The sequence below is a fragment of the Dermacentor andersoni genome, chromosome 2 (genome assembly GCF_023375885.2).
Source record: "Dermacentor andersoni chromosome 2, qqDerAnde1_hic_scaffold, whole genome shotgun sequence".
Classification (NCBI taxonomy): domain Eukaryota; kingdom Metazoa; phylum Arthropoda; class Arachnida; order Ixodida; family Ixodidae; genus Dermacentor; species Dermacentor andersoni.
Window position 1 is genome coordinate 48,749,090 of NC_092815.1, and position 72,089 is coordinate 48,821,178.

The 72,089-nt window shown below is 46.0% G+C and overlaps 2 protein-coding genes across 2 annotated transcripts; both read right to left on the bottom strand.

The window, feature by feature from the left end:
* Window positions 1-3,170: 3,170 nt before the first annotated feature.
* LOC126542346 (lysosomal acid glucosylceramidase-like) lies at window positions 3,171-20,500 on the bottom strand. The gene is made up of 8 exons (XM_050189385.3): window positions 20,311-20,500; window positions 17,435-17,568; window positions 15,242-15,414; window positions 13,883-14,126; window positions 11,940-12,164; window positions 9,384-9,547; window positions 8,458-8,595; window positions 3,171-3,333 (listed from the first exon to the last, which is right to left on the bottom strand). The coding sequence occupies exons 1-8, from the start codon at window positions 20,348-20,350 to the stop codon at window positions 3,228-3,230; spliced, it is 1,224 nt and encodes a 407-aa protein (XP_050045342.1). The 5' UTR covers window positions 20,351-20,500; the 3' UTR covers window positions 3,171-3,227.
* An 18,243-nt stretch (window positions 20,501-38,743) lies between these two features.
* LOC126542340 (lysosomal acid glucosylceramidase-like) lies at window positions 38,744-54,916 on the bottom strand. The gene is made up of 10 exons (XM_050189375.3): window positions 54,778-54,916; window positions 52,952-53,137; window positions 51,117-51,281; window positions 50,186-50,319; window positions 47,506-47,678; window positions 46,236-46,479; window positions 42,675-42,899; window positions 41,822-41,985; window positions 39,347-39,484; window positions 38,744-38,894 (listed from the first exon to the last, which is right to left on the bottom strand). The coding sequence occupies exons 1-10, from the start codon at window positions 54,893-54,895 to the stop codon at window positions 38,789-38,791; spliced, it is 1,653 nt and encodes a 550-aa protein (XP_050045332.3). The 5' UTR covers window positions 54,896-54,916; the 3' UTR covers window positions 38,744-38,788.
* Between the last annotated feature and the right edge of the window lie 17,173 nt (window positions 54,917-72,089).

The following is a 72,089-nucleotide window of genomic DNA, read 5'->3' on the forward strand; positions in this document are numbered from 1 at the left end:
AAACCTCATTGTCTAGGCATCTTCGCAAGCGCCCTCAAGTTTACAAATGAAGGGTCAAGTGACAGAGCTTGCAATTGTTAGCCGCGATAAATTCACTAAAATGTATCTTGCGTCGTTGGAAGAAAAAAAAAACACTTTTATAATGTCGAGCCGAGTCGTAGTGTGTTGCATGATGATGCAATGCCACATTATCAGGTGATGGCCATGGTGCTCACAATACGTGCAAGGAACATCTGTGCTCGTGCATGTCTTCTTTCGTCAGTTCTTTTCATTATCGCAGGTTCTCGACATATAAGACACGGAGACATGTCGTGATGTCGCCCTTCGACATCAAAAGGTCAATCCTCTTCTAAGTATCACCGATAAGTCACCTGAAAAAAGGACAACCCTAAAGAAAGCAAACACCTTTTATCACATACATGCGACCAAAACTTTCCACACAGCACTGCTAAACCACGGCTTTACATCTAACCGGCGCTGCTTCGAATGCTGCATTTACCTCGACGCACATATAGGTATTTGTTGAATAAGTCGAGTGAACGGAATAACGGACACATGTGTAGGAAGTCGTCAAACTCCAACTGAAAGCGATATCGCTTTCAGTTTTAACGCATTTCCTTTTCTTCACTAAATATGCAAACAATCCATGGCCGCGTTTTTTGAAACACACAGGTCCGGTACGCCCGGTAATTCATGCATCTTTCCAATCCTTGAATGCTGTCGGAATAACGAAAAACTAATTCATTTGTCTCGCACAGATTTGTACACTGAGAACTAAAAGGAACCTTACTATAGCGAGTGAATGAAAATGCTCAATTGAATAATTAACGTAATTAGGCTAATTAACGTTTTAATTAATCACTTTACGGCATATATTTTGATGTAATAACGTTCTTTTACTCGAAACAGCACGGTTTCCGAAAGTGACTTTTTTGAGAAACCCAACTGCTAGAATTCACGTCAGACTTAACTTTTACATGAACAGTAATAAACAAATTGACTGCATCTTTTTCGACTTTTCAAAAGCATTCGATTGTTTAGCCCGTAGTCGCCTGATATCAAATCTCCCTGCACTTAAACTTGACTCACCAACCTTATCATGGATTCGTAATTTTCTTTCTAATCGCGTACAGTTCACTGTTGCTGGTAACGTTTCCGCTCTCCTGTCTGACGTTACCTCCGGTGCACCTCAAGGCAGTGTACTCGGACCCCTTCCTCATTTAATTTACATTAACGACTTACTGAATAATATATCCTCTTGCGTACGATCATTTGCTGACGACTGCGTTGTATACCGTTTGATTAACTGTTCCGTACCCGCCGTGGTTGCTCAGTGGCTATGGTGTTAGGCTGCTGAGCACGAGGTCGCGGGATCGAATCCCGGCCACGGCGGCCGCATTTCGATGGGGGCGAAATGCGAAACCACCCGTGTACTTAGATTTAGGTGCACGTTAAAGAACCCCAGGTGGTCGAAATTTCCGGAGTCCTCCACTACGGCGTGCCTCATAATCAGAAAGTGGTTTTGGCACGTAAAACCCCATAATTTAATTTTTTTTAACTGTTCCGCTGACCACGTGGCACTCCAAAATTAGCTTGAACATATCAGCGATTTCTGTGCTACGTGGCTCATGTGCTTAAACGTGTCGAATGCAAAGTAGGTTGCTTTTTGCGAAAAACGGGTAGATGTCACTTGTCTTATGTTGATCTTAACATAGTCGACCACGCTACAGAATATAGGTGCTTAGGACTTCTCCTTACACAAAATCTTTCGTGAACTAATCGCATCATCTCCATTTCAACTAACGCCTTTATAGATCATTAGGATTCCTGCGCCACAATTTAAGAACTGCGCCTTCCCCGCTACGAAAACTAACTTACTTAACTATAGTACGGCCGCAAATTGAGTACTTCTCTTCTATATGGTCTCCTCATCAAAAATACCTCATCGAACTCCTGGAGAGCATCCAGAATAGAGCGAGCCATTTCATTTCAAGAAATTGTAGTAATCAGTCAAATGTAACCCAAATAAAACTCGACCTTTCGCTGCAACCACTAACTTCTCTCCGTGATATTTCCCTTCTATTATTATTTCATAAATTACTTCGCACTGTTGGTCTATCCTAAACAAACCTGAACAAAGGATTCTCGACGTCATGAACGCTGCACCATCAGTTCATCTACACCGAAATTCATGGCACCCACCGTGGTTGCTTAATGGCTGTGGTGTTGGGTTGCTAAGCACGAGGTCGCGGGATCGAATCCCCGCCACGGCGGCCGCATTAGATGGGGGTGAAATGCGAAAGCACCCGTGTACTTAGATTTAGGTGCACGGTAAAGAACCCCAGGTGGTCCAGAGTCCCCAACTATGGCGTGCCTCATAATCAGAAAGTGGTTTGGGCACGTAAAACAAAACAAAAAAAATTATGGCAATAACCACGCTTTTAGTTTTTTCGAATTTGCTCCGTGCAATTCGTTTATAGAACGCTCTCGCAGACAAGATCGCTTGCCAACAGAAACAGTTCATTTCGCAATTTTCTAATCGATCAATATGCCGTTTCAACCGTCTAATACGTCTTTTCTTCTCTTTTCTTTCCTGCATTTTTTACAAGCTAATAAAAGAATGTCAGTGATCATCCTTTCTTCTAATGCTGCTGTAGTTACCGGTTTTAATGTTATGGCTCTTGATATTGTATTTGCTAATATCATATCTTGTTCCACACTCCTGCGTTGCATGAATATTCATTTTATTATACTGTTGCTTTTTTTTGCTTAATAATATTTTACGAATGTGTTATTGTATATACTTTCCTCCTTACACGATGCCTTCTTGAAGGTCTGGGAGGTATTTGTGAATAAATAAATAAATAAAAGTAGATGGCAACATGTGCCGATTGCGTTTGAGCCACGATGTGGTCTGCAACCAAGCATCTTTTAAGTGTGTTGCACGATGATGCAATGCCACATTATCAGATGATGGCGATGGTGCTCACGAGACGTGCAAGGAACTTCTGTGGCTCGAGCCTCGGCCCCAGTCCATCCAAAATGAATTTTTCAGCATTATTCAACTTATTCCTAGACCATCCGACACCATGTATGCTGGTACACTTCTTCCTCGGTTAAAATTAATAAAAAAAGAGAGAGGCAAACAAACGCTTTGCGTCCTGCCTTAATTGAACGGAATGCCATGCCAGTGATGCTGCACGATTGTCTAATACCAGGAGAAAGCTCTAAGGTTTCCAGATGAGCGTTGTTATGGAGCGTTTCTTGATGACCTTCTGAAAGCTGACACCGTTAACCACGTCTTTGATGTGCAACGTGGTTTCGCTGTTGCCTCTGAAAGATAGAAAAGAAAAGTTATTGCCTCATAAAGTACGCAAACTATTATTGCCAAACAACCCCAATCAGACAGCAATGCATTGTACCGGGTGCTTTTCTTTTTAGCTTCCGCAATATTTTAATTACCTGCGGCAGTTAGCACACTTGTAACCTTTGATATAAGTTACTCGATAAGATGGCCATTACTTCTATGAGAAAGCACGATGTTCAATTGAATAATCGACACAATTTCGCCAATTAACGCTCTCATTAATTACGTTACGGCACATATATGATTTGTAGCCGGTGAGTTCTCAAGGCATATAGACTAGACTTGGAACGAATTCTCAGTACTCCACTAGCTTCGATATAATAATTTTCAAAGTGTCCCACGCAATGCATTGGTGTTCCAACGTTTTCTTTATAACGTTAGTGGAATAGCAGCGCATCATTACCGCAACATTTAAGGAGCATATTTCGAAACTAGTGCCATCCTTAGAATTCGTTCCAAGTCGTTGTGCGTTGGAAACTCACAAGCTACAATTCGTAGATCGAAATCTGTGCCGTAACGTAATCAATTAAAAATTAATTAACGTAACTAGCTTATTCATTCCATTAAGCATTTTCACTTATCGTCGATGTAATGGCCGCCTCATCGAGTAATTTAGATCAAGGTCTAGAATTGCGCTATTTTCCAAAGGGAATTTCTTGAAAATTTTGTAGCAGCTAAAGAAAAACACCCTAAATATGCATATGCATTGATTGATTGATGGCCGTCGCTGTAGCCCTAGCACATCGCACGCCTAATGCGAAGGTTGTGGGCAAGGTCCCTACCGGCAACAAGTTACCTTTTCGTCCACTTTAATTTCCCTTTTTATTCATTATTTTCCATCTTTCAATTGGAACCATAGCTAATTAGCTCTATGCGTTCCTTGGCTGTGTGTGTGCGTGTGCGGGCGTGTGCGTTGTCTTAGCTCTGTTACGCCTTTTTCCGACTGATATTATATTACCCGGAGATAAATGCGAGATAAACGCTCTGCGGTTAAGAAAACGTATTCGGAAAGGAGCCTCTGTCTGTCTAGTGTACTGCATGCTGCAAAGTGTGCAATCGAGCAGATAGACATTAGAACTGTCGCAGTCAAAATACCCTCGTATGTTGAAACAGAAAGAAGACGCGCTGCTTTTAAAGCGAAAGCTTTAGTGGCCGCGAACTTGCGATTTCGCCGTAGCGGTGCTCCAAGGAGGCACATGACGTCACAACGCGCGCCTCGACGCGGATATTTCTCTCTCTCTCGCTCCCTAGTCACTACTGCGCATGCGCCACTAGTAGCACCGAGCCACAGGTGTTCCGCCACTGCGCAGCGCCGCGCCTTTCCACATCCGCCGTTTGGTATGACGTCACACCGCGTTCCTCGTCGTTGCGCTCGCCTCCGCTCGCTTCGCCAGCTGCGTCGCATGCCTGATAACATGTCGGAGGATTGAAAAGGAGAGCTGGCGTGCGCCGCAACCACAATTGAGGCAGCAGTATGGACGGCTGATAAGCATGAGGAAGCCTGGAATCGACATCGGAACGAGATGAAGAGGAAACAAATCGCCCAGGAAAAAGACGAACAGCGCGCCGAACGACTGGCTAAACGCCGCAACATAGCTAGACAACCAGATTAACCTGGACTTGCAATCAAGATTAACCAAGGCTAACCATGCTAACCATGTGGTATGGAACAGAAACCTGGAGGCTTACGAAAAGGGTTCTGCTTAAATTGAGGACGACGCAACGAGCTATGGAAAGAAGAATGATAGGCGTAACGTTAAGGGATAAGAAAAGAGCAGATTGGTGAGGGAACAAACGCGATTTAATGGCATATTAGTTGAAATCAAGAAAAAGAAATGTGCATGGGCAGGACATGTAATCAGGAGGGAAGATAACCGATGGTCATTAGGGTTACGGACTGGATTCCAAGAGAAGGGAAGCGTAGCAGTGGGCGGCAGAAAGTTAGGTGGGCGGATGAGATTAAGAAGTTTGCAGGGACAACATGGCCACAATTAGTACATGACCGGGGTAGTTGAAGAAGTATGGGAGAGGCCTTTGCCCTGCAGTGGGCGTAACCAGGCTGATGATGATGATGATGATGATGATGATGATGATGATGATGATCCAGGCCTTAGCTTTCGCTACATATATCCTGACATAGCTGAGCTAAGCCAATGCCAATTTTTTAGATTGCAGCTTTTAGGCGCCCGTTCCTGGGTTGAGCGCCGGCGTCGGCTGTAACCACACGAGCAGGTGTGTACCACTGCTCGCGCGCCGATTTCGGTCCCAATTTTCTTGCCTCAATATATCGCGAAATGAAAACACGTATAAAGCTGCGCTCGAATTTCGCATTAGGGACTATCGTAATCGTCGAACATTTTTTTCCGTTGAGGTGGCGTTCATTTACGGACAAATTTTGCACCGTGGTTTAATGCTGGGTGCGCAGCCTGTGCAGGTTTCACGCTTCATTTTAGAAGTTACTACGCCTTTATAATGCTTGCTGCCCGTCTTTTTCCACACCGAGAAAGTTCCGGAATAACTTGCCACATTTTGTCACTTTTTAGTAATATATTATGGTGTTTTTGGTGAACTGGGGTTTATGTTAGCTGTCGGCTGTTTCAGTACAATATGAGTTTGTGCGTCTCATTGAGTAGGTTTGGTGCTATTCACAAAAATGCTACGTTCTTGTTTCTTGGCTTTCTCCATTGCAACGCTAATGAACGACGGTGAGTAATTCTGACTGGTTATGGCAGTGCGCAAACGCTCTCAGCATGACGTAGTCTTCGGCCTTTGTGCATATTCGCTTGAATCAAATAGCTCTACCTTAAGAAATCGATGTCTTGCAGTGTCTTAAGTGGTTACTGTATTGGTTTAAGTACAGGCGCGATATCTGTTGATTTCCTTTACACTGACGTATCAAGATATTCGCCGTCTATATTAAAGTGAGATCTAAAAAGTTTGCTGTTGAGGCTGCCTATGTGTGTGTGAAGGAAATGTTCCGTTAGGGACTTATTTTACGAGTTTCCAAAATGACTCTCACGGGTTACATTAAAGGTAAAATCCGAATATGTAAGATTTCTTCCCTTATGGTTGGAATTAAGCCTTAAAAGCATAGAGTTTCTCACTGCCTTACCTAGAGGGAAATCTGGCGCTGCTGCGCTGTGGTATGCATGGGAATACCGGTATATTGTGACTTCGGATTGTCATCGTTCTCGGAGAGACAGGACACCTTACACCTTGAAAACGCGCTTGGCAAGCACCGTTCCGTCTGCCACAATGATTCATTTTCTGCTAAAACAGCACGTAAAACACTGCTTTGCTTTTATTATTACGCAAAAAACATGTTTTGTTTAACTATAAAAACTTCTTATGCGTGTACGATTATATGTTACATAAAAAGTATCAGTGGGCCGCTAAAGTTGGAGAACAGACGACAAAGTTCGCGCTCGCTTTGAAACAGTTTGTGGTCTATTCTTGCTTTTCTTCGCTTGGGCATGCATTGTAGGTGAGTAAAGATGTAATATGCGTGAATGGAAACATTTTATGAAGATTTTACTTTGAGAACGCGTTATTTGTGTAGCCATATCCGCGTTTTAGACGAAGCCTCGTACAACACCAGCCAACACGAGCCTCGTAGACACATATATACCGTCATTCCCATGACGGCACGGTGCCCCCTTAAGAAACTCCCACAGACGGTGGCGCCAGATTTCCCTCTAGGTGGTATAGTGAGAAACTCTATGCTTAAAAGTACCCAAAAGTCGACCGAGAAAGCAACACTTCTTTTCGTCATCTACCATATCGCAAAGGAAAAAAGAAATTGTTTGCTAACCTTGCTGCACTCTACAAAACACTTTTATCGTGTCACACTAGAATGTACCACAATAATATGAAATTTCTTATTTACTTATTTGCGTTATATATTGGAAGTGGACAAGGGCGGATTTACCCACGCGCAGCATGCCCCTGGTCTCCTCCTGTCCCTGCAGTCATTCGCGTACTAAGATCGCGTGACTGCCAAGTGAGCGAGGCAGATTAAGAAAGGCACACACTGCAAATAAAATTGGATCTTTCTCAAAATTCTTCATGAGGAAATGTGCTACGCTATCAAGCGTAGTGTGTAGAAGCATAATAGCCAATTTCGCGGGTTCCGAGGTTGCCCTATATATACTCGCGTCCAAGCGCCTGCCTATCTGAAGCGTACACACGCACACACACCTTATGCCTCCGTTCAAACCGAAGACCCCGCACGAACATCCGTGGCCGTCAGAATCCCTCCTGTATGTTTCGTTGTCAAATTGTACACCTTGAAAAGAGTTGTTTCTGATTCGAGCTTCTGACGGGCCAGAATACTTATTATTTTCCCACATCGCCGATAACCCGAACCGCCACTTAGGATAAATTTGCCCGCTTCCAGGAACAAAAAGTGACAGTAATTACTGAACAATACACATTAGCGCTCAAGTAAAAACCAATTTTGAGCATTTCATATGTAAACATCCGTTAAGTTTTATGAATGGGGTTGCTAGTTCATGTGAAAGGGCTCGTCGCCGTGCTGCTGCTTAGTGCAGTCGTTGGATCGGTGCTGCTAAGTCTGCTGTCTCTTTTTTTTTTCTTTTGCCGCACTATCCTCTTGAATTATCCGCAATTTCTATTCTTTTTGACCTTTCAGCACTCTCCATCGACGTGATGGTGCATTGAAAAGGGGCTCAAGTCACGGCGTGCAAATCGCCAGAAAGATGGCAGTTCGCTTTCGTTCTATTCTTGTATATTTCGGGGCTGTTTATTTCTCTTTGCCGTGAACTAATGATCATCAGCGAAAGCAACTCGCTCAATAAGGCAGTCTAGCAGTTGACGGTTGCACTTAAGCGCACTGTGATGCCGCACTTATTATGCACTCGACTGCCCTGCTTTCGCTCTCCGCCATACGTACGTACTAATGTACGTGGCACATCCAACATGCGACAATGCGATACTGGTAACTAATAACACTCTCCCGGTCATCAACGCGTGCCTACATGCAACACAAATCACCGACTATGCAAATAACGGAGCAAGGATAATATTCTGAAAGTATCTCCGGTTCTTGTATGGACAACGGATTTACTCACTTGTTTAGGACAATCACAGCGACTGCTGAATCCGGTCTCAAGAAGGCTGTGTGCTCCAGCTCCTTCCCAAAGAAGCCTAGGATGTCATTTTGCTCCAGACTTGAATCAACCCTGATGCTGCCTCTCGGAATGAATTTGCTGCGAGGAATAGGAAATACTAATGCGGCACAAAGCGACTGCCAAACTATAATATCATTTATACGTGTCTGTTATATTATTCCCGGATCAGCTCCGATTTTCTGGCGCCATCACCGCAGCTCGCGAAACATTGAGAATGCCTTTTCAGCGTTCGCACTGCACACCGGAAAAGCGCTGTGCGATATAACAGACCGCTCTCCGGCATACATCTTTCAGAAAAGTAGGGGCTCAAAATTACAACAGCATACGCCCGATGACCACAGCGTCACCGGGCGTATGCATATTGACACATTGGCTGATTGACAGCTGGACGGAAACTAAAACAGGGCTGCGAGTGCTCGAAAAGAGGAAGTTGTTAACCAAGATCCGACCCAAACGCCATATGTAAATCACAAGCTTCATTCAGTGTGATTCAAGGCTACAACCGCTTCAAGAAAAAGTGTTTAACGTTCAATATAACAGCGGCGCAGCGATAGCGGACTTTTTTAGAGGGTATTGAATGATTTGTTGGCTTGCTATTGAACTACAAATAACATTTTGCGTGAGAGTAGCTTTCTGCCTAATCAGTAGGTGCTGTCTCATGCGTAATTGTATGTAAAGCTAGCCGGATCCTGCATTTCTTTCCTTTGGTTCCCTGAGAAGCTTATCAGCAAGGTTCGGTTTTATAGTTATTATTTTTAAAGGAAGACGGAATAAAGCAACGTATTGAAAGAAGGACTGAATGGAAGGATGAAAGTGCATGCTGGGTTATTCGCTTATAGCTGCTACCAAAAAGGGAAAAGAAATACCTGAAGTGACCCATAGCATAATACATTGGCTGCTTGTAGAACTCTTCAGCAGTGGCGTTCACAATAATGGGCGCGTCGACATAGTTTCCGACCCAAGTGGGTCCGCCTTCCGTGTTTAAAATGAGGTTCCAGTCTGTCCAACCACCCACGCCGTGATTGAGGTCCTGCGTGTGCAAGAAAGTCAATGTAACTGAAACACACGCATCAGCACAAGATGGCATTCCACAAGTTCGGACAGTCAATGATTCTTAAACCTCGGAAAGGTATCGCTGAGCCAGCTCACTATACGTTAGCCTTAATTATATCTCGCTTTGCGAAAGCTTTAGAGGCTTGAACTGACTTGGACAGAAAACATCCCTTATGCATGACTTGGCTTTTGACAGGGAGTCGGCGCTCAAGATTGATAATGTGCTCTATCTGGCAAGCCACATTGAGCATCACAAATTAGCATGCTTTCGTACACTTACAGTTTTCATTGTCATCGTCATCATCAGCCTATTCTGTCTTTACTGCAGGACTATACCACTGATATTTATTCTTTCGTAAATACTCTCCTGATCAAGGTCCCGTTTAACTAATTTGCATAGATAAACGTGTTGTTGAATAGATTCTAGTGATACTACCGTTGCACATATTCTACATGTCGGTATACATTCCTAAAGTATATTACTGCGTGCTGTAGATCGGTAACATCAGTTAACTGGAAGGCTTGGAATCACTGGTACGCCTTGCGGCTTATGCACGAGTTCCTTTGCTACCCCGTTATTCGCGGCGGCTTGGAATCGTTCGGATCGGCTTGAAAGACAGACGTTACCTCGCGGTGGTGCCAAACGCCAGTGTTGTGTCTCCCCTGCAATTCTGTACTGGTTTCGCTGGCGTGCGGAAGGCACTTGAATTTATGCTGACATCTCTATTTGAGTTGTCGAACTATCAGCACAGATGGTTAGCGCGCCCAACTCAAGGGGCAGTTTCGGCCATCCAGGCCCATTCTTCAATTCCTGGCCTCTCAAATTGAGCAGAAAAAAAAGTGTTATTTTCGTTTTCATTGCGATACGATGAACTTGCAACTGAGCCCTAAAGACGTGCCATCAGTGCGTGTTCGTGTGTAACATTCAGTGTTTCTCGAAAGGCTCTGCATTGTGCGAAAGCATGTGCCCCGTCTACTCGCATTTTTACGGCACTGTAATCTCACAGACGAGTAGTCGAGGGCGCTTTCTGCTCGGGAGAGCGGCGCTAAGGCGGAGCAACGGACGATATTCGATATCCTGTAAGCAGGCCTTCTCATGCATCTATCTTACTCAAACCAAGACGAGTGCGTCCCCGGTATAGTAGCGTTGGTAAAACTGAGGCACGCGTTTCGAAAGCATGGACGCTGCGAGGAAAGCAGGGTGGCAGGAATGGTGTCACCAACCTTCGTATTACGCATAAAGCGAAGCTTATGGGTTCGGTCCCCTATGGCGACAAGTTAGCTTTTCGTCCCCTTTCAGTTCTCTTTCCCTTCACTATTTTCTAGATTTCACTTTCAGCCACAGCTAATCATACCCCTATGCTTTTCTTGGCTTCCTAGCCTGTTGGCTTTATAAGGTCGTCATCAACAAAAATCGAGCCCCTCTGTTTCTCTTGTTATCGTTGCTATACTCGTTGCTATATATATATATATATATATATATATATATATATTAAAATTGTCAATGATCTGCTCCTGGGACATGAAGGAAGTGCGACGGTAATGTAATGCATTTCTGTCGCGTTTGCCGCTAACTGGCCTCTGAATTATTTTCTTTACTCCCTTCGTCTTTTGACCATCAACTAAAAAGGAACGTTTACGCATGCAGTACTAGTGCTGATTAAAAAAAGAGAAAAATAAGCCACGCTTGCATTTCGACACTGTTTTTTTTTTTAAATTAACTAGGACCGCAGTCGTGGCCTAGTGTACAGGGCGTCCGCCACGCCTGCGGCAGGTGGACAGTTCGAAACCCACCGCCGGCACCCACCGATAAAAAAAAAAAAAAAAAAAAAGATGGGTACAGGCGCTCCCGAACCCGGCGCCCGGTAGTGTTTGGGGTGTACCGCCTGGGGAGGGCACCCGGTTGCACGTTTCCCTAGTTTCGACATGCAACCCTGAAGGGTGGATACGTTCCCTGGCCGTAATGCGGACACGGCTGCATTAATCAAATTAACTAGGCTAACTTAGTTTTCCTTCCTCTCTCCCCGTTTTTCTTTTTACTTATGTGCCTCTTTTCCCTTTTAAGAGAGAAAGAAGGCACAGAATCTGCTTGGTAATTACCAAGCATATTTAGTTACATGGGAACATATCTGTTTAATTTCACGGATTTCGTACTCTTCTGTCTCCATCTTGTGCTTGATCCGGAAAACTTAGTCAATTGGAATTTTCTTGTCGTTTTTTTTTTTTACTTCGTTCAGTTCACGCAATATTTCTTGCAGCTGTGGAGAGCATGTGTATCGCATTTCGCACATTATTTGGCAAGTCGCTTGCACAAGTTGTGATTGTTAATGCACTGCTCAGTTTCTAGCTGTCGCTCAAGAAGGCCTCACCTCGAGTATGTCGCTGGCGTACTGCTCGGCGCGATCCCAGCTGCCAAGCTTGACTTTATTCACGGTCGTAATCTTGTATCCGGTGCAGGCTTCAGTGGCCAGGATGAACTTATCCGGGTAAGTCTCTTGCACTTCGTCCAGTACCGACGGGCCGATCAATTTGTCCATGTACCAGTGGACAGCAACTCCGTGCACGTACCTTGCTGCCTCATCATCGCTTAGGACCTACGCAATGACCCGTCTATGAGCTCGGAACCGGAAACAAGTTTCGCTGTTCTATACTACTCGTATGCACTTGTGCATAATGCAATATTTCAGCGGAGTCACGCAACACTAACCGTTTACCAAACTTGCCTTGTAAATTATCCCATTTTCCGTGTATGCTTCGTATAAGAACCAAAAGCACAGAAGCCAGTAAAGAAACAACATTAGGGATGTGAAGCCCTTGAGCTGTTGCCACGTTACACGGCATGTTTAAATAACACCTTTCGTCGTAAAAACTCCACTGGCACTGCCATTAAAATTAACCACTGTAAGGCGTTTCGTCTGACAGTGGTTAATCTTCGAAAAATAAATTGTGGGCAAGGAGATGTTAGAACCTCTGTGGCTTCGCAGCCACTTCCATAAAAAGACGAAGAAAGACCCCACACGAGCACTGCGATAAAAACACATCGCACAACTGTTGTTGTACTCCTCTTAGATCACATTTCCGGAGTTTAAAAGGGGTTGCTCAGACTAGTTGATCACACGTATTCACATTAAGAAACTCTGCCACAGGGATGAATAATGTGCACAACGAGTTGCCACTTTCAACCGAACCCTGGTTGTCGCATACCAGAAACAGTGCACGACGTCCTTTGCAAACGTTTGTCCTCAGTAGGCGCGCGAACTACGTGCATTGGACGGTTCTTTATCTAAAATCAGCACTTGACCGCTTGTTGACGCCGTCTTACTGGGACTTTCGCATGGTTTCTAAAACCAGTCTCAGTGCAGTTCGTTCATTACTTGCATTTCTGCACAGCATAGGGCTTGACTCGCGGCTGATAAATATATCCATCTGATAGACTATCCATTCGCTCAGTCTGTTCAAGTCGTCTTCCGTAATAACATGTTTATCTCCCCTTTCCCTTACCCCTGCGAAGAGTAGGAAGCTGTAGAGGAGCTAACCTTAGGTTCACCTCTCGGCCATTTCTTAAATAAATTTGCTCTCTCTCGCTCTCGACCCCGTCTTTCCCAGCCGTGGTTTCTTAAGGCCTTCAAGGTCTATGCTGACTCGTCTTCCTTACCGCTACGAAGCAAATTGATTCTTATGAAATGACAATGTTTATATTGACACTTGTACCTGAAAAAAAAATATAGGTAAATTACGCATGCACCAGAAAGAAAGGAGAGGTTCTGGCCAATTCTCGCTTTCACTTACAAACGAGAACTATCCAATGATGAATTTTTGGCATGTCGTGTCAGTAATCGTTTATCGAACGTGTCTGGTAAATTATCCAATTTTCCATGTATCCTTCGTATAACTCAGGTTAGAGAAAAAAAAAACATATAGTACTTGTCGTCTTAAGAGAAAGCTATACATCAGGAGCTCAGACTGGAAATAAGAGAGTGTTTACGTGCCTACGTAGTACCGTCTCCATTCATAAGTCCCATGTCTCGGAAATAAAAATAACTCAGAATTTTGGTCACATTAGCCCACAGATGTATGTTGCACTTACCACGATGCTACAATCGCAACCCATTCGGCTTTGTCCGCTATATCACGCAAGCACCCTTTCTTATAAGCAGAAGCGGGCATGCAATATGCTTACGCAGAAGGGTGAATTTTTGCGTTAACCGCTTGCAGAACTTGTTAGCGAAACCTCGACAACCTTCAATCTGTTCTTTCTATAGTCTCCTCACAGTTAGAGCGTGAAGCTTTCGTGACACAACATATTACTCACCACGTTTGCCCAGAACGGAAGAAAGAGGCGATTGTCGTCGAAGATTATGACCTTGACTTTACCCGCTCCGTAGCCGGCCTCTTCCAGAGCCGGCCCAAGATCGCTATTGACAAAATCTCTCTGATTCCACGGCGTGAAGCCGAGTGTCTGCCAGGGATAGAACGGGAGAAATCCCGACGTTGGCTCGTTCTGTGTCGTCAGACCCCAGATGGGAACTCCCTGGTTCTCATACTCCTGCACGAACCTGGAAACATGTTCCAAGATAAGCAGCCTAGACGAGACGATACATGCTTTAACACCAAACAATGCATTACAATTATTGCGAGAAAAATGTGCGGCGACCTGGGCTGTCAGTCACATCTAGCCGCCAGCTTAGTTTTGCCATGACAAACCAGTGCAGACGCCATAATATCGTTATTGAACTAACTTTCAATCAATTGAGTGTATGTGAATACTTGGTTAGATGCAGCGGTGCATTTGCTCAAGATAAATCATCCTGTGGTTAAGTAAACTTTCTAGCGTCGCTTTTTAAACTTCTCTCGCTTTTCATAAAATTTTGGAAGCCAGGATGCTGGCTTAGCTGCTAATGTTGCTCTCGTCGTTACAGTTGCTACTGGCACTGTTTTTGTTGCTAACGGTCAACTCCTTTGCATTCGCTGTTTTCCATTTGACCAGTCAGAGGTGGGAGGAGAGCGTCCAGACACATTCGCCATGTTTATCAATATCACAACTTGAGCTGCTATAGAAAATTCAAACATGGTTTAAGCTGCCTTGTTGCAAAAGCTCGCCGGAATTTCGCTCTGTACACGGGTTACTGCCACATAAAACGTACAAAATAACTTTCTGTGGCAGCTAAGTCAGTTTACTATTATATAATCTATTATTTTGTAAACTTACGCTCAACCTGTTACCTAAGCACAAATTGCTTCCACGTGTTCAAGAACACAACAGAGTTGTCAGACCGCGTAGACTGTATCCGACAACAAAGGCATTGTCGGAAACCATGCGGTTGACGCCAGCGGGTGCTTTGGAAGCGTATATTTATACGAAGTGCTCGGAATGTGTGTGAGACAATAAAGGTGAAATATAGGTTGTTTACCATACTTTTGCCTCAGCACTTTTGAGATCTACTAACTATGATTATTTTGATTCTTTATCTTAAGATTTTGTTCTGGCTGTGAATTCGTTCAATTCTGACTCGCTAGGCGTTGCTGGCTGCGTGTTGGTCTTGCAAAGACGGCAACAAAAAGGTGTTGAGCGTGTAAACGAGGCTCAACGTATTTAGCTACAAGTATGGGAAGTCATGCACAACCATACATCGGAAATGGAAAAGAAAGGACGTTCACGCCCGCGCCATACCTGACGTGATAATTTGCCCATGTCTTGTAGTAAGGCCCACCCGGTTCGCCCCTGAGAAAACCTAGACCCTCCAGTTTCTCATTGGTTTTCATCCAGGCCGGACTACTCCAGGAACTTCCGAAGAACCAAACGAAGTCACTTGAGACAGCCATGGCCTTTTTAATGTAGGGGATCTGTGAGACAATGGTAGAAAATGCAAGCTTTGCCCTTTTGAATGAGTGTAGTTCTTACCAAAATGAAAAAGAACCTTAACTAGTCTGTTCTATCATCTCATTTAAGCTCATATTTCTTATCCCCATCCTGTTTAGAGCTCTCTGAGCAAACGATCTTTACCTTATAATTAAAAGCGCCTCTTCACCCAATGCCCTATCCAGAAGTATTTAGCTTTGGGCAGATCTGGCCAGTCACCTTATGAAATCAGCACATTTGTGAAATAGTGAATTTTGCACTGCGTGCCCAACTGGATTTGTTTTTTGCGTGCTTGCGTACTCTCCATCGCGCCGCCATGGTCATGCCACCATTCCCACGGAATCTGCGCGACTTTTATGCAGACCACTGGCAAATAAGACGCACGCAATACAACGGTCTGCATAAAAGTTGCACTGTTCATTTCTATCATGTATCTGTACCAATTCGCCCAAATATCTGCCCTTATGAGGACGATGGCGTTTAGACGACACAAAACTTCGTGTCGCGAAGGCGGCTCTTGTTTATATTGAAGATCAGTAAACGAAATGTCGTCGTCGTCAGGCTATCGTCAACTTCAGTACGTCGCTGCTTAGTGCCGCTGTCGTCACTGTCGTGTAGCGTTGGATGCAATCGGCGGACTTTTCACAGGATCGCAGAAGCGTTACACAAGGTTGAAGCCATCGGCGAGGAGTCGGGGGAGTAACTGCTGTCACAGTAAATGAGTTCAGAGCTGCGGGGATTACCAAAGTCTGTAAGTTTTACTACATAATGTGCGCGACAGTTAACGTTGGTATAATGCTTGATGGCGGCTACTCATTTTAGATTCGCCACACAAATTGATAACAAGCATAGGCTGCCTCGAAGAGAAATGATAATGGTAAAACAATATAAGGTCGGGAACCGCTTTGGACTTAGTTCCAGGAAAGTTCACCCAAGCTCACTGTATCTCACACCACATCACAGTTTGTCAATAACTGTAGCCCGTTCGTTCATTGTAAATCATAACACATACAATCTACGAAACAATTCCTGACAGCTTGTTAAAAAGAAACGTTAATTGAAATGTGATCATGACTTATCAGTCGTCGAACACAGGAAACGTATTAGTAGGCAAGAAATATTGTGCTAGTGTGTACGGCCACTGTAGCGAAAAAAAAATTACGGGGTTTTACGTGCCAAAACCACTTTCTGATTATGAGGCACGCCGTAGTGGAAGACTCCGGAAATTTCGACCACCTGGGGTTCTTTAACGTGCACCTAAATCTAAGTACACGGGTGTTTTCGCAACTGAAGAGGAAGCGCCTTACAAGAACCCCCGAGCATTTGCGTGGGAGGGATCATGAACCGATTTGCGGAAGCAAAGCCACCTTGGGATATCATCATCCTTTTTGTATACTTACGAATACGTTAGGGTGCACCTGCTAACGTGAATTCTGATCCAGCGTCTGCTGATGATGCCTATATTGTCACGTGGTGGTGACGTTGAGAACACAGTAGCAATACTGTGAAGGACAAAACTAACTTTTATTGGGCGAACATGTGCCCACAAAACAAGGCTATACTTATAGCACAACGATAGCGGCGAACACGGTCGGCGATCGTCGAAAATCTGATCTGCGGGTCCAGCGCGTCGGCTTTTATACAGTAGTCATCGGATGTTCCAGACTAATCGTTGGGACCCGCGTGCCTTCCACAAAGTTCTACGCCATTCGCGTCACGCGATGAAATCAGATAACACAAGGTTCGGCGACAACAGACAGCGGATAGAAGCATCGATAACTTTTCAGAAAGTTCGGATAGATGCAGGCGCGTCCCGCGCTGTGCGATAAGATTTGTCAGGCGGCGAAACGTGGTCGCCCGATAAATATAAGTACACGTGTCAATATTGTAACGTGGTATCACAAGCCATTGAAGTAAGCAGTCATTCATGACTTTATTACTTACAGACACTAGAAATAAATAGGGTGATTTATTCAGTAGGTTAGACTGATTTCTTGGCGTTACCTTGAGGTTGAAGTCTTCCGGGGCAAGGGTAAAGTTGTTCAACTCGAAGTCGTATGGAGAGTCGTCGTACGTGTACTTGCGTACAGAGAAGTCAGTGCTAGCCAGCGGGATTCTGCCGATGTTGTATTCAATTCCTATCGCCGCGCGGAAATGTCAGACACAGAACATTAGGTCGCAGAGATATAATCTATCTTCATCATAAACGTCATAAAATTGTGCAGCTGTTGCAGTTTTCGTAAGTGACAAGTGAACACCAGTAATGGTAATGAAACAATCAGTCATATAAGCAAGAGTGGGCACACTCGATAACTTGCACATAGTTGAGTGATGTGTGGATTTCTATGGCGCAATGGCCAGCTATAGCCAAAGAGAGCCAATACAATAACTTGCACAAAGCATAAAATGGCATTGGCAGGGTGAAACAAATGCGTGAGTGTCGCCTATCATTCGTTCGAAAGAAACAGCTTGTATATTGGCAACGCAAAGACATATAGTTCCGGATCATATCCACCCTACTAGATTTTTTTCTTAGTGAAATCTAACATGTGCTACGATGGCCACTCACCCCAAGATGTTGCCCAGGAGCTATGACCTTGTGAAGCCTGCTCAGATATTCTCATTTCGTATTGTTACGTAAGGGGGGGGGGGGGGGGGGGTTACGCCGCCGGGGGTGGGTGGGTAATATTACGATATCATCGAGCGATGCTCGAGAGACGGGCCGCCGCGAGAACGGCGATGAGGTTAGTCGGTGCCCTTAGCGCGAGCAAGTGTCGACCTGGCTGTCTGGCTCCAGTGTAAATAGCCTGTAAATAGCCTCTTTCGTTTGTGTCTTTCCACACGTAACAGTATTTTCTTAACACTTGCCGCAGTTTCACTGCGGTTATGGTGTTATTTGGGTGAGCCCGAAGTGGCAATATTTAATTACGGCCTTGGTGGCCGAATTTTCATAAAGTCCTATATAGGACTTATCAAGGACTTATGTTTGTGTTGGCGAAGAGAAAGCGGGAGGTGGAAATCGGTGCGGCGGTATTCACTAAGTTCCTGCACACAGACCACAGAGCTTTGGGAGCTTAAAACCTAACAATTAGCCATTATTGACACTTCTGAGTGGCAGATTTGGTGGCGGAGTTGCAGACATGCATTTGTTTGCTGCGGTGAAGAACGTGTCGGATTATAACTTCCTCGGATGGTTACATTAATTTTTTAGAGCGCAGCTCTTTGGCGTCCGTTCCTGGGTTTCGCGTCGTCGTCGGCGTTGTCGTCGGCCTCGTAACCAGCTCCGCCCCCCTTTCATCCCCCCAGCGCTAGCAGCGACCGACTGATACCGCTGGATGCCGCTGACGCCGCTAGAGAGTCAAGATAACGTGACTGCATAGAACACCGTCGCCGCCATGCAGAAAGAGGAGGAAAGGGTCCCCCCCCCCCTGTTCTTGTGTGGCGGATAGGGTGCTCTTCAGTTGCCGACGCGCCGGTTATTTCACGTAGGCCCCGGCACGTCGACGAATACGTGACCACCTTCCCATGGCTAGACCTGGTTCTTAGCGCTGCGGAAGCGAGGGTATCATATTGTTTGTGTCGGCACCGGCAGCGTTGTCCCTGAAACCAACTCCGCAGCTGGGGTTGACTCACTATCGGCGTCAGCGGCATCAGTCAGTCGCTGCTATCTCTTCCCTCCTCCCTTTATCGTGTTGTCCGCTTGCTGCGCGCGCTTCTGCCCCCATCGTTTGCCGCTGGGTGTACACGCCGCCCCCCTCCCCCCTCTTCCTGCGAGTCTCCGGTTGTCAAAGCGCCGGCTCGAACTTAATTCCTTTCTTCGCTCCTCCTCCAATGCAACCCCTGTGCGGTGGCAATCAGAGAGCCAGATCGGTGGCGGCGGATCTGTATATGTGCACCGCCCGAGCCGAAATTGCCGCTGCCGTTCGCCCTGTGCGGTGGCAATCAGAGAGCCAGATCGGTGGCGGCGGATCTGTATATGTGCACCGGCCGAGCCGAAATTGCCGCTGCCGTTCGCCACTGCGAAATTATCTGCCAGTTCTTTCTGAGCCATGAGCGAGACGACCGATGGAAGTCCTCCGTCTGCTGCTGCTGCTGCTAAACGAGCTGCCAGAGCAGAGGCCCAGCGCCGTCGCCGTCAGAATCCAGAGGTGCGTGCCGCCGAAGCAGAAGCTTACCGTCGCCGCCGTCGAGATGATCCAGGAGTACGCGTCGCCGAAGCAGAGGCTAAGCGCCGCCGCCGAGAAGACCCTGCCGTTCGCGCCGCCGAAGCGGAGGCTCATCGCCGCCGTCGAGAGCAACCAGCAGTAAGCGAGGCTGAAGCAGAAGCTCATCGCCGCCGCCCAGAAGACCCTGCAGTTCGCGCCGCCGAAGCGGAGGCTCATCGCCGCCGTCGAGAGCAACCAGCAGTAAGCGAGGCTGAAGCAGAAGCTAATCGCCGCCGCCGAGAAGACCCTGCCGTTCACACCGCCGAAGCGGAGGCTCATCGCCGCCGTCGAGAGCAACCAGCAGTAAGCGAGGCTGAAGCAGAAGCTCATCGCCGTCGCAGAGAAGACTCTACCGTTCGCGCGGCCGAGGCCGAGGCCAAACGCAAACAAAGGCTCGCAAACAGTCAGGGTGCAACAAATGCTTTCCGGCGACAGTTTACAGACAATCCGTTTGGAAGTTTGTGTTCAGTGTGTGATCGGCTCTGGTTCCAAAATGACGTGAATACATGTGTTGCTCGATTTCTTTGCCTCAATCTATCGAAAAGGTGAAACAGCTTATTTGCTGCGCTCAAATTTCGCATTAGGAAGTAACGTAATCGTCGGTAATTTTTTTCTTTGACATATCACATTCGTACTCGGCCAATATCTTTCGAGGGAACGTGTCATTCAACGTACCTTCTTTGGAGTAGTAGGACATCAGGATATCCTCTCGCATGTTTTTTGGTAGAGAGTTCAAATTTATTCCAACAGAGTCAGTAAACGCACCTCCGAACCCAAGCACACTCTGGTATGTCTTTGAAAGGTTGATCACAAGTACCTCTGCATCGTCATCTGTAGTGTCAGACAAATCATAAAAGAAAAATAATGAACCCGGTTATGGCCCTTGTTTGTCTCCCTCAGCTTGCCTCCAGATTGTTCCTGCGGGTGTTGAGGGCATTGTGTTTTATTGCGATAGCAATTGTATGGACACTCCCAGCAAATTTTCGCCAACGTCGTTGCCGTCGACGTCAAAGTGCGGCTCCACACACATTTAGGTATGTGTATACCATATGCTTATATGTAGGTTATGTTGCTACGCTATGCAGTCACCAAATTCGCTTATGCCGTATCTTAAGTTTGCGGCTGAATTATTCCTCAGAATATTGAGAATGGCAGTCCACAAGTAAATGTCATGAAACAACATTCAGGGCGTATGCTTTTTATCTTCAATCTACTCAGAGTCTTAAATACTAAAAGTGCAAAACAATATCAGTGCTCAAATCTGAATGTGATGTAATTTTACTGGCGCGGCTCTTTACGCGCAGCATAGTGGTCCCTCTGCAATGTCATTACAGGCCGTACACGACGTGTTAAAGCTTTCAAGGTTGCCAGCAATTTTGACGCGCCGGTGTATGTCGCGTCCGTTAGTCGGACCCGCGCATAGTTAGAACACCGTCCGAGAAGTTCGGCCGGGATCCAGTCTTCAACAAGAGTGCCATCGCAAGCACACAGAGTTCAGTTTATACATTTTTCTCCGTAAAAAAAAAAAAAAAGAAAGAAGCGAGAGAGAGCAAAGAAAAACGTGAATGCAAACTTTACAAACTTGTGCGTGTACAGACAGTGGCATAATAAAAAAAAAAACTTAGTTTATGATCACAAGCACGCGTATATTTAGTGGCGTCATGAATACCAACACGGGCATTGGCTCATGTCGAAGTCAATGAAAACAACCGCGAATGCATACTTGTGCAAACATACAGTGGTGCTACAGCGGGAGTGCAGAGTTGCGCTTAGATACAGTAGCATTATGAAAAACAAATGAAGAAACGCAAAACCAGGTAGGCAGTTTGTCAATAACCCACACATCATCAGCTGCACATTCAGTCGTGTCCAAAAGGGAGGAAAGACGAAAGCCATAGTCAATTGAATGTAGGGAGGGGTTGCAGGGGTGACATTTTAACAAGGAGTATGCCAGGGATGGCAGCCACCAGGAGAGTTTTTTTTTGTTCTTTGTTTGAAGGCGCTGCAACTTTTGTGCGACGTTCAAGGTGGTCAGTACACTCCCACCTGGTTATAGGACACCTGTGCTATGACCTTCACTGACCTCAGAGTTAAACGAACTGCGTTTCATTGCCTTCCTTGCACAAGTGGCATTCTTGGTGCCTGCGGGCAAGCTCTTTTTAAACGAAGTCAATGAGTGTGTGAATAATAAATAAAATGAAGATTAAAAATTATATGACGAGGTGAACTATTAAACATGAGCATGACAGCACAGCGAGTAGAATGTCCAATAAATGATGCGGAAACATGCATATAATTTCATAAACGTGCCATTTATGTAATATTTCGTCTTTTCTCCCTTGTGAACACTACTGAGTGAGCACCTGTTGACGTGTGGGTTATTCACAAACTGCCTAACTGGTGTTGCTTTTCTTCCTTTTGTTTTGCTTTTTTTTCGTAATGCCATTGTATGTTCGTGCAAGTTCGCATTCACAGTTGTTTTCGGTGACTTTTACGTGACGCGACGCACTTGTTTGTGATCATACGCGTGCCCTAGATTGTAAATTACGTTTTTTTAATGCCACTGTTTGTACACGTGGAAGTTTGTAAAGTTTGCATTCACGTTTTTCTTTGCTCTCTCTCGCGTATTTCTTTTTTTTTTTTTTTACGGAGGAAAAGGTATTAACTGAACTCTGTGTGCTTGCGATCGCACTCTTGACGAAGGCCGGAAGTGCTGCTTTTTCCTACGTGCTTCTATTCCTTGAAGTATATATATATATATATATATATATATATATATATATATATATATATATATATATATATATATATATATATATATATGATGTGTGTGTGTGTAAGGTTACGTTTATGTTTACACCCACAGCCATCCTAGTTCTGAATGTGCGCTACTGTTGCCAGGCGCATTGAGTAACATGATGTTACACTTCAACGCGCAAAGATGCTTTACCGGGTTAAAATAACTATTCTGTGGTTCTGTATATACTGTCTAGACAGCTCGAAAGAAAATAAAACAAAGCGCAGTTACTTCTAAAACCGCGGTACTTGCAGCGTAATAAAAGAAGAAACAAAGCGGATTGTGCGAGTTCGAAGATGCACAGGTGGGAAATTATAGCTGCATAGCTCAGGCCTCGCCAGGCACACGTTTCAAGCGACCGCGAAACGTTGTGATTAAAGAAGGGACTGAGTGCGTACAGGCCAATGTGTCCCGGAAAACCCTGAGCTCACCTGTTCTCTCGCTGTACGCTGTGGCGGTCTTGGCAAACCTCAGGCCGGCTTTGCTGCTCTCGAACACAACCGCGGCTCCACTCGGCAGATCGCCGGTGTCGCCGACGAAGTCGCACTGTCTGGAGCTGCAGACGCACACGAAACTGCCCCAGCCATAGTCTCTCGGCTGGCAATCCGGCGCTACGGCTTTGGGTTTCAAAACGAAATCATTGCGAGTTAGAGGAACGACGGCGATTCAGTCAAGGCAGATGCTCTTGAAACGTTACAGCAACAAGCCTGGGGCATCACTTTATGGCAGGAACAATAACAATAGGTTGTCAGGTGAATTTCTGGTACCGTCAAACTAAACCGTCAAGTCGTGAATATTTTTTTTTTCTTTTTCGTTGTCTTACTTATGACTAGAGTGAATAACTTTACCGTTATCGGCTTATTGATCTTGCATTACGCCAGCTGCTACCTTATGAAAAAGAAATGCTGAGTTTCTTTGTGCCCTTGTGCCCTTGTTCTGGCACAATAGTTTGACCGAGCTCTCAGCGGGCGTCTTGTGCATGCAGAAGTCATCGAATTACACAGAAATCAGCAACATTAATATCGTTGCGCAAATTATGAGCTGTCGAACCGGGAACAAGGCGACTGTTGTGATAATGAAGATATGAACTGGTATTAAATAGGCGTATCGGCTGACGAGCCCTTGAAAACATCGCACCGCGTCTTTCACCATAACAGCGTTTACATGAACACGACAATTTGCACACCTTATTCATTCAAATGGTGATATTACGCTACGCTAGGAAGGCGAATCGCATTGATGCGCTAGGGCGTAAGTCGTCTGAAGCGGTGCACATAAACGCGGGCCTTTCGCCTCTGTAGGGAAAGAGGAAATGCGAGACGGCGACCGCAGTGTGACTTCCTTCGCTCATCGACGGAATAGAAATCGCCGAAAGTAGGTTCCGGCTTTTTTCCTGGCCAGTGAAGGTGCGCCACATGTAAACGCTAACCCGTGACGCACTAAAACCCAATCATATACTCCGAGATTGGGCGGCGTGCGCTCGCGCCACCCATATCGGAGGTCATCACACCAGCACTGGCCAGGAGGCCTTACGGTAGTTTGAGTGTTTTTTGCTACGGCATATTCTTTTGCAATTATTTTGGAATTTAGGATGTTGCGGAAAAATAATAACAAAAACTTGGTGGCGCAGCCTACCACCCCGTCTCAAAGGGGACGCTCATAGCATCCATCCATTCATCCATGCGCAGCTGCTGTTTGTTGACACCATCCGATGAGAAGGCCACAAAAATGGTACGACGTTTTGGATGACAACCAATGCCGCGTCTGTATCAACGCTCACTTAAGCTCTATGCGTCCAGCCCAGCTGTGGGTCTTGGATCTGTCCATACCATAGAGTTTGGTGCAGTTACTAGAGGGAACTGTGGTGCTATATTAGCGGCGAGAATTTGGAGTGGCGCCCTCTCGCGACTGACGTCACGGCCAGCACGAAGCTCGCTCCGGCTCGCTCGGCTGCCGCGCGCGCTCGATCTCTTCGTGTACGCTTGGCACGGAGGAAGGAAGCTAAGGAGAGCCCTGACGTCACTGTTTGTGAAGCTATTGTGAAGCCGGAAGTTGGCGTTGCTCATGGCGTTGCTCCGCCTATCGGGCCAGCTCTCCTCTCTTGTTTACATTTCTCGCGAAACCACGCCGCGCTGCGCGCAACCGTGCTGCTCGGACCCGTGCGCTCCGCAGCAATACTAAGCGATCGTTCGCACGTTAGCATGATTCCGCGAAAGAGGGCAAAATTTCCCGCGGATATTCATTCGTCCGTAGCCATTGCCGTGGCGCGGTACATTGCGTACAGCGTTGCATGCGCGTTCATTTCACGAACTTCAGTTCCTCCTGTCCCACCTGGCCACAGCAACATCCGGGAGAGCCCGGTCCAGATAACGCAGCGCAACAAAACACGGAGACCAACGCAAACCTGCCCGTACGGCGCCTTTGCCACGGTACGAAACCTACGGAGCAACACGTTTGAGCGCACAGAACCAAAACAAAGCCGCCATTGTGGCCCGAAAGGCGTGGCCGCTACAGCAAAGAAATAAAAAATCTGCAAAAAAGAGGAGAACGTACTACGTCACTTCCTCCACACTTTTCTCCTAGCGCGCGGAGGGGGTAGGACCTCTCCTCAGTTTCCTTCCTCCATGACGCTTGGGGTATGGGTGGCTCGAACCGCAATTATTCAAGCATATGTCGGCTTTTTTTCTGCTGCCATGCCTGAACCACAGTTCTTTCTTCAAAAGCGTGTGAGTCGAGAAAGCTTGCAGCTACGATATCGCAAGTTAAGTAGCGTTGAAGGGGTCTACTGGTTTTGCAATGCTTATATGCGTCGTGTCTGTCCATAATTTTTGTGTAAAAAGAATGTCTGCAAATTCAACACGCGAAGTTGTGTATGATGCTTTGCTAAACACTCAACATTCCCTCATTAGTTAACTATGAGAGACCTTGCATTTTTACATGGAAGAAATATCTAGGTAATTGGTGTCGACATGTTATCCATGTTAGAAAAACAGTGCCTAGCGAAGCTGTCATCACGATTCTTATTACTCTGGTGAGTTGTTCTAGTCAAATATGGCCACTTTATTATTGCGTAGAAAAAAGAGTTAGGCGCGCACTTCGTATGAAAAGTTTACTGCTACTTTCACTGCTCTCTGAAACAGGCCCCCATAAAACGAACTGCTCATGGCTGCTAACACGACGGCGCGTCATATGTAGAGTATATACATATATAGTTAATTCGCAAATACCATAATAACAATCACCTGAAAGACAGGTTTCGTGGTTAAGATCGAGAGCCAATCAATTGCAAGCGATGAAATGTTTCATGGTGGCCCTTAGTAGCCTTTATCGACAATATGACACACCCCTCACGCCACGGTAGCAACCGACTGTCGCTACGGCGAGGCACGCATTGTTCGCGAAACATATCAGTTCACTACAACTTCGATTGAAACCATGAAGCAGTTTTTTACAGCGCCAACTGCAATGCCTAAAGTATACTCGAGGCACTACAGCCAGCTTGGTGCCTAGAAAATGGAAATTCAAACACCTTCTGCCTCACAGTGCCACGATCCAGCATTGTTTACTTATACAAACGAGAACTATTCGCTTCGTCAGTACATAAGGGAACCTCGCAAACATTCATAAATAAGACACCACAAGCCTTACATATTTCATTTGATTTTTGACCCTCCACCGGGGAATTATACCTTCAATATGTCCCGTACTACTAATGAATGACGCGTCGGCTTCTTTCTGACTGCAGCCATATGGCCCAAAAGGCATATTTCATTAAAACATTTGGGCCGACCAGCCTGTGTCAGTTCGCCAAACAGATTCGTCATGTATATTCCTCAAGCAACAAACACCAGTAAATTGCTAAAGTGAGTTGAACGTGTAGCACGGAAAATGGAATATTTAGTGGTGCATTCCTTCTCGTATTCTGCAAACAGCTGTAAGCCTCAATTAGCTTTACATCAAATATTACCGCTACCTAAAATAAACATCTGAAGAACCGCCTAATTTTGAAAAGCAGTTAGAGAAGCAAGTGGTGCTGGTAAGATCTAAACCGCAATGTTAGTTAAGTCCTCGCGTTACCATGCCGAGCGCTTCTGTAAAGAAATGCAAAAATCCACTATTATACCATGAACTACTCGTCGTGAGCAAACTTGTTTTAGCGGATTCAAAATCAAGGTAACTGTTGTAGAAGTCGTATTAGCCAGTGTTTGTGACATACTTGTTGCACCACGGCAGGTATGGTATTATAACTGGATCCTTATATGCTATGTTTTTGCGGTTGTCAATCCGCGCGTAAAAAAACCTGCAATGGCCTGGTCTGCGCTCCTTCAGCTGGCGCTGTAGCGTTGCCTTTGAGAACTGCATTGTCGTCTAAGAAATAAGCTCCTTGAATAAACTTTCGCGAACGAAGACGTCCTAAACATATATTTCAGACGAACGCCATAAGTATACGAGCAGAGGGAACGACAGCGAACAAACGAAAACACTGCAGGAAGCACCCCTGGACACCGCCCGAACTGCAGCAGACGACATGTGCGAGTCCGTGCCCTTACGTCACGCGAGCGGCGCTCGCAGCGCCCCTGTAGTTCGTTCTCGGGGCTAATAGCGTCTAGGGAGCTGCAAGCAGGGCGGTCCAGGCAGCATGGAAATGATTCGTTAATACAGTGGTTTCCCTAAACTTCGTCCTCCTGGCTTGAGACGACTTCGCGACTTTGCAAACTGATCATTTTCAAGAAAATACTGCGTTATAAATTATTATATATACATTATTAAGTTTGTCCGACGACAGGATTCGAACGCTGGGTCTCTAGCACAGAGGCCCGATATGGAAACCATTTGTCTGCAGACGCATGGACATGCAGAATCACGGCAATTAGCGTTTATTATTTGTGTTCGCAGAATTTTGTTGCCTTCTGCATTTAAATATAGCATAAACCGCTTTAAAGTTCAGGCCAATGAAGGCAGATAAAGCGTAATAAACAAATCCACAAGAACGTCTGAAGCCACAAGCAGGACGTTCACACAAATCCTTGTACTAATCACCATTCTCATAGTGACTGAACGATTGCTGCGCCAGAGTTGCCTCTTGTAATTGTTGTAGGAAACTCTATAGGCCTCACTCATGCGCGCTGCCGGAACGCATGCGCTCCTACGTTCTAGCACACAGGTTACCAGTCAGGCCAGAATATGGATTCACGTACGTGAAGATGAGCGGTCAAATTGATTAAGCGAAATCGCAGCATGTGCTGCCGAAAACTGTTTCAATTGCTCGCTGTGGCTGCGTGTGGATATTCGTGTGAACGTATGGCCAGTGGCAGAACCGAAATCACCGGAAACAGGTTCCATCCCCATTCTTCTCTCTCTGTTTTGTTACCGTGACAAACCTGTGTAGACCTCGAGTTGAGGGGGCAAGGAAATGAGGATAAAAGGCTTTACAAAGAGAGTGAGTTTGAGAAGGGGAGGTGTTGAATAGAGGCAGCGCACACCTGACCGCTTCGCAAATTAACGGGAAATGTCCACAGTGACAAGATGAATATTATTTGAAATTGACTGCTCAAAATATAATTAACAGATAAATAAATTGAGTTTCTTTCTGTGACTCTAGTCATCGAATTGTATGCGTGATGAAATGCTACGAGTGCCTTTTAGTTTCTATTTTCGCGGCCGTCTTACATTATAAGTTACATTCTTGGGTTTGACCTGCCTTAACTACAATATGACTGCGAGGTACACCGTAGAGTGGGACACTCCAAATTAATTTTGACCGCTTGGGGTTCTTTAACACGCATCTAAATCTTCGTACACGAACGTTCTTGCATAATGCAAGAACGTTCCAATGCTTCCACAACACCGACGGCCGCATTCCTACCGGAATGCGGCCGTCAGTTCAATTGGCAAGTCTATTATCAGTCAATTCTGTAAGCAATGGCGTTCAATCTTGTGGTGTGAATTCGACAACGACAAGGACTGCAGAAAGGCACATTTGACACACCCACAGCGCTAACTTTCAACAATAGATTTATTTGCAGTTCCCGTCACTACATCATACAGCACGTTTAAAATCTCGGTAAATATGAACAAAAACAGGGCACCACACGCAGGCACTCTTTTTCCACACAGATTGACAGACATATCTACACGTTCAACGCAAACAAAGATAACCGAGCTCTATTGTGGTTAATGAAATTGAAGGCTTACTGACACATGTGTCACCAAATGTTGATCTGTGTCTAGCTTCTATTATCAAGCGTGTCATCTCACACCTACTTCTACTCATGATAACTGTTCTTTTTTAACTCTGGGTTTGGATTTGCATCTTCAGCAATGGATGGCTAGAAAGCCTTCAGCAGCCGCGTTGTTTACTTTATTCTGTTCTCGTAGCCTATCATTTATGCATATACCAGTTTGACCAATGTAGGACTTTCACACGCGAGAGGTATACGGTATTACCACACCTGCAATGGAATCAATGATTTTGTTTTTATGTTCCTTTTCGCATGCGGTACCTGTGATTCGTTCTGGCCTTGTGTTTCTACACAGGCTCACCAATTTATTATGGGCTGAAGAAACAACGTTGAATGAGATTGTAAAAGATGCTTACTTGCCCTGTTACGATCCTAGGTCAAGTAAGCCACTTTTACCATTTCATTCCGCGCATACGAAGCTTGTGAAGAGGGGAATCGCGAAGATGTGTTTCAGTGAAGCACTGAAGAAGTCATGCCAGCACCTAATGCACGATAGCTTCGGACGGCAAGCCTCATGATTAAGGGGCGCTGGTTACCCGAGTGTGATGTGGTTAGGATCGTCACGTTGCAAAGCGTGTGACGCGAGTAAGATGGAGGAGACGGTGCATGATGAGCAAACACAGGACAATTATATTAGACGACACGTAAACACGAAGAATATATTAAACTAGACCCACACATACAAGGTTGTTAGCAAATTGGAAATATAAATAGAAGGTTGCGGTTAAGTCCGGAGTGTGGTGAGACATAAGAGTCCTTGAGGTGGAACACTCGCTCGTAGAGATGACCGGCGTGGAAGAGCAGACGCAGCAGCACGGGGCAGGAAAAGGTGGACGGCCCATAGCTCCGTAGACGCGAACAGGCCACTCTGAAGTCTCGAGCAAGAAGACGGCCCAAGGCGCTCGTTTCGATGACGGACGCCCGGTCACCCGAACCTCGCGCGTAGAAGCGGGTTCCGAGATATCAGCGGGCCGACGTGAGGCCTCGTGCAAGGCGACGACCCGAGGCGCTCCTCGTCTCGATGACGGACGCTCGCTCTCCCGAACATCGCGCGTAGATGCGGGTTCAAGGCTGCAGCAGGCCGTTCCGAGGTCTCGTGCCGTGCAACGACCCGAGGCGTTCCCTGTCCCGAAGACGGACGCTCGCTCTCCCGAACCTCGCGCGTAGATGCGGGTTCGAGGCTGCAGCAGGCCGTTCCAAGGTCTCGTGCCGTGCAACGACCCGAGGCGTTCCCTGTCCCGAAGACGGACGCTCGCTCTCCCGATCCTCGTGCGTAGATGCGGGTTCGAGGCTGCAGCAGGCCGTTCCGAGGTCTCGTGCCGTGCAACGACCCGACGCGTTCCCTGTCCCGAAGACGGACGCTCGGTCAGGTGAACCTCACAGGTAGATGTGGTTCCGTAGTCGCGCCGGCGTTCCAACGATCTCCGTTGCGCGAGCCCGTTCTCATGTGCTGCACGGACCTCCCTTGTCTTTCTTTTCCTCTTGTTGCGGACGGCCGCAATGTCGTCTGCTCTTGCGCTGGGTACTTTGTGTGTACTTCTTCACACCGGGTCACGTGCTCGTGTCAGTCGCAGAATGATTGCTTAAGAAGGCACAGGGAAAAGGTTCGGAGCAGGTGAATGGTACAAGCACCGACATAAACAAAAGAAAGGTTCCTGTCATCCCCTTCATAATAATTTCTCCCACAGATTAAAAAAAGATTGCTGGAAGGATTGACAACAACGTTTCTTTTTTTCGGTGCCTAATAAATTGATGAGCCTATGTAGAAGCACAAGGCCAGAAATAATCACAGGTCCCGCACGCGAAAAGGAACATAAAAACAAAATCATTGATTCCATTGCGGATGTGGTAATACCGCATACCTCTCACGTGTGGACGGTCCTAGATTGGTCAAACTGGTAGATTAATAAATTATAGGCTATGACACCACAATAGCAAAGCAAACAACGTGGCTGCTGACGGCATTCTTGCCATCCATTGCCAAATATGCAAATGCAAACCCGAATTTAAAGGAGCAGTTATCATGAATAGAAGCAGCTGTGAGATGACACGCTTGATAATAGAAGCTAGACACATATCAACATTTGGTGACACATGCGTCAGTAAGCCCTCAATTTCATTATCCACAAAAGAGCTCGGTTATATTTGTTCTCGTTGAACATGTACACGTTTGTCAATATGTATGGCAAAAAAGTGCCTTCGTGTGGTTTCCTGTTTTTTGTTCATGTTTACCGAGATTTTACACGTGTTTCATGACGTCTCGATGATATATATAGTGATGATAACTGGAAATAAATCTATTCTTGAAAGTTGCGCTGTGTGTGTGTGTTAAATGTGTCTTTATGGTATCCTTGTCATTCAGTTTGCGCTACAGCAAAATAGGAAATGCCATACCAACAAGCCCCTATAGCTACCCTCATCGGCCTATCTCTGTCATCATGCAAAGAATATCTGTACTTACCCGATACAAGGGCCGTTAGTGCTGCTACGGTTGTCAATAAATTGACTGCCATGGTACTTTCAGCTCAGAAGTAGTCCTGTACGTCCGTCCACTGTGCGAAGTCGCCTTGTGAAGCGCGTACCGCGAGAGTCAGGCTTATCGCATTGCCGTGGAGACAAATATAAGACGAAGGACGCTCCGGGTATGATTTTTGACAACCGTACCCCGACTTCTCCAAACAGGCAGCAAGGTTCCGAGAGAGAGTGAGATAGCTTAACAAAAGAAAGGCAGGGAGGTGAACCAAGCATGAACCCGGTTTATCCCCCACAATGTGCCCCCCCCCCCCCCCTTGCCACCACCCGAGAGAGGTTAGAGCAATGCAAACTAGGCTCATTCTAAAATTTTGGTTGTACACTGGAAGTTGTAAAGTGTTCTTCAAGGAGCGTTCTAGCAGTGGTCGAACAATGGGCGTTTCTAGCGCCAGCATTTTCACAAGGGGATTTGCCCTTCCTTGAAAGCGATTATATGGCTCACTTTCTCAACCCTCAACGGGAAAGAAGAACAAGTGGGGGCCTAAAGTAGGGTGAAGAATGTGGAAATATTTAAATAAAAGGAATGAAGGGTGGGGCGAAGGGGTGCTGCTGCGAAAATAAAGGTACATTTTCGCATCAAGGAGTGTCGTCAACTAAGTGGGTTTAGTTTTCGAAGAAAACTGGACCTAAGGAACGATAGCTTTTGGAGAGTTGAAAAACGAGCAACAAAGGAGACTAAGAGAGAGAGAGAGAGAATAATGCAGAGAAAGGCAGGGAGGTTAACCAGAGGTAGTTCCGGTTGGCTACCCTGCGCAGGGGGAAGGGTTAAGGGGGATAAAAAGAGAAACAGAGTGGAAGGGGGAGATAGAAAGAAAGGGAGACAAGCACGAACAAAGCGCGTACACTACAGAGCGGTAGGGGGCGGCATTCCTAGAGTCTGTCGTGAAGCCCCGTAGACCGCAAGAACCTTAATAGCGCGAGTAAGGCCTTCAAGGAGACTAAGAAATAATGCAATACAAATGGAGGTTAAAATGAACTGAGCTATATAGTAGACCGCAAGAACCTTAATAGCGCGAGTAAGGCCTTCAAGGAGACTAAGAAATAATGCAATACAAATGGAGGTTAAAATGAACTGAGCTATATATCAAGTTGTCTGGCTCATCAAAAGTGCAAATCGGAAATTGAAGTACTGGATACAATACTGCAAGTCTTATGCAAAATTTAGAGAAAGAAATAAATAGATTGAAAAAATTCAGTCACAAGCAAGGAAGATCAGACAATAAATTTCAACTAGGAATGCAAAAATTTTATTTTTACTCATTTTTAACAGTCAATTTATTTGCATTTCTATTTTAACATTATCATCTGGCCCTGATTTCTTTAGTTATTCTTTCTCTCTCATCCCAAACCAGTGACTACCTCGTTCACCTGGCTGCCTCTCTTTTCCTGTATTCCACTTGCTCAGGTTTCAACAAGACATGCGGCATTCGTACTCAATACTTTAGTTTCCGATATGCCGATTGTACACTTAAATGGACATCCTTTGATACCACTCAGTTTCGTCTAGCCCACTTTCCCCATTTATTAGTTTGGTTTTCCTTTTATAACTCGCTTTCCAACTCTGCAAGCCTATCTTTTCTTACGTCCAATATTTTCTACAAAAATTAGGCCCACCTAGTGAACAGCACCCGTTTACATGACATTCTTCTCGGTTCTCTTTTTTTCATTTTTCCCTCCTACAAGTAAGAACCCGTACCACAACCCCAATCCCGCACCCTCGCTATCACAAATAACCCTCTACTGTTTTCAATGTGATCAGCGGTACTTGGGAACTTCACCCAGTTGGCGGTATGTAGGTCTTTATGCTATTGTTGTTGCTTGTTTCTTTGTCCGTATCTAACCTTTTATTCCTACTTAAGTCACAGGAGAGTCCGTGGTGCTGAGGGAACGTGGTTTAAAACCAACTGTCGTACCAACTTGTGTCACTGGGCATGCGCCATTCTTGAATTAGCATTTCTGACGCGAACTTGACGACTTCACACCCATTCACCGTGCCGGGCGCATTCTAAACCCATCTTTCATTACTCGCACCGACGCTGCATGACCTTAATTATACCGGTGTAGCGTATGCTGCGTGCCTGTCTCCTCGGCGTCGAGTGTTCTGCGATTAGAATTATAAAGCGATGACTCAAGCGAACGTCAGCGCGGCTGAAGGGCACGGGCACTTACAGTGGAGAAACGCTGCCGGCGGGACAAAACATCGAATGGTGTCAGGGATGGAGTTCATTATAAGGATATAGTTTGCTCTAATCTTTTACATGCCCTTTTTTTAAGTATCTAGTACCACTGTTCGATATTCGCAATAGTTCGAAATATTTGCATCCGATATGAACGGCCTTGACATTATATACCGCTGCGAACGTGTACCCAAAGAATGTGTGCAACTTCAAATTTACTCGACACCTGCTGAGAAACTGTGAAGTACTTATGGCGTAGAAATTATCCGCAAATGTCCAGTAATGCCGTATGGGTAATAAAATAAAAAAGCAATCAATAACTATAATCTACACAGTGAAAATAGATTGAGTAAAAATTTTCCTCATGTGTAGTTTGGTGTAGTAGCATAAGCCTTTCCTGTTTTATTTACGAAAATCTGCGAGGCATTTCGCATCCGTCTGAAGAAAAATTGAGTACAGCCATATCCACTAGTGGCCCTTAGCCGACACCCGAGCCGCTAGCACCTTTTCGGATCGGGATTTATTCAACTAAGTGGTCGACGAAATTATCCTCTACAGATACTCACCTTACAGCTGATGTCTTGGTAAATTTTAATGGTTTTAAGGAACGCAAGCTATTCGTTGTTAGTTACCGCATAACAAATATGCTCAAAAAGAATTGCATCCCTGACAGCAATGTGTATCCTTGTTCAAGCGGGCCAACTTAGAGATGTAACAAAGGTACATTGGTGACAGGAATTTTGAAAATTTATCTCATTACTACAATTCCCAGTGTAATCTTTTTTTTTCTTATCTTTATATTATCCTGTAAAAATTCATTTGAGTTCTTCCCCTTCTTTTTTTACAATTTGCCCTCACATTAGCACTGGTGCTAACAGGTGGTATAGTCGGCGCTATATTTAGTTTCCACATCATAATCGTATAACGGTCACGTAATATTATAGAGTGCGTATCTTGCCTATCAAAAACGAGGCAGAAATGCCAGCCATCGATCGCTCAGTACGGAACTGTCTTATTCCCCGGCAGAAAAGCTGTGAAATTGTCAACGGGTAATAGAATTTCGCTCTACCACAGGTTGCATTGCTGATGTCAGAACCTCAGCATATACAAAAGAATCTAATTCCTTGTAATGTTGAAGCTTTTAGAGTACGCGCACATTTATTACCACTAGAAGCTGGTATGCCATCACTGTATTTGAGCGGCTATGCATACCTTTCCAAAAGGTCTCTGCCAGCAGTCAACGTCAGGGCTCATGGAATACGTTCGATATCGTTGCAGATTCGATAATGACAGTAATCTTATGGATAACATCACCCAGATGACGCCAGGAGGATGCATTTACGCAAACACAACACTGTCGCAACTATCAAGGAGATCACTCACCGCTGCATCTCGTGCACAAGAAAGAAAAAGTTAATTCATTAGGGACAAAAAGACTAGTTTGTTGGTCGGGAGCTTAAAAAACAGTTTCGCCCGCAGCGCGAAGTTGTGACGAGATAGTTGGTGGAATATAACCCGCAGCGAGCCTTAGACTGTATCGGGCGGTGTTTGCCGGAGTGAGGCATTCGCAGCTGCGAGCGAGCAATATCTTTTCGTGAAGTAAAAGAGGTGCGAGTCGTATTCGTTTGTGGAAGTTGTGCCTCCCGGTGGTGAACCGGAAAGACTCGGCTTTTCTTCCTTCTCTTACCACTCCGGAGTCAGCCACTGGTCTCTGCTATAAAACTAGCCTTTAAATTTTAGCTGTTGGATTTGTTCTGCTTTTCTCAAATGTATATGTAGCCTACCTCGATAACTGACCTCACGTTACCCTTGAAGAAAACAAGACAACGAGAACAGGACTAATGTAAACAAAGCAGACGCGCTCCGTATTGGCTTACATTATGGCGATAAGATATTGGAAAATTTAAATACATCGAGACTCCATCAAAACGTAAATAACATCATTGACGGACTTCAAACATCTGAGGTTTCAAATCAGTGGTGCCCATCACTACAATTGCAGGTATGGATTGCAAGATTGCGTTGCCGCATCTCCCCACTAAACCTATATTTACACAAGTCAGGCCTGCTAATCTCTCCCCTATGCTATTCGTGTAGAAAAATTCAACCTATATATCATTGTTCCTCATTCTGCTGCCGGTACATACAACATAGAAAAAGGTTGCTTGAGGTGCCACTTCGTAAACTTCTATTACATTTAACGGCTTTGATGTTGCTCTCTCTCGGAGCTTTACAGGTTTTAGCTAAAAGGATATGTTTGGCGTTCTGTGTGATTACATTTATGCTACAAAACAGTCACCACGTTGATCACACTTCTCCTTACAATCCCCATTTATAATTTCATTCAGCCTAAATATTTCAGGAAACCTTTGCTTCTTCATTTTTTTTTAATATCTGTAATCGTCTGTTCATCTGGTTCGAATTCCTTAATAAATAACATTTCTTCAAAAATTTTCAACTTTACCAGTTATCCATTCATTCACATAAACATCAGTGCGCTCAAGCCCACCCATTCATGGGTGGATGGAGGGAAAAATTTTATTGAGGTCCATTAGGTCGCGCTAGTTTCCTAGCCCACGCCCAATTCCGCTTTTAATAAGTTTCTATCAAGTTGTTTCCATCCATCCATTTGAGTAAGTGCAATATCTTGAATTATCATCATCATTATCATATTCAATCATTTTCATTACACGCAACTGCACAGGCGACATGCTAGACCACGAAGAAGGCGCCGACGCTATCTCTATCTGGTACAAAGATTTTGAGCGGGTGTTAGCCAATGACGGGGGGGAGGGGGGGCAGCTGATCACGCGATCGCGCTCACCAGGATCTATAATCTCCACTGCTATAGCATCGGCGAAGTGGCTGAAAGGTAGAATTCTGCACTGTCAATTTGTTGGTCGTAAGTTTTCGAGTCTTCGCGGCACCGTGCGAATTTTTTCCTTTCTAGTTTTCTCGCAAGAAATTATGAGTGGCTCGGCTATCGCAAACACGAGAGAACCGTGGAGCTGGACGAAGGCCAGTAAAGTAGTGCAAACCCCACACTTAGTCTAACTTTTCCTGGGCTTTCTCCAGCTCCGCTGGTGTCTGGTTCATGCGATAGCGGAGCCACGTATAATTTCTTTTTCACTGCGAGGAAGAGGACCAACGAAGCGAGGGCGCAGGTTTTTATCTGAGAGCAATGACGTCACACTACAAGTGTCCCCGCCGTGCTTCTCCTTCTGTTCGCCAGGCTCCACCCACCCTCGCCGCGTCGCGATGCTATTTTACACTCTGCTTTCGCTCTCTCTCAGATCTCTCGCCCTCATCTCGGCGAAGCTGCGAAAGTCAAGAGGAACCCAGCGAGGTTCTAACAGTTCCACTGTAATAATTTTGGGATTCCAGCGACGGCGACTAGCAAGCGACTAGCGACTAGTAAAGTGAGCCCATAACAGCTATTGCTTTAAAAATGGCGAAGCAGTGGGTGTCCTTGCGGAGCAAGGAACCTGAGAAGCACCTTGTAATATTGTGTGTATGTGTGTATATCCTCTCTGTAAGGTCCAGAGGAAGCGCGCAGGCAGAATTATAGCAGTGACGGTGATCTTTGGAAAGAAGACTGGTGGACCCACCAAAGTGGCTAAGAGGCTATGCCGACGAGCACGAGTATCACCGATTGGTTTCGTGTGGCCGCGGTGGCGTAATGCAAAAACACTCTTGTACCGAGTCTTCGGTGCCACAGTAGCAAACAAAACGTGGCCCAAAGTCGGGAACCTTTCTCTGCGGTATTTCTCATAGCCCCATGTGACTTCCAAACCCCATCTATTACACACGATTGCCTAACGACGCAAGATAAAAACGTAATGCATAAACTTTAATGTGAAAAGCCCTCTGAGTGAGCACCTCAAAGTTACAAACGGTAAGTCAAGAAGACGTCTCGTTGCAGACTGGGACGTGGTCTTCTTTGCCGTGTACTTAAGGATTGGAGCACAGCTTGAGATGGCAGCTGTACAGCGAAGACAGATAAATGGCTATCTTCGCCGCATTACCTATTGAAGAATTTGACAGAGACCATAAATGAAGACGAAAACGTGAAAAAGTAAGTACTTGTCTGCGCAAGAGTATATTGAATTTGAAGAAGTGTAGGAACTGCTTAGCAGTTTTGTACGGTCAGGAAGACGAATAATATTTACTGAAAAAATATATTAAGAAAAGAACAAACAGGTGCCTTCCTCCTTGCGCGAGGAGGTGCCCTCAGTACAGGGCTCTTACAACTCTTGTTACATACCGCGCCTGCCACACCGGCTGTCGCTGATCATGAGGGTCTGATCAACTTTCTTATATTACTAACGTTGGGTTCGAGCTTCTCATCAGGACCTCCCACTGGACGGGTGTGCGGTTGGGAATTTTCTAGGCTGCCTGGATGTTGCGTCGCGCCCATGTGGTGTGGTAGAGGGAGGCATAGTCATTCAACACGTGCAGCAATCGTTCTATCAGATGACACGACTAGGTGATAGTAAAAGCAGCAATACTGTAAAGTACCAAACCGCTCCTTATCGAGAAGCTCTCAAAATTTAAACCAATGAAGCAGGGTTTTTTAGATGAACGCGTGGACTAACAAGCGAAGGATTCAAAAATTAAAGGTGGGTCAATGTATCGAGCATTTTAGTTCGTTTAAACAATGACGACATGACAAAGCCATCTAGGCTGCACATTGAAATGAGTGAAGAACTACATAGGCTACGTAGCAGTGAGGATTAAATAATTACGGAGTTCAACGTGCCGAAACCAGGATCTGATTACGAGGCACGCCATCGTGGAGGACCCCAGATTAATTTTGATTACCTGGGTTTCTTTAACGTGCACGTAAACCTAAGTACACGAGAGTTTTAGACGCACGTTACAAAACCCTTGGTGGTCAAAATTGACCCCATGTGCCCCACTACGGTGTGCCTTATAATCAGATCATGGTTGTGGCACGTAGACCGCCAGAATTTAATTTTACATTTTTGTACGGTATTGCTTACCGTATGCGGTAAAGAAGGTACAGGGACCATTGGGCAGTGTTTTCTGCGACGTGCCGGGGCCCGGGCTTTCCTGTACGTCCAGTTTGAGATGTGTAGCTCATCTGACGCGTGACATCGGGTCGACCAAGATCTGATACAGGGTGGCCCATGGGGAACGTTGGGGTGACTCGTCCCATAGATTGGAAGCGGCTTAGCCCAAGTTGACTGGTTGGATGATTGTACCTTGTATGCAGGGGATCATGATTTTGCACGATTGTTTTTATAGTAAATCGTGCTTGCGCATCATTAAACATTACTTTAAATAGCGCGACTTCATCTTGTTACTACAACTGCGTTATCAATAAATGCAACCACAAATGCTAAAGAATAAACTTGTTATTTGCTTCCAAAACGGTTACATATTCACGACTGCCAAATAAACGTCGTTATCGACCGCTCGTTGACGATCTTCTGCACGGTGCGAGAGCCAGACGCGTCCTTGATCTTCAACGTGTGTTTCTTGTCATCCCTTAAAACAAAACAAGCAAAAGAGCGCATTGGCAAGCTGTGAGTAGGCAGCATAAATCGACAGCACTCAAGCATTATCAGTGCAGTACAGATTACGTCTAACTAAGCAAAAATGTAGGATAACGCTTGCCATATAAGCACTGACCACCCATGATTCTGCCTAACGACAAAGTGAGAATATATTTTCTCCGTTACATGGCCGAGTAATGTTTGATGTTGATAACACCATTAGGATTAGAGCGCTAAAGATGTAATGACTAACACATTTTTCAGCTTACGCAGGCGTTGACAACGGCATCTTTTGCGGTATAGCGGTGAAATTAGAAATGTGGACGATTCAGCAGTATATACCATTCCATTGATAACATACACGAGGGAATAATGCGCACGGTATACGCCTAAGTGACACACGCGCAACAAGGACAGCTCCAAGAATGAAAAGCGGATGCTCACCTGTTCAACACGATCACCACAATCGCCGAATCTGGCGTCAAAAATGCCGCATACTGGAGGTTAGTTGCAGCCCTGTTTTGAAGAAGCGACCGCTCCAGTCGACACGCAACCCTCACACTGCCTCTCGGAACGAATTTGCTGCAAAAATATGAAGAGAGGTCCAAAGATTTTCACTTCGACACGCCTAATGAGCTGTAAAAAATCCGAGAAGTTGAAAAATTGCGCACATAGCTGAGATATTACGACAGGAAGAAATCTTCCCACCAAGTACGGTAACGAGACCAAGAAATACAGCACTAATAGTAAATCAAACTTTTTTTTATCCAAGGAATATTACTATACTGTAAGGTCACCTAATATTCAAGGGGGAGGTTAACCTACTTCGGTATAACGATTGCCCGCCCTCGCTGCCAATATTGCAAACCGGGTGGGTAAGGAGGGGAAGGGGGGGGGGTGGGTGCGCTGTGAGTTACCGCTAGTTAAATCGAAGCCCGCAATGGACCGTCCAAAAACCGTAAAAGCTTATTTTTTGTAGGTATCAGCGTTTCGTGAGTGCGCCGGCGGAGCACCAAAAACCTCTGATTTCGTACAACGCTCGTTGCTGCCCCGGTGCACCCTCTAAATTAAATTATAATAATAATAATAATAATAATAATATTAATAATAATAATCATAATAATAATAATAATAATAATAATAATAATAATAATAATAATAATAATAAATTGTTCGTGCTAGCGTTGGGCTATGAATCTTACACGAAACATATAGTGGTGATTTAGCGGCAAATGCAAAAGAAATGCGTGAGCACTTAGTCGCATCTCTTCGCGGTCCCGGATCTTCGAGGTCCCGGGCGGCAGGAGCTCAGTCAAGCTGCGACGAAGCAGCTTTTTCTCTTGCCACCTTTTTCGTTCTGTCATGTATACGAAAGACGAAAATAAAAAGAATGATTGATCCATGATCTAAACTGCGTTCACCACACTGCAAAGTGTTGTTCTGGAGTTCGTTCGGCACACGTCCTTCCTCTTCGCGGAGCGAAGAGGCAGGACATACATACATACATACATACATACATACATACATACATACATACATACATACATACATACATACATACATACATACATACATACATACATACATACATACATACATACATACATACATACATACATACATACATACATACACGCTTTTCTAAGCTCTCATTCCCTCTAACTTTACCATGTGACCGGCTTCCCCTCACTCCACACACACAAACTTCGTTCCACTTTGACACTCCTAATGCTAACGCCTTATTAAAAGGCTTACAGTGCTAATAAGCTGACCGATCGCCAAGAACGTTGGGTGAGAGGTCCTAGTTTATAACGGACGATCTTTTTCTTCTTTTATTTGTTATTATTATTATTATTTTTTTGATCATCCGTCACACTCGGCGACCGATCCTGGCGATAAATGTCGCGCGGCGCGAACGAATGACGAAGGGCGCGAAGTGCGAAACACGAAATAGGCGATTATGAATTATATACGTGGTCCATGGACGCGAAAGACACCTTGTCCGCTCACGTGTAGCAGCTTAACGCGGCCGCGTTTAGACAGCATCTCTCCTCCAGGTACCGCAGGTCACACACTCTGTTCTCGTTTCTTTCCGGAGTAATTATGCAGCACTTTCAACCAAAGCACATCGTGATTGGCACGGAGAGCGCAGGAGACAGTGGGTATCGACGGAGCTTGTTAAGGGGGGAGCAGGGAGGGGGGGGGGAGGCGGCAGTGGCAGAGTGCAAGTGTGGCCGTTGATACAGCAGTGGGACTCGTTATGTGGTTTCCAGGTAGCAGGCAGTTAGTGAAAGTTTTCGACTGATGCTTCGGATTGTAATTAATAGCGGCTTCGCGCACCACCAGCTTTCGGCTTAATTGGTGCGACGTGTCCTGAGTGCCCGCTACCTGCGTCTACGGTGGGCATTCATCTCCCTTTGAGGATGTGCCCTGGTACTGAGGCAAAAGATGCTCAGGGAGGCCAAACTAAATTCTAATGTTCCAGATGACTTTACCGGCAAGATAACAGACAACAAAAGCGCTAATTCATTGCTGCAGTACGAGCAATAAACAGGGCTGTATGAATTTATCTGACACCCTCTTGCTGTTCTGAGTACCTGCGCCATGCGGCAAATGTAGCGGATAAAAAAAGTAAAAAGGAAAAAACTGTAAGTCTTTATCACGAACCAAAAGAAGGTTTGCTATATCAATTTATAGAAAACCGTTATTTCGTGAAGACAAGTTTTTAGATTGAATGCCGTCTCCGTTAATTCTTAAATAAACTTCTCTACTCAATCTCTCTCTCTCTCTTGCTCAATAGAAATTATGATTAATTCATTATACTCAATCTTTATTAAAAACCCATTTCGTTGTGATGAGGTTCTACCGTAGAATAAAGAACCAAAATACATAATAACATACAAAATAAAAAAAGCACACCTGACGTGGGCCAAAGCGTAGTATGTTGGCTGCTTGTAGAACTCCTTAGCAGTGGCATTCACGATGATGGGCGAGTCGGCAAAATTTTTCGCCCAGTTGGGGCCTCCCTGTAGATCCAAGGCAAGGTTCCAGTCTGTCCATCCACTAGCCCAATGAGTTAGGTCCTAAGGATAACAAAGAACTTTTATATATATATTCCACCGTTCGAGCCAACAGCCAACAAAAGTACGGTAAAGGTATCGCGTCAATACAATTTGTGTCGTCTAATGAACGCTTCACAAATATAAAGGAGAAACAAATGCAAACTCAGGGAACTGCTACGTTAAAAAAATACTGCATTGTTTGCTTACAGTGCTTCTTATTCGGTACTTAGGTTGTTGGGACCGACCGCTTGAAATGCGCTGCCGGTTTACGCACAATATCTTTTTATGTATGTTGCCAAATAACGCGCACTTTAATGCATGCTTTAAGTTGTGATCACAGGCTCATAACATGAATAATGAGACTTGGATTGCCCAAGCCTCTCCCTTTATTTTTGTCTACGGTGTTGTTTGCCTTGTACGTACCTCTTCCCTATTTAACGTACGCTTCGTTTTGGGTGTCTGTGAATGGGAGCCCGTTCTTTTTCATTCCTTACGCAGGACTTGCCACTTGTGAAGAATTAGGTAATGCTTAAGGTGCTAGCGTGTTTTACGGTGCAGTCCAGAACAGAAGAGGGCAGTATGCGTGGTGCTCAACATAGGCTGCGTTGTATTTATTTATTTATTTATTTATTTATTTATTTATTTATTTATTTATTTACGCATTTTGGAGAGTTGGGTTGAACGCGCTGTTGAACGGTTAAAAGTCTCACCTCTAGTATGTCGCTGGCGTACTGTTCTGCGCGTTCCCAGCTTCCCAGTATGACCTTGTCTTTAACAGTCGGTTGGAAGCCAGTACATGCTTCTGTGGCCAGAATGAACGTGTCTGGGAAGCTCTGGTGTACTTTGTCGAGGACCCATGGGCCAATGATGGTGTCCATGTACCAGTGGACAGCGACTCCACGGACGTATTTGGCTGCCTCCGAGTCGCCTAGCACCTGTGTGGCAAACCGTTAAAGGTGATATCGGGGGGAAATAACGTAGTCGCTGTTTTAAGTGCATTTGGAGATGAACGAAGTTTGACTTGATGGCAGCCAGGTCACCGTGACACCAGTAACGAAACTACATGAGAACCATTGTTATGTGGAGCCGTCAGCAACGCGTGGACCGAGGCCTGCTTTTCACAGTATGTGTTTTACATGAAGTGAAACGTGAAAAAAGAAATTGGAATACCTCACGGCTCGGTTATTAGAGAGTGAATTTCGGCATCGCTCTCTTGCCAATGGATTAGCGCGCTGTAGCCCCACATCTTTTGCCACTCATGACAATGTCATGCAAGCTGATAATGATAACATGGGCAGACGCTTGGTCTTGTTTTCATTTTTCTTCCGCGCTTTAATTCATGTAATACCACAAATTTACGTAGAGCACACTGCTAGACATCTTCACAACGGAAATATATTACGAGGTGTCATCAGCAAACTAGGGAGGTACAAGGAAACATGCTGTTTCTAATGAGTCATGATCTTCTGCTTCGAGATGCCTTTTTATTTAACTTTGAGAGGAAGTCTCCAAAGACCTATCAAATTGCACATAGGGATGCGCACAACGCGTGGAACATTCAGAGCACTAGCTGGAGAAGCGCCTTAATTGAAGCTTGTCTGTCCCCGACGTCAACGAAAAGCTGCGATCTACTGCTGTTCTCTGCTCGACAGTTTGTCAAGCCCATCGTGCCCTAGCTTCTGTGGCGTGAGTATATTTTGGCTCCATTTTTTCAGCAGTGGTGCATCGTCACGAAGACCAATCATGAAGCCTGATCTAATAGGCCTGACGCACTCCTAAAAAGATAGAGGAAGGAAAAAGACTGGAAGGGAGCATGACGTCAGGCAGCTAGTATCGGCAAGGCCACCTCTTCTGACGCCGACCCGCCCCCTCCCCCAATTTTTTCAGGACCCATTCCCTCCTTGACTTTCGGAACATATGCCCTTGCTGGGCATATGTTTCGGACTTTTCAAGAGGACAACACCACGGACAACACGACGGAGGTCAGAGTCTGCGGCACCTCCGGTACCGCAGACTCTGACTTCTGTCGTGTTGTCCCAGCTGCGAGACTCAGGGACCTTCAATGGCATCGATGGTACGGACGTTGAAGACTGGATTGCCTGGTATGAGCGCGTAAGCGAAAATAATCGGTGGGACCCAACGCTAATGCTAGCGAATGTGATATTCTACCTCCAGACACAGCATGGTACGAGACCCACGAACATGACATAACGAGTTGAGACGTCTGCAAGCAGAAGCTTTTGGGCCTCTTAGGAAAGCATTTTGGCCGTCAACTGGCAGTGAAGAAGCTTGTTCCTTGGTAGTTTTTATACTGATGTCTGAGTGATGATCAGCCTCGACAACTCCTATCGTATACAAGATACAATTCCCTTAGCAGAATAATTCAATAACTCTGCTCATTCTGTCACAACTACGGCCGCGAGGAAACTATCGAACACGTTCTTTGCCATTGTCTTGGCTGCACTGCGGAAGGGTGCTGGCTTACGTCCGCGTTGGTCCGTCTCGACCACCGGCCGCTTTCAGAGCAGACAATCCTGGAGTGCCGGCCATACGATCGTCAAACCTGAAGTCGGTCAACGCTCTATTGAAATCTCAACGTTCTAGATAGCTTGTTATAAAAACTTTGATGCTGCCAAGCGTTCTTTCCCGCACACCTGCCTTTTTTCCCCGCACGTTTGCTTTCTTTCTCTGCTATCATTTCCGTATTTCTTTCCCTCTTACCTCATCCTCATTGTTAGGTGATAAACCGGAAGTTTCTCTTTCGGTTTACTACCTGCGGTTCTCTACCTCCCTGCGTTTCCAATCTCGTTTCCTTCTCTCTCTCTCTCTCTCTGCCCGTAGTACCCATACACTCTGCGCGTTCGGCGGCTATTACCCTTTGCCTATTAAGTGGTGAGGGATTATTACCCAAGGTTCTTATTCTTGCTATCTTTATGAAGGCTGCAAAATTGTCACGTATCGCTCCCTTTAATATTTTGCCTTTCTTCATGCCCTAAAATCACGCCCTCTGGAACTGGGATTACAACGTGCTAGAATACAAAGAAGGGGCCTATATAGTTCTGCAATCCAGTGGCGACAATTAGAAGCCGAGTGGGTGCCAACCAATCATAGCACGTCAACCAGTCATTGCAGCTGATGGCACGAGCGCGCTCTCTTGGCAAAGTAGTCCGTTCTGTAGTATCGGTGGAGCCATTGGACGATTAGCTCTTTCACTGGCAATGTGTGAGTACGGAGGTTGAATCCTGGTGGCTCAGTGCAGTTCTTTAGAGCGCTACTCTTAGGTGCCCGTTCCTGCGTTGATCATTGGCGTGCCTCGGCGTCGTATCTCGGCGTAACTGAACGAACGAGCACAGCGAAGGGTGAAAGAGCGAACGCGGAGTGCAGCGGAAGATGAAAGACGGCGAGAGCGAAGAGAGCGCGAGGAGGAAAGTGGAGCAGGAGGGTGAAGCGGAAGCATGAGGAGGAAAGCGGAAGAAACCATCTGGAAGCACCACCAGATGGCGTTCACGTGCGCGCATTCGCGGCAGCGATGGCTCCAGCAGTGCGGGGGAAAGGAAGTATCAGAAAGCTCGCCTTCGCGCATAGCGTTCGCCGCAAGCGTTTCCCGGTAAAAATTACGGTTGCATAAGCTGCAGTTGCCGGGAAGCGGCAACTGTGTGGCCGGTCTATATATCGGTGCAGTGATCGGTGCAGTGATCGGTGCAGTGATCGGTGCAGTGATCGGTGCGGTGATCGGTGCGGTGATTAGTGCGATGCCTCAATATATCGCTAAATGAAAACACGTATAGAGCTGCGCTCAGATTTCGCATTAGGCAGTATGGTAATCGTCGATGAATTTTTCCTCCATAAATATTTCTCAAGGCACTTTGACATTACTGCGACGGTCACGGGCAGACATCAAAATGAATGGGAGCGTGGGCAGTAGAATATCGCTCACCACCATACTGTGTAAAACCAGAACTAGTATTGTGCTATCTTCTTAACGTTATACAGTCTGCGAATCGGCATGCGGAATGGTAAAATATCGTTCCTCGTGCTGTTGTGCTTTAACAATTAGGTACATTTACCAGCCTTTAGGAATTTTGCACATCAAAAGTTGTTTAGCTGGGTGTCCTGCACTCTCTATGTAAACATTTCATGATAAAATTGAAATTTTATTCTGAACTACGCAATTCATAACAATATCATAATAAATACTTTTACTGTGAAAGTGGTTTTTCATACAACACAATGACTATGCGTCGAAATGATCTCGGAACAGTGATATGTACCACGTCTGTCCAGTGCGGAAGAACGATGCGATTGTCGTCGAGGATCATCAGCTGCAACTTGTCCGCACCATAGCCGGCTACAGCCAGCGCCGGCCCCAGGTCGAGCTTGATGAAATCCCTCTGCGTCCTTGGCGTAAAACCCAGCGTTTGCCAGGGAAAGCCCGGTACAAAGCCCGTCGTAGGTTCGTTCTGCGTTGTCAGGCCCCATATAGGAATGCCACTACGCTCATACTCCTGCACAAACCTGCAAGCCCGCGAGAATGCAAAGGGAGAGAAATAGCGATCACTTGCTGAACTTGTTCAGGACATAAAAATGAACTGCTAGGTTATTACTGCGTGAGGCTTAGACGAGTTAATATTTGTGTCGCACTGATTAGCCTCACTTATACGCAACTTGTTTGTTTTTTTTTAAGCTTTTTCTCGGGCTCTTCTCCCCCCCCCCCCCCCCCCTCCCAGTAACCCAACCGGACGTACGACGTATCATATCTGTATATAAACTTTACCCTGCACTAAAAAAATCCAGTTGGAAGCTTGAGGTCGTGTCCTGTCTCAGCACGAGTCCCCTCGTTTGCGTACAAAACCTGCCGCCATCGAAATATTACTACGTTTACAGGTGCCCGCAGCTTTCTGTGATGCTGGCATTTTTTTACGTCTTAACATATTGCTTCATATAACCGAGACAACGTCCCGAACCACGAAGCGCTTGGAATATATCAATTCCTTTCAGCAACTGATAGGTAATATTGGTGTGAAGGAGAAAGCACAGAACCCGACTCGTACGTGAATCGTGTATAGTTCTAGAGGCGCTGCAATTAGACAATAAACAACGTTTGCAGACATAAGAAGCATGCGCTGCAAACAGCGAAACGTAACTCAATTAGCGAACACCCGGAATATTCAACAGGAAGCGAATCCAGTATTGCAAATCTTTTACTCGTTTTCTTTGCTAATATTACGCTGACTCTGAATAACGTGACGCAATGTGCACTCTGTCACTCCTGATGTCCTCGCATAAACATTCAGCCACCTAGCTAAAACTAAAATATCAAGTCGCGGCGCTGCCAGCCATTTATGGTTTCATGTGATGTTCCTTCGTTAACATAGCCATACATTTTTCTTTCTCCACTTCGCACCTTCGATTTCGCTTTTCTCTTATTAGGTAGCCGCAGCGTGCAGTAAATATACTGGTCCTTGAACGCATAAAACTTTCACGCTGGTATAGATGTGCGACAGCCAGACGCAGCAGTATAAAGGTACATGCATTAAATACCTGATGTAGTACTTTGCCCACGCCTTGTAATAGGGACCTCCCGGTTCACCCTTGAGAACCCCTGGGCCCTCCAGCATGTTGCTGGTTTTCATCCAAGATGGGCTGCTCCAAGCACTCCCAAACAACCATATGGGTTCGCTAGAGAAAGACATGGCCTTTTTCATGTACGGAATCTGCGAAGGAAGGCGTCGAAATTTCTCAAAAAGTTTGCCGCTGTGCTCCCAGGTAGTGATAATAAGCTCAAAACTGCGAAAGGACCATTTCATCGACCGCATTCTCTTACCGACAAGAGTTAGTAATTCAAATAAGGCTGTTTCACGGTATTTATTAAAATGACGTTAGAAATTAATAGCCACATTTCGCGGTCAGCTACAGAGGCCAGTAATACAATTATTGGCCATTTTAAGTATATAATTGATTACAACGAAGGCGCCAAATAAAACAACAGACGAAGGAAGAAGACACGAGACAACCACGTAGGCGCACCGTAGGTGCGCCTACGTGGTTATTTTGTGTTTCCTTTCTTCTTCCGTTGTTTTATTTGGCGCCTTCGTCGCAATCATGCATAACCAACTCGCCCACCAGCACGTGCTCAATTAAGCAGATAAGTCGTGACACGCAAATGGTATCTAATATTTATTGATTATATGTCTGCATTGTAAATCAGATGCTTCTTAGTCTATGAGCTGTTTACCTACTTGCATCCCGCTTGAAGAGAAGGGAAATTGGGATTGTGTGTTGATTCTATTTTTATCTTTCATCTGCCTCTTCTATATGTGCAAAGCAGTGTGACATCGTAAGTATAAAGCTCAGGGCTTGCATATTGAACATGGATACGGTAATATTTCTTAAACCGAGTGACACAATTTTATATGTAGCAATCAGGATAAAAGATGCTTATATTTCGAGTGTATTAAATAACCTCATTTCAGATTGAGGCGTGATAAGTGCTAACAAAGTCAAAATATCTATGTGAACAAAGAAATAAGAAAACGTGGCTTGTTAGAAGGTACCACGATATCAGAGTACAATTTCAAATATTGGCTCATAAATTCATGCCACTGTGCACAAAAATACAATTTCTCTTGTGTAGCCGGGTATAAAGCACTGTATCTTTTCTATAATCCTCCACTTGTTAACAAGAACATTCCGAACTTCATCTCATACATTTTCTTGCGAACTTTTCTCACTGCTTTGTATGGAAGTCTGCGGAGTAAAACAATTGTGGTCACTGTTATCTTTTTTACTCTTTCGTTACCAAGCGCAAATCACCATCTTTCAGAGGTCTAACAATAAAAAGAAAAAATTGTTGCCACCGGCAATGTGCTTTAGCATAACATGCAGCAATATAAGTTGCACAAGACTAATTGATGTTTCCAAAGATATAACTTGGAAAAAAAGAAATCTTGAGCAAATTATTCGCTATGCTAACAGTTTTGTGGTCACATGAAAAAAAATGATAAATAGTGGTAGTTTCTTCCGAATGCGACGCATTGAAAGCGATAGCCAGGTTTAACGTTTCGACTGAAGGCGTCTCAGAACGCTGGCGGAATGAGTAGCACCATAAGCGGCCTTGCAGCCGTCGCATCTCGGCTGTGCACGAGGTCAGACGGAGGAAAACCATCAGCGTTCGTCAGCGCTAAAATAAAGGGTTAGATGGTTAGCTGGACGTTTATTTTCCACTCCGCTCAGGCCAATGTATACACCAGGGTGAGGTACGCATGCACGCAGCTGGTCATCGCTGCGTACCAGCAGGGGTAGCCGTAGGTAGCGTACCAGCAGAGTAGCCGGGTAGTCATCGCTGCGTACCATGCGTGCCAGCAGGAGTAGCCGAAACGCTGCCCTGGCTCCGGTAGAGCCATTTGAGCGGACCGGGACGCTGCGCCCACTTGGGCTTCGTCGCTTATGCAGCCAAACGCACTGCACGTCTCTTAGTGTCTCCCAACACTCAACTCGCGGGTTGCACACGCCTCTAGGTGATGGCCGTGGGAATGCGCTTCGAGCGTCCCTATAACTGCCATTGCAATAAAACACAAATAGGTGAGCCTTTCCTGTGCACGTGACATGCAGTAAAGCAGTTCCACGACTTAGCGAGGCAGAGATAGACTGCATTTCCTGCAGCAGCAAACGTTCATTATTTTTTATTCGGCGACATTGCGCTCAAGATGGCACGGCATGCACTTACGTCTCTTCTGCGTCATCCTGGGTTGGGGTTGAAATTCCGGTATACTGGTTTTGGAGGAGTACCGGTATTCGCGATCTTCACTGTCAAAGAAAGCCCAGTAGCTATTCTGCACGAGCTCAATACTGAACAACCTGGTCAAAACAGCGGCGTGCGGGACGTTTTAGTCGCAAGAACAAAACCGAAACTGTTCTAACCAGCGTGAGCATGCTCACTTCTACATGCGAGACGTCCGGCAGACCATTGTGAACGCGCTTGATAGGAATAGAACAGCTCAAAGTCGAAGCTTAAACTTACCGGCGGACAGCTGCCCACATATTTTTCCAATTGCCACCCTTCAACGTTGTGAAATCAATATCTAACGATTTAAGTCCTCTGTCTTAACGTCGAAAGACTGGATCGTACATGTGTAATGTCACTGACTACACGCCAAAAGCGTAAAGCATTCCGCTAATTTCTCTAATCAAACGCTAGTTTCGTCGGTTGCATTTGTGTTACCTTGAGATCAAAGTCTTCCGGGGCAAGCGTGAAGTTGTTGAGCTCGAAGTCTCCGGGAGTATCGTCGTACGTGTACTTGCGTTCAGAGAAATCGCAGCTCGCCAATGGAATCCTGCCGACGGTGTACCCAAGTCCTAAAAAGAGAAATGGAATAGAGCTTTCTAAGACTCACGTGGCTGATTGCCTACCACAGAACACCGAGAGAGAGTAAGCGCCCGGGTTGTAACACGGGTTGAGAGCGTGTTGAGAGCAAGAAGTAGAGTTTCATTTTTGGAATAAGTCATCACGCGTATATTGTCTTGTTCTTTTGTCGGTGACGTTTATTCACCGGATTGTGACTGTTATCTCAGCGGAAGATGCACATATTGTACCCGAAAATCCTTGAATGTTGCCGCTAATTTTGCACTGAAAGAGTCTTGCTTAATCAGATCTCGCGAGCAACGCGAATTGTAGTGCATTCTAGAATGTTAGTGAGCACGAGCGGTTAACCTGTAAAAGTGGACGGACTTGACCCATGAGATGATATTTCGACGCCCAGTAATTGTGCTGAACGCTCTCGTTGAGCTTTAAATCTTACTTGTTGTTCTGGGCACAAGTTCACCCGATAAAGAGTGGCTCACAGTTTTGGTACTCACTGGCCCTTCACCGTGACTACAACGCGATAATACTGTACGCATCGTACGTCCCAATGCTTGTCAGTCAAATCCATGAGGCCGAAAACTGCTCAGCCACCTTCCTCCCCCCCCCCCCCCACCTTCCCCTTCTCGTTTGCAGGGGCATTGTATTCAATGGTTCAATAACCGAAGTAACCTTGCCGCAATCATTTTCTGTGGCGTTTCTCGCAATGTAAGTTACGCTCGTGAAACTTTAATGAATATGTCTTAGATTGGAAGCATCGCCAAGTGTTATCGTATGCGTGCATGGCGGTTACCTTGCTTTGCGTAGTATGACTTGAGGATGTCATCTTGCATGTTCGCCGGAAGAGACTTGATGTTTATTCCTGTCGCATCGGTGAAAGCGCCACCGAAGCCAAACACCTTTTGGTACTTTCTCGAGAAGTCGACCAGAAGGAGCAACGTGTCGTTGTCGCTTGAACCTGTTCAGACGCGAACAGACGGGAAAAATAACTAGTAAACTAGTGCCGAGACGTCATACGGATATCGGTGGGCGTATATTCTGAGGTCGCTAACAAGAAAAAAGAACTCGTCAATTGAATTCGGGAATAAAGAGTTGCGAACGGTGCTGATTGCTGGCTGCGCAGAAAAGCTACAAAACGCTGACTTCATATTTCAGAGTTCTGAAGTGTCAATTGAAGTGTAACACAAGTTTTATTACATGGAAATGTGATTGAATGCAGCTGGAAAAACACTATAGAAGCGTTTATAAGTGGGAACCTTTCTTCTGAATAAATATTCGTGGCTTTGTTATCGCAAACACCAGAGATCAGTGAAGCTGGGGGAAGGCCAGTAAAGTAGTGCCAAACCGCACACAAGACACACGAGCGCCGGCAACGCGTCCCAACGGCGTCCGCCAAGGCGGAGGCCGTAGGGACGTGTTGCCGGCTTCCGTGATTCGCATGGCCAACGCCGTAGTAGACGCCGCGGTTGTCTCCACTGTGTACGGAGCGGCGGGCGAGGCACCCTAGCACCCATTGGATAGGAACGCCCCTGCTCCCTCGCCTGATCCCCTGCCTCCCGCGCCACAGAAGAGGGCAAGCATCCGAGCTTGGCCGGAAGCGCGTTCTCTCCTTTCGTGCGCGAGGCAAGGGGGTGAGGGGAGGGAGGGGGCGTTCTTCTCCAGCGGCTGCTGCTTACGGCGTGCCCGTGCGGGCACCATATCCTCAAGCGATCTGCGATGTTTGCCGAGTGCGCGTAGTGCCGGTAGCTTCGTATACGCTGTGCTTTCGATGTTTGGTTGGCGTTGAAGCGAGAGATGCACGAAAGTCAATTCACTCGTGGCTGCTGCCGCGATTCCTCACTCCAGCGTGTTGATAGCGAGTTTCCGAGGTCATCGAGCGAGATGTGTTCGTGTTTACCCGTGCGCGCGTGACACCGTGTTTGTTAGTTTAGTTAGTAAGCGAATGTTTACCAAGTTCACACGGCAGATGAAACTGCTATCCTTACTTCGTATAGCTATCTACTAATTTGCTATCGCAATCGATGTTTCGGCTATCGGGCGAAACAGCGAGCTTTTTTCTTTTTTACTTGTACAGTCCGAAGTTGATGGAAATCAAAGCTAGCTCTCAATAGATAAGCAGTAGCAACATAAAGAACCTATTGTTAGAATTTGGAAATAATCAGGCTGTTGAGAGTGATAACACAGAACGAGCTGGCGGAGGCGGCAAAAGACGTACATAACAGGTCCTGTAACGAAACTTGAGCCGGCCACGGCGGCCGTATTTCGATGGGGACGAAATGTGAAAACATCCGTGTACATAGATTTAGGTGCACGTTAAAGAAACCCAGGTGGTCCAAGTTATTCCGGAGCCCCCCGCTACAACGCCTCACAGTGCCTACAAGGCCTCACAATGAAATCGTGGTTTTGGCATGTAAAACCACATAGTTTTTTTAAAACTTCAGTCACGTGTTGTGGCCTAAAAGTAAGAACTGAGCTGCTCTGTACTTGCAAGCTTAGGTTCTGAATTACACAACGGGTTTGTAAAACGCCTGGACTGAAATGCCGGCAAATACTACGTTTCAAAGGCCACAACCGTTCACATTCCTATGAACTAGTACAACAGCCTAAATGTGAAAGAACACGACTGACCAGTCTTTTTACCGAAGGGTAAGGTGGTCTTGGTGAAACGATGGCCGGCTTTGCTGCTCTCGAACGCCAACGCTGCTTCAGTCGGCAAAGGTCCGATGTCACCAATGAAGTCGCAGTACGTCGCGTTGCAGACGCACACAAAGCTGCCCCGGCCATAGTCCCTGGGCTGACATTGGCCAGCTACGGCTTTGGTTGAAAATGGGTTAGTGTTACTGAATCAGGTGAAATTGGAAAACACTGTGAATATATAGCAATAATTTGATTTGCTCAAGTCAGCTGTCAACGCTAGGCCAGTCTGTCGCATTACTCTTCGAAGCGCAACTTTCCTTTTTCAAGTCTGACTCAAATCACTTAAACTGTGGCCAAACGAGGAATGTTGCCGAAGTGGTGTCCTCGTTCTACCACTTCAAGTCCACATCTTCATGTGATCCTGTCTTTGTTCGGCTCAAAATACGAGCTGGCACATAATTTGGCAGAGCTCTGAGAGCTGGTCGCCGGTGTGCTTGACCACCGCATTCGGAAATAACCCTGGCTATTTTTAGATTTCGAACCGTATTGAACATTTACTGCTTGTTGTGAATGGTGAGCTCCGAATCATGGAGACTATTCTCCTTGATTAAAAGCTTCCACGAGCTCGAGAAGATACCTGTTATCAAATATTCACCCCTCTTTTAATACTCGCGGCTCCACCTCCAATCTTGTCCATACGCCCTTGTTTTGCAGCTACTCTTTCGTTTCGATTGTATTCTTTTGTTATCGTCACTTGCACTGAGAGGGGGATACTGGCGATAACAGTAGCTCGGTGGCGTCCGAGCCGATGACGAAGCTTGAAAATAAAGGAATATTGAAAGAATGGTCCCACAACACATGCCATGTTTCTGCGCTATTACCTTCTGAAAATGTTTTCACTAGCTCACTTGTGCTTGCTAATGGAGCATTTACTTTCGCTTACGTTGTCAAGGGCTTTGCTTCCCTGTGCCGTTTCTTCGCCAGTTATGGGCAGCTTCGTTTTCGCGGAGCTTTCGCCGTCCGTTTAGTATATGAGCCTCGTGTCACTACATATAATACGTGGTGAAGCAATTCCGTGCAGTGTACTGGATATATACGTATATATTACCAAACTTTCTCTATTTACGTACAATATCCGCCATGATTACGACTGACACAAAACGCACGTGCCTTCTACATTGCAGAGAATTCTGGCGCAGTTTAAGCTGGCAGAACGCTCAGAAAAGGGGTAACAGCGAAGCCGGTGATATTTACTAACATGGAAAGGATGAGCGCGGCAGGCACCGCCTCGGCAGAGTTCGATACAGAAACAGGCGTAGCAACCTTCTTGTCGGTTCCACGGTAGCGAATTCTAGATTTCCGAGACATTTAAGCCAGGACATAATACCATGCACTGAAACCAGATTTAGAGTAATAAAGGCTCTTTCATGCCGTAGCAGCTTCAATCGCCGCAACGAGAGCATATATAAATGCAATGTTATTGTTACGCTATAATTGAAGTAAGATAAATTTAAGAAAAAAAAAACATTGCGAGAGCACTGTGCTAACTACGAGTGAAATTCTTGTTTTGTCATAATATTTTCATTACATTTGAAATTATATTTCTGATTGTTCACCTTTTGCGTTAAACGAGCTTTAAAAAGTCGACAGGTCCAAATACGAACGACACACTCAAACAGGTCTTAGTGTTCTGAGCTCTATCATTGTGAAGCGTTGAATTTCAACCCTCATACCAAAGCACTTGCTCCTGCTAATTTTCCTTGGCTTACTTACACGCAACGCCATTCTATGCACCTATTGACAGGTCATCCACTCACCTGATAAAAGTGCCGCAAAAGTTGCTGCGGCGATGAATACATCTTTCCCCATACCACGGCCTTTCTGAAGCGAGACTCGAACGTCAGCAGATCTGTCTTGCTCTCCAAGCGGCGACATCGTTCGATCAGAGGGCCGTCTATTCTTATCTGACATCCAAGCTAGTGTTCCAAATGAATAGATTAGATCAGAAGCGGCGCGCACACTTGTGCCTATTTTTACGTTGCAGATAGCGAGCAGCAGCAATCGTGATTTGCTACGTTCGAAAGAAAGAAAAGGAAGACGAATCACGGCATGCCAACGGCTGGGTGTGCTTCGACGGCTTCGCGCTGTGTGTTTTCAGAACATTATGCAGACCGGTTAACGTCGCTTAATGAAACAAGAGATAGTAAGCACAGAATCTGGCGTCGTTCGCACACAGGTGCTTTTTCAGAACGTGCATTTAGCAAACACAAATATGCTTGACGCAGTCTGCTTAACGGGAATGAGATGGCTAGAGGGGGAGGTGGGAGCATTGCGGCGGGACAGCGAGCGGCGCTGAATGTAGCAGCAAGTCATGACGATGATAGGTAGTAATAATGTGGCCAGCACGACTTCGATGCCTGATTTCGCGTCGAACCGCAGTAGCTGGTTGTTGCAACGCGGAGTCTCCTGTTTTTTCCGCGTCCTCCATCGTGTCAATTTGTTTAGAACAACATCCATGCACCTTCAAGAAGCGATAAGAATGAAAGAAAAAACAAAATCTTCGGATCCTATTGTAAACGATGTAACCGAAGCTTTGTACGCTGTTTGCTTTGATTGACGATAATTAGTGGTGATGTTAGTCTAGTCCAATACGAGATTGGTGAGTTGACGTTACACGTTGCCTGCGCTCTGATGCTGTTTGTCTGCGTAGTCCACAAACACACAGGGAGACGTGTTTGCTTGAGGCTTTGTTGTGCGTCATTGTTCATAATCTTTCGGAAGACTGAGCATTATCATTGACGCACATCGCACGTCACATCATGGCAGAAGTGTTAAACATTAATTATGGGGTTGTACATAATTCAAGTAATTATTATATTTGTGTGTATACATTGTATACATAAGGTGGCCTCGCAGCCTGCAGAGTTATCTATCTCGCTTGCTCAGTTGCCCTAGTCAGAAGTTGGAATTCACGGCTTTTTTCTCTCTTCTTTTTTTAAATCTGAAGGTCGTAAGCTTGAATTCACCTCCTCCAGTAAGCTTCATCCCCAGGCTTGGGGTGGCGCCTGACGCCGGCAAAATTGCCGAGAGCCAGTGGGGCTATACTAATCCAGGTACAACCAAATTAGGAAGACACATCAAGCTTCAACAAAAGAGGCTCCCTCATCAGAACAGGAATTGGCCTTTCTGGTGCATTATTCAGTCATACCTCCCAAATGACTCATTCAATCAACCTCAGTCTCTAGTAGCTGTTGAGCGCCTGACAAATTGCCGGTGGTAAGACCTGCAACTCAGCAGAGGGTACTAAGAATCTCTGAACCAGGACAGGTCACCAATGGAATCTGACACTGGCAACGCTCAACGCCCGAACTCTCTATAGTGAAGCTAGCTTAACTCTCTAGAGTGAAGCTAGCTTATCAGGGCTCTTTGAGGAACTATCAGACATTGTGTGGGACATCATTGGCCTTCATCATCATCATCAGCCTGGTTACGCCCACTGCAAGGCAAAGGCCTCTCCCATACTTCTCCAACTACCCCGGTAATGTACTAATTGTGGCCATGTTCTCCCTACAAACTTCTTAATCTCATCCGCCCACCTAACTTTCTGCCGCCCCCTGCTACGCTTCCCTTCCTTTGGAATCCAGTCCATAACCCTTAATGGTCATCGGTTATCTTCCCTCTTCATTACATGTCCTGCCCATGCCCATTTCTTTTTCTTGATTTCTACTAAGATGTCATTAACTCGCGTTTGTTCCCTCCCCCAATCTGCTCTTTTCTTATCCCTTAACGTTACACCCATCATTCTTCTTTCCATAGCTCGTTGCGTCGTCCTCAATTTAAGTAGAACCCTTTCGTAAGCCTCCAGGTTTCTGCCCCGTACGTGAGTACTGGTAAGACACAGCTGTTATACATTTTTCTCTTGAGGGATAATGGCAACCTGCTGTTCATAATCTGAGAATGCCTGTCAAACGCATCCCAGCCCATTCTTATTCTTCTGATTATTTCAGTCTCATGATCCGGATCCGCGGTCACTACCTGCTCTAAGTAGATGTACTCCCTTACGACTTCCAGTGCCACGCTACCTATCGTAAACTGCTGTTCTCTTCCGAGACTGTTAAACATTACTTTAGTTTTCTGCAGGTTAATGTTTAGACCCACCCTTCTGCTTTGCCTTTCCAGGTCAGTGAGCATGCATTGCAACTGGTCCCCTGAGTTACTAAGCAAGGCAATATCATAAGCGAATCGCAAGTTACTAAGGTATTCTCCGTTAACTCTTATCATTGGCCTTAGTGAGGCTGGAAGAACTGGTGAGGCTTATACAGTGCTGACTTACGGCCATGCCCTGTATTTTATAGAGCGCTCCCATACAGTTTCGTAGTAAAGGGAGGGGGGGGGGGGGGGGGGGTCCCGGGTGCCAGGTGCCATTTGGGGGGGGGGGGGTCATATTTATCTGAAGACCCCCCCCCCCTCTTTTTGCCGGCTTGACTGGGCGTAAATGGTAAAAAATGCTGCAGTAACCAACAGCCCGAGCTCATGTACCCGATGTACTAGACGTGTCGTGCGGCAGAATTGTCGGCTACAGCTTTATCAACATCTTGCGTAATAAATGAACGAATGTGTGAGCTAAAACATTTAATTCGCTTAGTGGTCGCTAAACTACTCGCCTTAGCGGGATGTTTCATGTGCGGTGCGCTCGTGGGATGAAATCATGCGTCGCCAAACATACATTCTATAGCGATGTGGCTCTTGGGTCCCTCTTCTGTTCAGTCCGCGCTATCTTAAAATAGGATATATAAGATAACTGTTTAATGAGAAAAAATAGAGGACGCATTGCGATTCGGGAAATTAGGACCTAAAGTCGTATTAACTCAACAAAAACTTCTTTTCTAAACAAATTCGTCTTGGGTGCTAGGGCCTGCAGTACTTTGGCACTGCGGGCGGCCCAGCATGGCAGTACCGAAAGAAATATGAAATAGTGCACCAGTGACGTCGATCCCTCCATCCTATCCATTGCGAGTGCCGCCCAACAGTAGCGCAAGCTTTCGTTGGCACGGGTTTGATGGCGGCCTTCTCTCTCTCTCTTTTCGCGTGGTGACGCCAGGAATCGACGCGCAGCGTGCTCTATTCCGTTCCAAACCTTGTGGTGGAACCGGAGCTCGGATAATCACGTTTGCCAATAGCAGCAAATAAAGAAAGGCTTAATGGATCAGAAGGAAGAGAAATTGTAATTGTCATATCATTTCGATATGAAAGTTTCGATATTCTCGCCTTCCTGACTACATCCGGAGTGGGGGGGGGGGGGGGGGAGAAGACCTATGGGCCCCGCACGCCAGAAGGGCTAGCTGCACGACTGCTCCCATATAACACGCAGAGCGGAGTAGAATTTATAATCCATAAGGACATAGCGGGCGTGAGATATATGAAGCGCTCGCAAATCTATGCCACACATCTCGCCTACGCCTTCTGGAGTACTACAGCGCCTCATGGATAACTAGGAAGGTTCCTACGGAATGGAAGCTTGCGAAAGTTATTCCTATATTGAAGCCAGGGAAGCAGCCAACAAATTACGCCTCCTTCAGGCCCATATCTCTGCTTAGCTGCGTAGGGAAGCTATTCGAAAAAATGATCTACAACCGACTAAATTGGTTCCTGGAAACTACAAAAGTTTACCCGAAGCAAATGAATGGCTTCCGGCAAAATAGGTCCGCAATTGATAATGTCATTGCCTTGGTCTCATCAATTGAAGAAGAATTGGTCTCTGGAAACATAGCTACTGCATTATTTTTAGACATTAAGGCAGAATATGATTCGGTCTATCATAAAGCAATACTTGACGCTTTGGAAACCCTTGGTATTGGAGGACGGCTTTACGCATGGATTGAAGACTATCTTCAAGGACGCCAACTTTTCATGTGTACCCCGGATGGCCCCGCGACGCTTTATGCCGTCGAGAAGGGAGTGCCACAAGGAGCTGTGTTAAGTCCGGTATTATTTAATTTAGTCCTCATCCATCTGAGAAGAAACCTGCCCCGCGGCGTCAAAATCACACTATATCCGGACAACATCTGCTTTTGGAGTGCGGCGCGTTCCCGCAGTACCACCCAACAACGTCTCCAGAGAGCGCTAGCAAATATATCGGCCTACCTAAATCCAAGGGGTCTGAAATTGTCCCCCGACAAAAGCGTTGCCATGGCTTTCACGCGGAGGTATATGGAAAAATACCCACTAGTGTTGGGTGGTCGTGCCCTTCCATACGTCAAGACGCAAAGGTTTCTTGGAGTGACGATCGATAGGAACCTCCCATGGTCACCCCAAGTGAATAAACTGAGTGAGAAGATTTCCTCGGCGTCGCACGTATTCCCATTTTTAGCCGGATCACAGTGGGGCAGCAACTGTCGATCAATGGTGCTCCTCCATAAGGCCTCCGTCGACGGAACGCTACGATATTACCTTCCGATCCTGCACAAAATGTCTCCCACAAACAAGAGAAAACTCGAGGCAGCACGAAACAACTGCCTTCGCGTATGTCTTGGCCTTCCGAAGGGGTCGTCCCGCTCAGGAACTGTAGCAGAAGCTGGATGCCTGCCTCTCGAAGTGCTATCTTCGCAGGAGACACTTCGGATTCACCTCCGCCATGTCATTCATACGAAGACTCACTTTTTAAAGGATATTTCTAGAACCCGTGCTACATCTAGCTTTGGGCAGGCCGTCGGAAGCATATCTATTTCGATTCCTGCTCATGCGTCACAAATTATGCCGCGAAACATTTCACCATGGACACTGTCCCCACTGGAAATCGTGCCATATATACCTGGAATCAGTGCGAAAAAGAAAATGCCTCAAGCAGCGACTTATCAGATAGCTTTGGAATATATGCACGAAGAATACGCAGCTGCAACGCCTATTTTCACAGATGGCTCTACAACTCCACATCGTTCATCATGCGGTCTTTTTGTTCCCTCTACAGGACAACGATTCTCGTTTCGTCTTGAGCGAGTCTTGAGCGAGCGACATCATCTACTTCAGCGGAGCTATATGGCATTAAGGAGGCCCTTGTGTATGTACTTCGACAGCAGCCGCCAAAGAAATGGGTGATTTTCACAGATTCAAAAGCAGCCCTACAAAGTATGTGGAACAGTCACAAGCGTTGCAATAATCAACCTGTAGCATTTGACATTGCTTATCTTCACCACAGGGCTAAGATTGCTGGGCATTGCATAAAGTTCCAGTGTATACCTGGCCATGCCGGCATTTCGGTAAATGAAAGAGCGGATGAAGCTGCCAGAAATGGACTCCAATACCGCAAGTTCAAAAGAACATTTTTTTACAAAAGCCGAAGCTTCAAACGTGGCAAAACAATATGCCTATCAAGAAAAAGACCAATTTTGGAATCTGCCGCTTCACCAAGATAACTTCCTGCATTACATTGACCTAGAAATGAGACCGAAAATTCCACGACCACTTCCTCGACACTTAGAGGAAGTGGTCGTACCATCGTCTTATCTGTACCGCATAGGGCTTACCACTAACCCATACTGTGATAACTGTCGCAACTTAGAGACAATAGAGCACACATTACTAGAATTCCCCGCGTACCGCGACGAGAGACAATTTTTTGAGCAACAAATGGACATGATTTGCCACGAACCGTTAACGTTACCGAGCATCTTAGGTCCAATGCCTGGCTGGCCCTTCAAGACAGCGACGAGTTTTGGATTTATTGTTCAAATACCTGACAGAAATTGGTCTAATAGGAAAGCTTTAAAAATTGCAGACTTCACATACAAAAGCCTAAATTTACCCGCTATGTCACCTGTAAATATTAGTATCAGGTCCACACTGACATTTCATATTTATTTTTATCCTCTTTTTCTCCCACTCTCTTCTGGAATCTTTTAATCCCATTCCCCATCCCTATACAGAGTAGCATGCCAGCGGTTATATACGCTCCGGCAAAATTCTCTGTTTTCCTAATAAAGAGCCCTCTCTCTCTCTCTCTACAGCTATATATAATCAGAGGGTAGCAGTAGTAGTAATGAAGCTTATTAAGAGGTATACAATAGAGGTAGTGCAAGCCTGCTCTCCAACCTGCAGTCATGATTATGATAAAATAGATCAGTTTTATTTAGATGTTAAATTAGCGATGAGAAAAGTGCAAACTCAGTATGCTGTAGTATAATGGATGACTTCGATGCAAAAGTGGAGAAAAAGCAGGCTGGTGAACAAGCAATTGGCAACTACGTCGTCGATTCTATAGGAACACTAGAGGAGAAATGCTTGTAGAATTTGCGGAAAGGAATAAACTGCGAATAATGAACACCTTCTTCAGGAAGCGTAGCAACAGAAAGTGGACCTGGAAAAGCCCTAATGGTGAAACAAGAAATGAAATAGATTTCATACTTTCTGCTAATCCCAGCATAGTGCAGGATGTAGAAGTGATAGGGAGGGTAAAGTGCGGTGATCATAGGTTAGTGAGGGCTCGGATTCACCTCAATCTGACGAGAGAAAGAGCAAAATTGGTCAAGGAGAAACGGGTCAACCTAGAGGCAGTAAGGGTAAAAGCAGACAAATTCAGGCTCATACTTGCAAACAAATATCCAGCCTTAGAACAGAGAGATGATGATGACATAGAGCTGATGAATGAAACCGTAACTAGGTTGGCTTCAGAGGCAGCAATTGAAGTGGGAGGCAAGGCACCAAGGCAAGCAGTAGGCAAGCTCTCCCAAGAAACAAAGGACCTAATAAAGAAACGACAAAGAATGAAAGTGTCCAACTCAAGAGATAAGATAGAATTCGCGGAACTGTCAAAACTGATCAACACAGAGTAAATAAGGGATATTCGAAATTATAACGCGAGAAAGACTGAGGAAGCAGTAAAGAATGGACGCAGCATGAAATCAGTGAAAAGAAAGCTTGGCATAGGACAAACCAAGATGTATGCACCGAAAAATGAACAGGGTAATATCATCAGCAATTTCGAAAATATAGTAAAAGCAGCGGAAGAATTTTATACTGACCTGTGCAGTACCCAGAGCAGCCACGATACCTCCATTCGAAGTAGTAATGAACAGGTTATAGAGGATCCTTCTATAACTAGCGTTGAAGTTAGAAGGGTCTTTATAACAGTCGATTTAATCAAAGATACAGGAGACATCATGCTTGAGAAGCTGGCGGCCATTTATAGGAACTATCTATCGACTTCTGAGGTCCCAGAGAACTGGAAGAATGCGAACATTATACTAATCCACAAAAAGAGAGACGTTAAATAATTGAAAACTTATAGGCCAGTTAGCTTACCTCTAATATTATATAAAATATTCACCAAGATAATCTCCAATAGAATAAGGGCAACACTAGACTTTAGTCAACCAAGAGAACAGGCAAGTTTTGGGAAGGAATACTCTACAACGGATCACATCAATATCATCAATCAGGTAATCGAGAAATCCGCAGAGTACAGTCACCTTCTCTATACAGCTTTCATAAATTACGAAAAGGCATTTGATTCAGTAGAGACCCGAGCAGTCATAGAGGCATTACGTAATCAAGGATCACAGGAGGCTTACGTAAATATCTTGGAAAATATTTACAGAGATTCCATAGCTACCTTAATTCTCAACAAGTACAAGTTTACCTATAAATAAAGGGGTCAGACAAGGAGAGACAGTCTCTCCAATGCTATTCACTACATGCTTGGAAGAAATATCCAAGCTATTAAGTTGGGAAGGCTTAGCAGTAAGGATCAACGGCGAATATCTAAGCAACCTTCGATTTGCAGATCCCATTGTCATGTTCAGCAACACTGGGGACGAATTACAACAAATGATTGAGGGCCTTAACAGAGATAGAGTGTAAGAGTGGCGTTGGAAGATCAATATGCAGAAGAAAAAGACAGTGATCAATAGTCTGGCAAGGGAACAAGAATTCAGGATCGCAAGTCAGCCTTCAGAGTCTGTGAAGGAGTACGTTTACCTAAGTCAATTACTCACAGGGAACCCTGATCATGAGAAGGAAATTTACAGAAGAATAAAAATGGGTTAAAGCGCATACGGCAGACATCTTCAGGTCCTGACTGTATGCTTACCATTATCATTCAAAAGACAGGTTTTAAGAAAAAGAAATGTTAGGCGTAACGTTAAGAGACAGGAAGAGAGCGGGTGGATCAGAGAGCAAATGGGTATAACTTACATTCTAATTCACATTAAGAGAAAGAAATGGAGCTGGGTAGGTCATGTAATGCGCAAGTGAGATAACCAGCGGACCATTAGGGTTATAGAATGGCTGCCAAGAGAAGGGAAGCGCAGTCGAGGACGGCAGAAGACTAGGCGGGATGATCAAATTTAAAACTTCGCATGCGCTAGTTGTAATCCGTTGGCGCAGGACAAGTTTAAATGGAGATCGCAGGGAGAGGCCTTCGTCTTGCAGATGACATAAGATTGGCTGATGATTCTGTCGATGGCATTTTATACAGTGTATACATACATTCGCGGTCTGCATCACGCTTCGCTTCTTCCAGGCCTGGGTGCCCTCGACGCTGAGTGCACGCTTTGGAGCCATATTGCTGGAACGTGTTTACGTGCTCCTTCTGCATACGTGGCCAGCACGCTGTTGAGACGCTAGCCCCAAGCGCTCTTTTCAGGCTATGGACGGTTGCAATGTTTACGCTATCACAGCCCAACACGCTCCCTCCACAGCCCAGCCCCTGCATGTTTGTTGCCTAGGAAAGCAAGCACAACACGTGCCATACGCACAAACTGTGAAACGCTGCCGCGGCGGCGCCAACTGCATGGGATGCGCGGAGGCGAGCGCCATGTAGTGATGTTGCGAGGAACCCAGTGGCGCGCGCTAGCAGTACCATAGCAGCAGTGCCCGGAAAGCCGGGAGAAAAGGCAAAGAAAGCTTTAGCTTAAAAGTAATAGGCTCGGTACGGTTGGTTGCAACAAACACTGCACATATCTAACTAAACGACTTATAAATTTCTACGCGCTGACAAAGCTACATTTTCTTGTGAAATGAGAAAACAACGGGAGGAAGCAGGTAGAAGAGAAAGAATGAGTTACTGTAGACTCAAGAAGAGTACCTTGCTGAATTTCTAAAATTATCCAGAATTTATATTATTTCATTTCTTTACGTTTACTTATTTTATCGGAATTCCTAACAATATTTAATTACACTTCTAATTTACAGCACTATCGTCCCACGCTCCACTATACAAATCTAGTTGCTCTCTACTTCTAACCATACGGAAAACCGCCTGCTTCTTGGCCAATCCCCCATAGTGGCTACGCGCCACTGTCTGAGACACAAAACAAGACAAGCTTCGTGCTGTGACATATGTTCTGACATATTGTTTTGTTTCCTTATTGCGATTTCGTGTTTAATTTCGTTTTCGCGTTTCCTAAGTTCCATAACAGACCTTTGAAATTGAGTTTCTAATCCATCATGTTTTACTGTTTGTGTCTTTTCCTGGGTACAAGAATAATAAAAGAGTTCATGCACCCTCTATCTAACCAGTTTTTATTATTATTATTTTTATGTAAAGACTTACAGAGTTAAACAATACTTTCACTGGATTATAGTTACTGCGCTAACTGCATTTCGAGAAGATGTTCATTTTTCGGCGTTGCATCCACGTAGTAAATGGAGAAGCCAATATAAGGAGGGGTAAATTATTTAATAAATCATGCACGTGGGTTAGTCCGGCTGCTCAAAGAGGACGAAGGGGCTGCTCCACGTGTGTTATCGTATGGTGCAGCCTTATTAAAAGAATTATAAGGATTGCTCATCGGCCTATTGAGGGTAATAGAGTTGAGAAAATGGGAGATGAGGATAGGGCCAACCACCGAGGAGTGCTTCCCGCACGGTTACACCATGTGGTGAATGCCCGATTACGCATCAAAGGTGAACAGCGCTCGCAGGACGGATGCACTCCTCGAAGCTGGTCACTTGCCCCCGGTGCTTTCGTCGGAGTGCTGCATACTTTGGGCCCAACGCAAGCGCCTGATGGCTGACGCAGCTGCCGTTTTGCACGCTGGGCAACCTGTTGGTATGGGTGGTAGCTCTTCCGCCGTGTTGCCCTGAAGACGCCTTCTTTCCTTGTGTGCACGTCAGCATGCAAGTACATCTGGCATGAATGCAGTACCGGTGCGGGCCTTGTGCACGGGTACCCGACGTCCGTGTGACAAACCTGCAGCCAGTGGATGTTCCTTCGGCGTATGTCGCAGGCGTTCACGCAGCTCTCCTCGCCTCTGTTGTTGTTCCAGGAAAGATGTCTCTTTAATTTCCATCAGTTTGCAGGAGCAGAAATGTTGCTACATCACTGAGGAGTTTTAAGGTTACTATCGCACTATAAGCGGCGTGAGCCGCTTTGCTCCCTGGTACTCCGCAGTGGCCGGAAGCCCACCATACCCGAGTTTTGACTGCGTGCTCCGTCCGCAGCCTCCTGCTCCCCTCTGCTATCTTTCTTGCCATAGGGTTAGTGTCGGGGGCGCGTAATACGCGAACCGCTGCTTGACTGTCAGTGTGTATTGTCGTTTGTGAAGTACCTGGAGGTTCTTCGACGGCTTCGTGCGGTGGTCACGGACAGTCAGCAGTTCGACTGTGAGTACGTCTGGCGGTTCTTGATGATAAAATACGTACTCTTGGGCGCGCGTGGTTCCAGCGTCGAGGCTGTGTATTCCAACTGTACCTCGCGCACCGTCGGGCGTCGTGCGAAAGGCAGTGTCCACGTGAAAGGGAATGGCACAGGAGCTGGCTAGGCTCTCGATGTGCCGATATGTGTAGCACTTCCTGCGCTCTGTGACGGCGTGGGTCCATGCACCCTGGCAGAGGTCGTCCATGTGCCCTAGCAGAGGTCGTGAGTCGACCAGTCGCGGATGTGTCGCTCACGGTAGCGTCAGTGGTGCGGGCTTCAACTCCGAGGCCTGGGTTTCGCCAAGAGAGTGTAGGAGAGCGCGGCCCTGGTGAGTTGAATGGTGGCGGAGCTGGCGACTGCGCATAGCGTCGCAGATCATCCAGCCGTGCTTGGCACGGCAACCCGGTGACAACGCGGAGTGCCTCGTAGAACAGGACCTCCAGCTGCTGGACGCGTTTTGTCAGTCTATACGCAAGCGTTCGGCGCACGGAACACCAGCGCAGCCAAGACAAGCTGGCGTGCTGTCTTGGTTCCGGCCCCTTCGAGATGTCACAATATTCGTCGTGAGAGCACGACTTTCATTTGATTGAGTCGTCAAAATAGGAAGATTTGTTTCTCCATGAAAACATTGACATTGATGGGAGAGCTTTCAGTGTATAGAAACATTCAGTAACTCTGATGTCACCGACTAGGACAATAGTTTTGTACGACGCGGCAATGAACGAAGTTTGATGGACGGAACCTTCCTGTACAGCACCCCCCCCCCCCATCCCGTTTTATATTTGCGTATTTTCAGACACAAGTTGTGATTTCATATTTTTATGTTATATAAATTTCGAATCTGTAAGAAATGTCATTTTCAAAAAGCATTTGTGGATTTTTTGCCGGCACTTATAGGTTAAGAGTTTATGAAGCCGATTTCACGCGTACGAGCGTTGATTCACGAGCGAGGGGAGTACCGTGTGTCCCAGCTAATGTTAGCCATGCTGTTCAACGAAAAAGAAAGATTTAATGAACGCCATGCAAGATGCAGTTATATGACTTACGCTGTTCGGTCGTTGGCTGTCGGGCGACCAAACACGATAGGTCTTGAAATCATATCCTGCACCGTGTTTTCAATTTTTTATTTTCGTTAAACAGCTTGGGTAAAGTAAGCTGGGACACATTATAGTACATGTGCTGCCTGCCTGAAGCAACGCCGATCCAAGCCAATCCGAAGTGCGAGTCGGTTCAAAAGATAGCGATTTCTCTGCAACGTAACGGGGGCACCATCTGTCGAAGCGCGGCGTATTTTTTTGCCGCGCTTTCTTTTTCTTTCTTTTTTTTTTGCCGTAGCGGTGATAGACGGCGCTACCATGCAGTTGCAGGGACATCGCGATTTTCCTGTGCGATCATAGGCTAGGCCGTCGTGTTTCGATATCGAAAGCCATTCCCAAGCAGACCGCCAAGAAAACACCCGAACTTTGCTGCCGAAGTGAGATAAAGCCATAGGAAGTCTACAACACCATTAATTTCTCGTGAAATGGGCAAGCGGGTTTGAAACGGCTAGCTGTTCGGTCTGAAGAGGGCCAATTTTCGACATGTCAGGCGATGACGTAATTTTCATTTCATCCGAAGTTTGCGGCAAACTTCTAGAAAAGCCGGTTCCACGTGGTAAAAACCCCAAGCAAGTGATGGCGAGTGGGCATTTGTAGTCATTAGCCCCCCCGCGAACCTGCGCTGGATGACTCTCTTGTCCGTAACGCAGCCTTTTGGACGTGTTGTTACGACATGATGAGGCTTATACCGCACGAAAGGACGAGGATACAGAAAGACGTGTGTGTACAGCGCCTGTGTGTACCACGTCTTTCTGTCTCCTCGTCATTTCGTGCGCTGTAAGCCTTATCATCTCTTATCTGACTGTCTGCTGCGCCGCTCGAAAATTGTAACTCGCGGCTAATCGTACGAACGCTCCACACCTAGTGTTACCGTTGCAACGGCGACAATGTTTCCAGGTATCAAGGATGAAAACCAAAGCCATCAAATGCGGCGAGCAGAAAGCGAGGGACACAGGCTGTTGAAAGTTGTGGCAACTCCGGCGGCCAGCGGCACTCAGGCCTATACGATGAACCAAGTCATGTACGGCGTGCTGCTCCCAGGATTTAACTCACGACATGCGCATTTTCCATGGTTCCTCAAATGAAAGCAGGAAGAGGACGGTGTCAGAAAAAGTTACCTTGCGAAGACTTGCTACCTGACATCGTGCTACCACATAATATTTTCCTTTTCCCCATGCGCGGAAAGGGAAGAAGAAGCCGACTAGTTCGGTCGTGCAAACATCGGCTCCCGCTTCGATCAATGTTTTTGCGCCGAATTTTTGTACCACCCCTGAGAACCTGGTGTAATCGACGCGTCGTATCACAAAGATTACGTGGATGCCCATTTTTTGCCGGTGGGTCCATTTTTCGCCTCTTTGCAAACTGTTTTCTGCGTGCCACGTAGAAAAGGTGCCAGCCCCTAGCTCGCGCTGTAGGCCTAGGCCTCACGCGCATGACGGAGTGTAGGCATGGCCTCCGGCTTAGCTGTAGAAGGCATGGAGATCACCTCGGAGGAAGATATCGGATGGATGACAGCCATCACTCGCCGAAGGAGACGCGCATTAGCCGCTGGCGGGAAATCCGTGGCTATAAAGGATACCAACCATGGCGGGAAAGGTAGTCGCCGCACGGCGACCTCGCAGAACGTGCTTAAGCGCGTCGCTAATGCCTCTAGGATCCCGATGCTACCTAGGGATCACATCAAGATAATTGTCCGCCCACGTGGCGGCCTCGACGTTAAAAAGTTCAGCCTGGTACATCTCTCCAGAGCGCTGGCCATGGCGGCAGCCTTAGCGCCGGAAGACACGACGGAGGACACGTACTGTCCGAACGGCTGTCAAAACATTTTGGTGGTATCGACTCCGCGGGAAGAAAACGCGAGAGCTTACGCCAAGGTACGCAAGATCCATACGAGGGAAGGACCATTTGAAGTGGCGGCCTACACCGCAGCAGGAGAAGATACATGTAAGGGTGTTGTTCGCGGTATCGACCTGGACATTAACGACGCGGAACTGAAACCCCTTTTCGTCAATCACCGAAATCCGGGCCTCGTCGAGGTACGTCGGATCAAGCAAACTACAACGGTGGTGGTACTTTTTGAAGGACAAAGAGTGCGAAACCACGTTATTTGTGGTAACGTACTCATGCCCTGTTATCTCTACCGACGACAGGTAGATGTGTGCTACGGCTGTGGTGAAATAGGACATAGATCCGACGTGTGTCCCAATCCGGCAAGTGCTAGAAAGTGTAGGGGCTGTGGAATCACTTCCCCACCTGAAGATCATCATTGTGATCCCAAGTGCGCTATTTGCGGTGGGGCACACCCAACTGGGGAACGAAAATGCAGTCGAAGATTCCAGATGCCTTATATCGTGAGGCAAAGGCGTCGAAGGCGCCAACGACAGCAAGCACGCCATACACAGGTGGCCGACGACATTGAAGACAGCGACAATTCCCAGCGCAAAGGGGTCATGCAAGAAAATGACGCCAACTTGCGCTCTCGCACGAGAGGACGCTCCAGCTCACGAGGGCGCTCCCGATCCAGGGGGCGTTCTCGATCTAGAGGACAACCCAGCTCTGGAGAATCTTCTGGTGTCGACCCGCAACCTCGAGGACCTGGGGCAAGATCGAGGTCCCGTTCACAGTCGACCCCAAGAGCAACCTGGGCCGATCGAGTCAAGAACGGAGGCCTTGGGAAACCAGGACAACCGACAAGGGCAAGGTCTAGGAGTACTAATGGTAGGGCACAGCCGGAACGTGAGTCAAATCCCCGAATATTGGCATTAGAATCAGAAAATCGGAAATTAAGGCAAGAACTGTCTGAGCTCAGGGAGGCTTTCAAATCCTTTAAAGAAAGGTCCGAAACACCCCGTAGTCAGATGGAGACAACGGCTCCAAAACCCTTGGCCGGCAAACCTAAACGTAAAGCCCCCCACCCTGTTCCCATTAACGAAACAGAGGAGGAAGATTTAGAAACCTCTGAGGCAGAGGAGATGGGAGAGAGCGCGACACCCCCCAAACACAAAAAAGTCAGAATAGCCGCAAGGTTAGCCACAATAGACGGGACTCTGTCGAAAATCACGGAGCTCATCACTAATCTCGATGCTCGAGTGGGTCAACTAGAAAGGCCCAAAGTTAAGGCAAAGGCAAGCGCAGCGGCTGCATCGGCAGTCCACGGAGGCACAAACGGTAGCCCCTGCGCGGACTCTAGGGGTTCGGGTAGTCAACCAATAGTATCATAATGGCTTCAAACGAAAACAATAACATTAAAATATGGCAGTGGAATTGTGCTAGTTTCCGAAGGCGCAAGGCTCCCCTGCATCAGCTCATTAGATCGGCCAAAGTTAAGCTGCACGTTATTCTCTTACAGGAAACACTAGCTAAGGAAACAACTCCGAAACCTTGACCATTCCAGGGGGTCTGGGAATAGCGACTTTGGTTCGAAAGGGTACCTCCTATGAAACTCACGAGCTTCCCAAGTACAAGGTTGGTCTAGAAGCACAAATGATCGAACTCATCCTGAAGAACAAAAAAGCAGCTAACGTGTATATAGCTAACGTTTATAGCTCTCCGCAAGATAGGAAAAGAGCTTTTAAGACCCTCTTGGGCCGCATTTCCGGTAAGGCAGATACAGCCCCACTAGTAGTGGCTGGGGACTTCAACGCTCCCAACAAAGAATGGGGCTATGGTCATCAGAGCGTCAAGGGTACTAATTAGCAACCACGGCAAGTGAATTAAAATTTGCTCTTATTACAGATGCTAACTTCCCCACGAGAACTGGTACCTCCACTACCAGAGATACAACCCCGGATCTAACATTCCTTCGGGGAATTGAAGGCTCATGGGACAATCTGCAGGAGAATTTAGGAAGTGATCATAGCATAATTGAACTCATCTTACAGACGCAACCACCACGACTAAGAAAATATGAGTACGTGGACTGGGATCTCTTTCGAAAGTTGCGTAAGGAAACCAGCATAGATGACGAATCTTATGAGGCGCTTTTAGATCATCTAAAGGCAACGATTAAGAAAGCTACTAAAGCAGTCTCAACAGAAATCGAAGTCCCAAAAATGGACTCCAAGCTAGCTCACATGCTGGAAGCGAAAAATTCCCTTCTAACTAGATGGAAGAGTCACAGACTCAATAGAAGACTTAGAGCCAAGATCGCCCAAGTTAATCGTGATATCGAAACATACGCGTCTCAACTTTCACGTCAACAATGGGACGAAACTTGCTCAGAAACAGACGGCAGATTGCGCAGAGGAGGCAAATGGAATCTATTGAAGAGCCTACTTAATGACAAGCTCTCCAGAGGTACTACAAACCTCGCCATAGACAGACTCGTCAATAAACAGATAACTACAGGGTGGACAGCAAGAGAGGTCACAAACGACCTCGCACACATGTACCTGCCACTTAATAATGAATATGAAAACGAAGAAGAAATAAGCGAACCTTACTCCGGAATATCGCAACCGGACTTGGACAGTGACTTCACTGCAGCTGAGATAAGGCATGTACTTTTTAATTTAAATGGAAGATCTGCCCCGGGTCCGGATGGCATCACAAATAAACTTTTGCGAAACCTGGACGATGATGCCATAGACATAATCACGGTCAAAATTAATAGTCACTGGAGATCCGGCACTTTCCCACCGGAATGGAGGGAGGCCAAGGTGACGTTTATACCGAAACCTGGCAAACCACTAACAAAGGAGAACCTCAGGCCCATATCACTTACATCCTGTATTGGAAAAGTAGCCGAACATGCTATTCACAACAGGATAATAGAACACATAGAAAACCAGGAGCTTTTCAGGTACAATCTCATAGGCTTTCGGAAGGCATTATCCACACAGGACGCCATGCTCATGATCAAACGGGCTATTATTGACGACCCTAGCAGGGACGTAAAGGGCCTCCTGGGTCTGGATCTTACTGGATCTTATCAAAGCATTTGATACGGTTGCATATAAACATATCCTACATGAAATCTCAACCTTGAACCTGGGAAGCAATTTTCTACAATTATGTGAGGTCCTTTCTAGCTAATCGGACAGCTCGGGTCAAACTCGGTATAGTCACAGGAGGTCCATACAATTTAGGCAACAACGGCACACCACAAGGTTCACTATTGTCCCCACTCCTCTTTAACATTGCCATGCACAGGCTCTCGGAGGAATTGTCCAAAATCCCGAGCTTGGGGCACGTCATATACGCTGACGATATCACAGTGTGGGTCCCAAGGGGGTCACTCGCAGCACTAGAGCAGACACTACAGGCAGCGGTAGACACCACAGAATCCTTCCTTAAGGGCACCGGGCTCAGGCTATCACCTAGTAAATCTGAGCTGCTGCTCTGTAGACAGGGGAGACAAGGTGTTAGAAACCTTGCGCCTTTAGAAACTCTGCCAATT

Coding starts and splice junctions, on each gene's coding strand:
- LOC126542346 (XM_050189385.3), bottom strand. CDS start 20,350: ATGCGAGAGGATATCCTGATGTCCTACTACTCCAAAGAAG. Junction 17,569..20,310: donor GTCCTACTACTCCAAAGAAG/GTACGTTGAATG, acceptor GCGCGGCGATAG/GAATTGAATACAACATCGGC. Junction 8,596..9,383: donor TATGCTATGGGTCACTTCAG/GTATTTCTTTTC, acceptor TATTCCTCGCAG/CAAATTCATTCCGAGAGGCA.
- LOC126542340 (XM_050189375.3), bottom strand. CDS start 54,895: ATGTCGCCGCTTGGAGAGCAAGACAGATCTGCTGACGTTCGAGTCTCG. Junction 51,282..52,951: donor ACCCTTCGGTAAAAAGACTG/GTCAGTCGTGTT, acceptor GCGTCTGAACAG/GTTCAAGCGACAACGACACG. Junction 42,900..46,235: donor TTCCGCACTGGACAGACGTG/GTACATATCACT, acceptor TTTGCCACACAG/GTGCTAGGCGACTCGGAGGC.